The following is a 72,089-nucleotide window of genomic DNA, read 5'->3' on the forward strand; positions in this document are numbered from 1 at the left end:
ATGTGAGTCGGAAATGCATGCAGGCATATTCTCCAGGCTCTTCCCAATCTGTTTCATCACTTTCCCACTTTCAGCCTTTTCCTCAGGCCCCCAGACCGCTTTGTAGGGTACAGCAGAAAATTACTCGCATTTCCCATTGACTTACATTGTACTCGCTATTTGGAATGTATTTGCGATTATTACAAAGTACTCATTACGAGTATAGCGATTACGAATCGCTCATCACTATTGCAAGGCTTAGTAAGATGATATGTATATAAATATATATATATATATACGCATGCATACATCCAGTCATGGCCGAAAGTGTTGGTAACCTTGAAATTTTTCAGAAAATGAAGTATTTATCCCAGAAAATGATTGCAGTTACAAATGCTTTGTTACGCACATGCTTATTTCCTTTGTGTGTATTCGAACAACACAAAAAAATTAAAAAAAGGCAAATTGGACATAATTTCACACAAAACACTAAAAATGGGCAGGACAAAATTCTTGGCACTGTCAACTTAATATTTGGTTGCGCACCCTTTGGAATAAATTACTGCAATCAATTGCTTACTATAACCATCAACAAGCACCTTACACCTCTCAACTGGAATTTTGGACCACTCTTCTTTTGCAAACTACTCCAGGTCTCTCATATTTGACGGGAGCCTTCTCCCAGTTTTAAGATCTCTCCTAAGGTGTTCAATAGAATTTAGAGCCGGAATCATTGCTGGCCACTTCAGAACTCTCCAGTTCCTTGTTTTCATCCATTTCTGGGTGCTTCTTGATGCATGTTTGGGGTCATTGTCCTGCTGGAAGACTCATGACCTAGGATGCAAACACAACTCTCTGACACTGAGCACTACATTGCGACCCAAAGTCCTTTGGTAATGTTCAGATTTCATAATGCCTTGCACACAGTCAAGGCATCTAGTTCCAGAGGCAGGAAAACAAATTCAAAACATATTTGAACCTCCACCATATTTGACTGTAGGTATTGTGTTATTTTCTTTGTAGGCCTCATTACACTTTTGGTAAACAGCAGAATCATGTGCTATACCAAAAAGCTCTATCTTGGTCTCTTCTGTCCACAAGAAGCTTTCCCAGAAGGATTTTGGATTACTCAAAAACATTTTGGCAAACTGCAGTTTAGATTTTTTATGTCTCTGTGTCAGCATTATGGTCCTCTTGGGTCTCCTTTCATAGCATTTAATTTCATTCAAATGTTGACGGATAGATTGCACTTAAACTGATGCACCGTGAGCCTGCAGAAGAGCTTGAATTTATTTGGCACTTGATTGGGGCTACTTATCTACCATCCAAACTATCCTGCTTCACAACCTTTCATCAATTTTTCTCTGCCGTCCACATCCAGGGAGATTGGCTACAGTGCCATGGGTTGTAAACTTCTTCATTTTGTTGCGCACCATGGACAAAGGAACACCAAGATCTCTGGAGATGGACTTGTAACTTTGAGATTGTTGATATTTTTCAACAATTTTGGTTGTCAAGTCCTCTTTTTTCTGTTCTCCATGCTTAGTGTTGCACACACAGACATACAATGCAAATATTGAGTCAACTTCTTTTTTTATCTCGTTTCAGATGTGATTTTCATATTGCCCACACCTGTAACTTGCTACAAGTGAGTTTGAACGGGCATCACATGCTTGAAGCAAAGTTGTTTACCCACAATTTTGGAAAGGTGGTAACAATTTTGTCCAGCCCATTTTTTGGATTTTAGCGTGAAATTATGTTTTGTGTTGTTCCGATGCACACAAAGGAAATAAACATGTGTATAACAAAACGTGTAATTGCAATAATTTTATGGGAGTAATACTTCATTTTAGGCAATGACTGTATATATATAACTGCGGGTCCCGCACTGTAATGATATAGCTCAACATAGCAACATCTATGTGTGTTTTTCCCCCTCTTGTTACAGCTTCTCCACCTCCCTCACCATGTACTGCTGGGCAGCAGTTGTAGCTTGATCTCTCAGTGATGCTGGTAATCCATCTCCTTCATGCTTCCTGTATAATAATTTTATCTCTGAATTCACAGTGAACGATCACTTCCAATAAGAAGAAAGAAGAAGAATGGAGAAGAGGTGTGAAGAAAAATCCATTTCATTGTAATAACATATATTACAAAATATTTTTTACACTTACTTGTGCAATCAATTTTTGAAAAAAAGGTAGTTATTCTTTAACTGAATAATTATAATAAATATACAATGTTTTTCAAAGAACAGAGATATTTGGATGTTATGTGGATTTACAGAGCTAAGATCTTTTTCGCACTGGCTAGACTGGGGTGCAGAGACCAAAAGAATAAATTAGCTTCTCCCTTGGAAGGACGTGTGGATTTTGCTGCAGGAAAATTCAAACGGAAAGTAATGTAAATACTTTTGTGCCCAAAAATGACACAAGTATTTTCGGAGTGACACGGAGTGATTGGCTAACCACAAAAAATACACAGCTCAAAAAAAAAAGGGAACACTCAAATAACACATCCTAGATCTGAATGAATGAAATATTCTCATTGAATACTTTGTTCTTTACAAAGTTGAATGTGCTGACAACAAAATCACACAAAAATCATCCATGGAAATCAAATTTATTAACCAATGGAGGCCTGGATTTGGAGTCACCCTCAAAATTAAAGTGGAAAAACACACTACAGGCTGATCCAACTTTGATTTAATGTCCTTAAAACAAGTCAAAATGGGGCTCAGTATTGTGTATGGCCTCCACGTGCCTGTATGACCTCCCTACAACGCCTGGGCATGCTCCTGATGAGGTTGCAGATGGTCTCCTGTGGGATCTCCTCCCAGACCTGGACTAAAGCATCCACCAACTCCTGGACAGTCTGTGGTGCAACGTGACGTTGGTGGATGGAGCAAGACATGATGTCCCAGATGTGCTCAATCGGATTCAGGTCTGGGAAATGGGCAGTCCAGTCCATAGCTTCAATGCCTTCATCTTGCAGGAACTGCTGACACACTCCAGCCAAATTAGGACTGGCATTGTCCTGCATTAGGAGGAACCCAGGGCCAACTGCACCAGCATATGGTCTCACAAGGGGTCTTAGGATTTCATCTCGGTACCTAATGGCAGTCAGGCTACCTCTGGCGAGCACATGGAGGGCTGTGCGGCCCTCCAAAGAAATGCCACCCCACACCATTACTGACCCACTGTCAAACCGGTCATGCTGAAGGATGTTGCAGGCACCAGATCGCTCTCCAGACTCTATCACGTCTGTCACATGTGCTCAGTGTGAACCTGCTTTCATCTGTGAAGAGCACAGGGCACCAGTGGCAACTTTGCCATTCCTGGTGTTCTGTGGCAAATGCCAAGCGTCCTGCACGGTGTTGAGCTTAAAGCACAACCCCCATCTGTGGACGTCGGGCCCTCATACCACCCTCATGGAGTCGGTTTCTAACCATTTGTGCAGACACATGCACATTTGTGGCCTGCTGGAGGTCATTTTGCAGGGCTCTGGCAGTGCTCCTCCTATTCCTCCTTGCACAAAGGTGGAGGTAGCGGTCCTGTTGCTGGGTTGTTGCCCTGCTACGGCCCCCTCCACGTCTCCTGGTGTACTGGCCAGTCTCCTGGTAGCGCCTCCAGGATCTGGACACTATGCTGACAGACACAGCAAACCTTCTTGCCACAGCTCGCATTGATGTGCCATCCTGGATGAGCTGCACTACCTGAGCAAATTATGTGGGTTGTAGAGTCCGTCTCATGCTACCACGAGTGTAAAAGCACAACCAGCATTCAAAAGTGACCAAAACATCAGCCAGAAAGCATTGGTACGCAGATGTGATCTGTGGTCCCCACCTGCAGAACCACTCCTTTATTGAGTGTATCTTGGTAATTGCCAATAATTTCCATCTATAGTCTATTCCATTTGCACAACAGCATGTGAAATTGATTGTCAATCAGTGTTGCTTCCTAAGTGGACAGTTTGATTTACTTGGAGTGATATTCTGTTGTTTAAGTGTTCCCTTTAATTTTTCGAGCAGTGTATACTGTATATATGTAAGCTTTCAGAGCGCAGAGGCTCCTTCTTCAAGCAATATTTCAAAAATCAAACGGAAAGTAAGAGAGACAAGAGTCAAAGGCAAGAATAAAATAACAGGTACCAGGTAGGCTACTTAACTTAGAGAACAACGTGGTGACTAGGTCAGTAAATGAACTAATATGTAGATCATGATCAATCAATAATCAAAACAGGAACAGCACAAAGAACAAAACCAGGTCAGAAATAAATCTCAAATGATAAGCAATGGATGGCAGAACTATTCCCCTTATCAGGACTATAGACTTGATGTCATTATTAGGCACAGGGTGTCTAACTAACCCAGTGTAGCAGTGGCTCCTAATCAGCAGAGCTGCAACCTTCAATCAGCAGAGGCACCATAAAGACCAAGAGCTGGAGAAGTGAGAAGCTTTCCGGTTGTATTAAATTTGGATAATACTATTGGATGAGATGAGTAACACTGACTCAAAAGTATTGCCTGATGTTGCAAAAGAAGGACACCATAATATAGTATACCATAGTATACCATAATAAATCAGGAGCTTTATAGTATAGGTAAAATAAAGAGTGTTGCAATGGAAGTCTAATGTCAAATTAGTTTTTTAACAATGTCATAACTTTAGGTGAGGGAATTGAATCAAAACTGTGCAGTGAACATCTTTTCAAGGGTTTATTCACTTTCCACAATCCCTATTTGTTAAAATGATCTCTTGGCAATAAGCTGATTGCAAAGTGTCCCCTGATGACCCCTCTTCCCACCATGATTAGCTATAATCTGTTCAGATACCTGGCAGTTCAGCTCCCCTATATCACCTCCACAGGGAAAATGAGCATTGTGCAGTGCTGCCCATTCAAATCAAATCAATTACTGTGTGTAATGTAAGACTGATTACTCTCCACTTTGGCCACCAAACGAGAATGCCGATCATGATTGATTGAGAATTCTTTAATAGAGTGTAAAAAGATGTGATTTCTAAACTGGACAATCCCAACAATTTCCAACTTTTCTGATTCTTTACATTGCCGTAACTGCAAATGTCATTTGTATGGCATAAACTCAACTTTCACAAATCAATACATTCAAATTCTTCGTTATATAATGGAGCCTTGATTTTTTTCACTTACTTTCAAGTGGCAGCAAAAACAAATATTGATATTCAATCATAATGAACACGAGTTATGGCAAGCTTGACAGCACAGACTGTCATAGCTGTAGAAAAGCGAGGCAAGTTGTATTTCCTCTGCAGTTATTACAGCCCTACATTTAATTTTTAAATATATTCAGTCTTAATTGCTCAATTGGAAGGCTTACATTGTCTTTTATATGTATGCAAACATATTTTAACACTGAAGGTTGTCTTTTTTTGCCTCTGGCCTCTGTCAAGAAGGCTTGCTAACTATGTCCCGTGAGAGAAGAGGCATGCCATGACTATGTCTGCAGAATGGTATACTGGGATTCCCTTCAGTCACAAATGCTACATGCTCCTTACCCACTGCAGATCATTTCTTTCCCACTGCACCTAATTCAAAAGAAGTAAGATATGAGTCAAATAAATAGCTATAGAGGAAAACAGAACGGAGGGACGTTGTTATCCCTGCTAAGATAAAGCATCAAATACTTATGAAATGTTTATGAACGTTCTTTGCTTATTTTTTATTGATAGATATAAGACAGACAGACATGATAGATAGATAGATAGATAGATAGATAGATAAATAGATAGATATTTTTGAAACAACGAAGACAGCACTCCTTCTTAAAACTGGAGATGATACACTGCTCAAAAAAATAAAGGGAACACTTAAACAACAGAATATAACTCCAAGTAAATCAAACTTCTTTGAAATCAAACTGTCCACTTAGGAAGCAACACTGATTGACAATCAATTTCACATGCTGTTGTGCAAATGGAATAGACAATAGAAGGAAATTATTGGCAACTATCAAGACACGCTCAATAAAGGAGTGGTTCTGCAGGTGGGGACCACAGACCACATCTCAGTACCAATGCTTTCTGGCTGATGTTTTGGTCACTTTTGAATGTTGCTTGTGCTTTCACACTCGTGGTAGCATGAGACGGACTCTACAACCCACAGAAGTTGCTCAGGTAGTGCAGCTCATCCAGGATGGCACATCAATATGAGCTGTGGCAAGAAAGTTTGCTGTGTCTGTCAGCGTAGTGTCCAGAGGCTGGAGGCGCTACCAGGAGACAGGCCAGAACACCAGGAGACGTTGAGGGGGCCGTAGCAGGGCAACAACCCAGCAGCAGCACCGCTACCTCCGCCTTTGTGCAAGGAGAATCAGGAGGAGCACTGCCAGAGCCCTGCAAAATGACCTCCAGCAGGCCACAAATGTGCATGTGTCTGCACAAACGGTTAGAAACCGACTCCATAAGGGTGATATGAGGGCCCGACGTTCACAGATGGGGGTTGTGCTCACAGCGCAACACCGTGCAGGACGCTTGGTATTTGCCACAGAACACCAGGATTGGCAAAGTCGCCACTGGCGCCCTGTGCTCTTCACAGATGAAAGCAGGTTCACACTGAGCACATGTGACAGATGTGACAGCGTCTGGAGACGCCGTGGAGAGTGATCTGCTGCCTGCAACATCCTTCAGCATGACCGGTTTGGCAGTGGGTCAGTAATGGTGTGGGGTGGCATTTCTTTGGAGGGCCGCACAGCCCTCCATGTGCTCGCCAGAGGTAGCCTGACTGCCATTAGGTACCGAGATGAGATCCTCAGACCCCTTGTGAGACCATATGCTGGTGCGGTTGGCCCTGGGTTCCTCCTAATGCAGGACAATGCCTGACCTAATGTGGCTGGAGTGTGTCAGCAGTTCCTGCAAGATGAAGGCATTGAAGCTATGGACTGGACTGCCCGTTCCCCAGACCTGAATCCGATTGAGCACATCTGGGACATCATGTCTCGCTCCATCCACGAATATCACGTTGCACCACAGACTGTCCAGGAGTTGGCGGATGCTTTAGTCCAGGTCTGGGAGGAGACCATCCGCAACCTCATCAGGAGCATGCCCAGGAGTTGTAGGGAGGTCATACAGGCACGTGGAGGCCACACACAATACTGAGCCTCATTTTGACTTGTTTTAAGGACATTAAATCAAAGTTGGATCAGCCTGTAGTGTGTTTTTCCACTTTAATTTTGGGGGTGACTCCAAATCCAGGCCTCCATTGGTTAATAAATTTGATTTCCATGGATGATTTTTGTGTGATTTTGTTGTCAGCACATTCCAATTTGTACAGAACAAAGTATTCAATGAGAATATTTCATTCATTCAGATCTAGGATGTGTTATTTGAGTGTTTTCTTTATTTTTTTGAGCAGTGTATATTAGCTCAAAAGAGCTCTAACAACATTTCGGCTCTACATGTGAGCCTTTCTGTATAATAATACATTCATTTACAAATTGATTACATAATTAAAGAAGTTATGCACTACTTTATATTATTCCCCAAATGTATCCTCCCGGGGCCCCTAAGACTTTTTGTAAATACCTTCCGTTGCAGATAATGCCTGTGAGCGGTGCTATCGGTGGCCGCTCACAGGCATCAGGTGCTGAAGTCACGACAAGTGAGGCGTGACTCAGCACTGGGGTCCCCGCGGTGGCTGCTGGGTTGTGGGCGGAGTTCCCCCCCCGCGTCACACCCAGAATCCACCGCGCGCTTTCCCAATGAATGGGGAGAGGCAGAGCGCGCGGTGGATGCCGAGTGTGATGCAGAAGGGGTAACCACAGCCTGGCATCCACCGTGGAACCAGGAAGACAAAGACCCCTGGCTGCTGCCAGCACTTGTCGTGACGTCAGCGGATGTCAGAGCCGGCTGCAGCCAGGGTCACGTGATGCCTGTGATTGGCCAGTGATAGTGCCGCTCACAGGCATTATCTGCAATGGAAGGTATTTACAAAAAGTCTTATGGGCCCCAGGGGGATACATTGGAGGGGGTAATTTAAAGTAGTGGACAACTCCTTTAAAGTGCAAAAGTTTCGTGCATGATCATTGCAAACAGACAAAATACACATGATTATATAAATATATTATTATAACAAAAGGACGCATACATTTTAATAACATTAATGCAGAGCTTCTATTCAAAATTATAGGGCTGCGGGGAGCCGTAAGTCCCACGAGGGACAAACTACTCAACCCACTGCCCAATTAGTATTAAATCCCATAGCATTATATGCCATAATTATGCCATCCATTACTGTCATTATTAATTTTCACACCAGTTCTCTGTACATAAATTGATAAATTTACCATAAGGGGCAATAAGTGACAATTGACATTCAATTTTAAACTTGAATTATATCTACCAGCAACAAATAGCATTGACATGCAAGTTTATTTCATACAGGATTAGAGATGAGCGGTGTTCGACTAGAACTGTTCGCCAATCTCAAATTCGAGCTGTTTTGGGCGGTGTTCGAGTTGTTCGACGAACCCGAACGATTTGCAAAAAATTCGGCTGTTCGAGGTTATATTCGATAACTGTTCGTGCACCAAAAGCGTGTCCTGCATGTCTGGCGCTATTTAGAGCAACAATCATGCAGGGATTGTCTGCCACTCACTGTAATGCCACAGCCATGGTGGTTGTGGCATTAGAGTGATTGCCCAAATCGATGGGAACAGTGCTCACAATGAAACTTGAAAAGCCGGCAATTCAGCAGCGGCATACACCGGTACCCGACAATTTAGAACCGAAAGAATAGAGCTTCACACATAGATTAGATAGATAGAAACATGTCAGTCACATATATAAGAAGTACAGTGACAGTGTTGATTACTGTACTTGTCATTTAGTGTAAAGGATTTATTAAAAAAAATATTAGTGTTTTCATGCACCGTCTCTTTAAAAAAGCCGGCCGGCAATTCAGCAGCGGTACCCGACAATTTAGAATAGAAGGAATAGAGAATCACACATAGATTACATAGATAGAAACATGTCAGTCACATATATAAGAAGTACAGTGACAGTGTTGATTACTGTACTTGCCATTTAGTGTAAAGGATTTATTAAAAAAAATATTAGTGTTTTCATGCACCGTCTCTTTAAAAAAGCCGGCCGGCAATTCAGCAGCGGTACCCGACAATTTAGAATGGAAGGAATAGAGAATAACACATAGATTAGATAGATATAAACATGTCAGTCACATATATATGAAGTACAGTGACAGTGTTGATTACTGTACTTGTCATTTAGTGTTAAAATAAAGGATTTATTAAAAAAAAAATTGGCGTGGGGTTCCCCAAAATTTTAGGCTCTAGCGGAGGTTAAGCAGACAGCTGGGGCAGATGTTTGAAGCCTGGGAAGGGGTAATACCCACGGAGCTTCCCAGGCTACTAATATCAGCCCCCAGCTGAATGCCTAGCCTTTACTAGCTATTAAAATGGGGGACCCCCCAAAAAATTGACGTGGGGTCCCCCCTATTTTAATAGCTAGCAAAGTCTAGGCAGACAGCTGGGGGCTGATATTAATAGCCCAGGAAGGGTGCCATGAATATTGGCCCCCTCCCAGGCTAGAAACACCAGCCGTCAGCCGCCCCAGAAATGGCGCATCCATAGGATGCGCCAATTCTGGCACTTAGCCTCGCCCTTCCCACTGCCCTGTAGCGGTGGCAGTGGGGTAATAGGGCTGGGGTTGATGTCAGCTTATAATGCCAGCTGACATCAAGCCCAGGTTAGTAATGGAGAGGCGTCTATAAGACACCCCCATTACTAACCCCATAGTCAAAGTTAAAAAAAAAGCACAATCACCCAGAATAAAGTCCTTTAATTGAAATAAAGACACAAATCTTTATTGTTCTAAATTAAACCATACTTACAATCACGCCCATTCTAGCTGAAGCCAACGATCCCCTGCAATAAAATAAAAATAATAAAGCAACATAATCCTTACCTTTCCATGGTTCCCACGACAGCTTCAGCTCTGCTACATCGAGATGACAGGCTGGACCGCAGCAGAAAGCTGCCATCCAGCCTGTCATCCCGCAGACACTGAGAAGCGCAGGCTTGCTTGCGCTCCTCAGCGTCTCTCTGTGACGGCATCCAGATGAGCCGAGTTCATGCCAAATGAACTCGGCTCACCTCATGCACGTCACTGACAGCGGGGGAAAATTCTCACGCTGAAGCGCTGAGTGCAGGAGAATTTTCCCACGCTGTCAGTGACGTGCATGAGGTGAGTTCATGTCCAATGATCTCAGCTCACCTCATGCACGTCACTGACAGCGTGGGAAAATTCTCCTGCACTCAGCGCTTCAGCGTGAGAATTCTCCCACGCTGAAGCGCTGAGTGCAGGAGAATTTTCCCACGCTGTCAGTGACGTGCATGAGGTGAGCCGAGTTCATTGGACATTAACTCGGCTCATGTGGATGCCCTCACAGAGAGACACTGTGGAGCGCGAGCAAGCCTGCGCTTCTCAGTGTCTGCGGGATGACAGGCTGGATGGCAGCGTTCTGCTGCGGTCCAGCCTGTCATCTCAATGTAGCAGAGCTGAAGCTGTCATGGGAACCATGGAAAGGTAAGGATGATGTTGCTTTACTATTTTTCTTTTATTTCAGGAGATCGTTGGCTTCAGCTGGAATGGGCGTGACGGTAAGTATGGTTTAATTTAGAACAATAAAGAATTGTGTGTTTATTTCAATTAAAGGACTGTTTTCTGGGTGTTGTGTTTTTTTTTAAATACTTTACTAGAAACTCATGGTGGTCATGTCTAATATTGGCGTGACCCCATGAATTTCGGGCTTAGGGCCAGCTGATAATGCCAAGCTGGCCCTAACCCCTTTATTACCCAGTGAGCCACCGCATCAGGGCCCTGGATGAGTTGGGTACAGCGCCAGAAGATGGCGCTTCTTTGAACGCGCCATTTTCCGGGGTGGCTGCGGACTGCAATTTGCAGCGGGGGTGGCCCAGAAAGCTTGGGCCTCCCTGCGCTGCGGATTCCAGCCCCCAGCTGCCTAGTTGTACCTGGCTGGACACAAAAACAGGGCGAAGCCCCACGTCAATTTTCTTTAAATTATTTCATGAAATAATTAAAAAAAAAAGGGCTTCCCTATATTGTTGTGTCTGGCCAGGTACAAATAGGCAGCTGTTGGTTGGGGGCAGCCCGTTCCTGCCTGCTGTACCTGGCTGGACACAAATATAGTGCGAAGCCCCACGTCAATTTTTTTTAAATTATTTCATGAAATAATTTAAAAAAAAAAGGGCTTCCCTATATTGTTGTGTCCGGCCAGGTACAAATAGGCAGCTGTTGGTTGGGGGCAGCCCGTTCCTGCCTGCTGTACCTGGCTGGACACAAATATAGTGCGAAGCCCCACGTCAATTTTTTTAAATTATTTCATGAAATAATTTAAAAAAAAAGGCCTTCCCTATATTGTTGTGTCCGGCCAGGTACAAATAGGCAGCTGGTGGTTAGGGGCAGCCCGTTCCTGCCTGCTGCACCTGACTGGACACAAATATAGTGCGAAGCCCCACGTCAATTTTTTTTTAATTATTTCATGAATTTCCTGAAATAATTTAAAAAAATTGAAGTGGGGCTTCGCACTATATTTGTGTCCAGCCAGGTACAGCAGGCAGGAGCGGGCTGCCCCCAACCACCAGCTGCCTATTTGTACCTGGCCGGACACAACAATATAGGGAAGGCCTTTTTTTCTTAATTATTTCATGAATTTCATGAAATAATTAAAAAAAAAAAACGTGGGGATTCGCCCTATTTTTGTGTCCAGCCAGGTACAACTAGGCAGCTGGGGGCTGGAATCCGCCGCGCAGGGAGGCCCAAGCTTTCTGGACCACCCCCGCTGCAAATTGCAGTCCGCAGCCACCCCGGAAAATGGCGCGTTCATAGAAGCGCCATCTTCTGGCGCTGTACCCAACTCATCCAGGGCCCTGGTGCGGTGGCTCACTGGGTAATAAAGGGGTTAGGGCCAGCTTGGTATTATCAGCTGGCCCTAAGCCCAAAATTCATGGGGTCACGCCAGTATTAGACATGACCACCATGAATTTCTAGTAAAGTATTTAAAAAAAACACAACACCCAGAATAAAGTCCTTTAATTGAAATAAACACACAATTCTTTATTGTTCTAAATTAAACCATACTTACCATCACGCCCATTCCAGCTGAAGCCAACGATCTCCTGCAATGAAAGAAAAATAATAAAGCAACATCATCCGTACCTTTCCATGGTTCCCACGACAGCTTCAGCTCTGCTACATCGAGATGACTGGCTGGACCACAGCAGAACGCTGCCATCCAGCTTCCCATGCCGCAGACACTGAGAAGAGCAGGCATGCTTGCGCTCCTGAAGCGTCTCTCTGTGACGGCATCCAGATGAGCCGAGTTCATGTCCAATGAACTCGGCTCACCTCATGCACGTCACTGACAGCATGGGAAAATTCTCACGCTGAAGCGCTGAGTGCAGGAGAATTCTCCCACGCTGTCAGTGACGTGCATGAGGTGAGCTCATGTCCAATGAACTCAGCTCACCTCATGCACGTCACTGACAGCGTGGGAAAATTCTCCTGCACTCAGCGCTTCAGCGTGAGAATTCTCCCACGATGTAAGTGACGTGCATGAGGTGAGCTGAGATCATTGGACATGAACTCACCTCATGCACGTCACTGACAGCGTGGGAAAATTCTCACGCTGAAGCGCTGAGTGCAGGAGAATTTTCCCACGCTGTCAGTGACGTGCATGAGGTGAGTTCATGTCCAATGATCTCAGCTCACCTCATGCACGTCACTGACAGCGTGGGAAAATTCTCCTGCACTCAGCGCTTCAGCGTGAGAATTCTCCCACGCTGAAGCGCTGAGTGCAGGAGAATTTTCCCACGCTGTCAGTGACGTGCATGAGGTGAGCCGAGTTCATTGGACATGACCTCGGCTCATCTGGATGCCATCACAGCGAGACACTGAGGAGCGCAAGCAAGCCTGCTCTTCTCAGTGTCTGCGGGTTGACAGGCTGGATGGCAGCGTTCTGCTGCGGTCCAGCCTGTCATCTCGATGTAGCAGAGCTGGAGCTGTCCTGGGAACCATCGAAAGGTAAGGATGATGTTGGTTTATTATTTTATTTTTATTGCAGGAGATCGTTGGCTTCAGCTGGAATGGGCGTGACGGTAAGTATGGTTTAATTTAGAACAATAAAGAATTGTGTGTTTATTTCAATTAAAGGACTTTATTCTGGGTGTTTGTGTTTTTTTAACTTTCACTATGGGGTTAGTAATGGGGGTGTCTTATAGACGCCTCTCCATTACTAACCTGGGCTTGATGTCAGCTGGCAATATAAGCTGACATCAACCCCAGCCCTATTACCCCACTGCCACCGCTACAGGGCAGTGGGAAAAGCAAGGCTAAGTGCCAGAATTGGCGCATCCTATGGATGCGCCATTTCTGTGGCGGCTGACGGCTGGTGTTTCTAGCCTGGGAGGGGGCCAATATTCATGGCACCCTTCCTGAGCTATTAATATCAGCCCCCAGCTTTCTGCCTAGCCTTTGCTAGCTATTAAAATAGGGGGGACCCCACGTCATTTTTTGGGGGGGGGTCCCCCATTTTAATAGCTAGTAAAGGCTAGGTATTCAGCTGGGGGCTGATATTAGTAGCCTGGGAAGCTCCATGGGTATTACCCCCTTCCCAGGCTTCAAACATCTGCCCCAGCCGTCTGCTTAACCTCCGCTAGAGACTTAAATTACGGGGAACCCCACGCTAATTTTTTTTTTAATAAATCCTTTATTTTAACACTAAATGACAAGTACAGTAACCAACACTATCACTGTACTTATTATATATCTGACTGACATGTTTCTATCTATCTAATCTATGTGTGATGCTCTATCTTTCTGTTCTAAATTGTCGGGTACCGCTGCTGAATTGCCGGCCGGCTTTTTTAAAGAGACGGTGCATGAAAACACTATTATTTTTTTAAATAAATCCTTTACACTAAATGACAAGTACAGTAAGCAGCACTGTCACTGTACTTATTATATATGTGACTGACATGTTTCTATCTATCTAATCTATGTGTGATGCTCTATTCCTTCTTGTCTAAATTGTCGGGTACCGGTGTATGCCGCTGCTGAATTTGCCGGCCGGCTTTTTTAAAGAGAGTGTCTTCTGAGCAGTTTGTCAGCTTTTGGACACCTTTGAAGGTGTTTTCTATGTGTTTCTATGTGTTTTTGTTTGCCTGCTATTGGTTTTAACGGTGTTTGACGGTGTTCTAAGGTGTTCGACGAACAGTTCGACGAACAGTTCCTCGAACATCCCTGTGTTCGACGAACCGAACCGAACCCGAACACTACAGGGGTGGCTCAACACTATACAGGATACATAGATTTAACAAAACTCTACATGATGATATAGAAAATGAGATGAGTCATGCCACGAGTGAGAATCCATGTTTCCAAATCTAGGGAAAACAGGAACTTTTTTTTTTTTAATTTTAGTCCATATTTGAAGTTCATAATATACCAGATCATACCATTTCAATTTTAAACTCAACATTAAGTCCTTTCGGTCGTAATGTATCCAGTCTCTGTGCCCACTATTACTCCTTAAATCTTTAATAGTGTTGAGTGAGCATGCTCGACACTGCTCGGTACTCGCCCGAGCATCTCACTACTCGGGATGTTCGGCGAGCACCGAGCATTTCCGGGTTACTCGGGCGGGAGCTTGGGTCTCCACCCTGTATGTTTGGCGCTCTTTACAGAGCCAATGAACATGCAGGGATTGCCAGCCAGTCACTGTAATGCCGCAGCCTTGTTGGTTGTGGGAATTACAGTGATTGGCTGGCTGTTCAGCGTCACCTCGAGTATTTAAAACCGGGCGCCGCCATCTTGGACACATTCGCTCCAGATCAGACAGTGTAGGGAGAGTGCTGCTGAGCTAGGGAGAGATTTATACTGCGAAATAGGCAATTTAGGGTCTCTAAAGGCTGCAAAATCAAACAAACAGTCCTTCTCAGGACTAATATCCATCCCAGATTTCAGGCAGGCAGGCAGTATAGGAGACGCAGCGGATATACCAACAAACACTGCATTAAAGTCCTGTGTGCTGCTTTTCAAATTGCTATACTTAGCCCCAGGTCTCAGGGGCCAGGAAAAGTCCTTTTTTTTCATCTAAATGCTCTTTTTTTTTTCCCTCAGTCAGATTGTACAAATACCCGTCTTACTAACCTTTTGGTATTCCCCCCCCCAAAAAAAAAAAAAAAATTTGAGTGTGTCTGTGAGTGTTCAGACACAAATATATCTATTTATAAGAGTCTGGTGTAGGCCAGATAATTATAACTGTGGTTTTGCAGTTCCACGGTTCAAATCTCTGTATTATCCACTTTTTTGCCTTTTTTCCGCAAAAAAAAACAGTATGAGTGTCTCGCTGACTGTTTAGACACAAATATATCTGTTTAAAAGATTCTGGTGTAGGCCAGAGAAATAGAACTGTGGTTTTCGTCTTCCACGGTTCAAATCTAGGTGTAATCCATCTTTCTGCATAAAAAAAAACAGTTTCAGTGTCTCGCTGACTGCTCAGACACAAATATATCTGTTTAAAAGATTCTGGTGTAGGCCAGAGAACTAGAACTGTGGTTTTCCTCTTACATGGCTCAAATCTGGGTGTAATCCACCTTTTTGCATAAAAAAAACAGTTTCAGTGTCTCGCTGACTGTTCAGACACAAATATATCTGTTTAAAGATTCTGGTGTAGGCCAGAGAAACAGAACTGTGGTTTTCCTTTTCCACGGTTCAAATCTGGGTGTAATCCACCTTTTTGCATAAAAAAAACTGTTTCAGTGTCTCGCTGAGTGTTCAGATACAAATATATCTGTTTAAAAGATTCTGGTGTAGGCCAGAGAAATAGAACTGTGGTTTTCATCTTCCACGGTTCAAATCTAGGTGTAATCCATCTTTCTGCATAAAAAAAAACAGTTTCAGTGTCTCGCTGACTGCTCAGACACAAATATATCTGTTTAAAAGATTCTGGTGTAGGCCAGAGAACTAGAACTGTGGTTTTACTCTTACATGGCTCAAATCTGGGTGTAATCCACCTTTTTGAATAAAAAAAACAGTTTCAGTGTCTCGCTGACTGTTCAGACACAAATATATCTGTTTAAAGATTCTGGTGTAGGCCAGAGAAACAGAACTGTGGTTTTCCTTTTCCACGGTTCAAATCTGGGTGTAATCCACCTTTTTGCATAAAAAAAACTGTTTCAGTGTCTCGCTGACTGTTCAGATACAAATATATCTGTTTAAAAGATTCTGGTGTAGGCCAGAGAAATAGAACTGTGGTTTTCCTCTTCCACAGTTCAAATCTGTGTGTTATCCGCCTTTTTGCATAAAAAGAAACAGTTTCAGTGTCTTGCTGACTGTTAAGACACAAATATATCTGTTTAAACATTCTGGTGTAGGCCAGAGAAAGAGAACTGTGGTTTTCCCTCTCCACAGTACAAATCTGGGTGTTTTCCGCCTTTTTGCCTTTCTTCCATGAAAAAAAACTGTTTGAGTGTCTCGCTGACTGTTCAGACACAAATATATCTGTTTAAAAGATTCTGGTGTAGGCCAGATAACTAGAACTGTGGTTTTCCTCTTCCACAGTTCAAATCATGCACCTTTTTGCATAAAAAAAACAGTTTCAGTGTCTCGCTGACTGTTCAGACACAAATTTATCTGTTTAAAAGATTCTGGTGTAGGCCAGAGAACTAGAACTGTGGTTGTCCTCTTCCACGGTTCAAATCTGGGTGTAATCCAACTTTTTGCTTAAAAAAAACAGTTTCAGTGTCTCACTGACTGTTCAGACCCAAATATATCTGTTGTAAAGATTCTGGTGTAGGCCAGAGCAGTAGAACTGTGGTTTTCCTCTTCCATGGTTCAAATCTTGGTGCAATACACCTTTTTGCATAAAAAAAAACAGTTGCAGTGTCTTGCTGACTGTTTAGACACAAATATATCTGTTTAAAAGATTCTGGTGTAGGCCAGAGAATTGGAACTGTGGTTTTCCTCTTCCACGGTTCAAATCTGGGTGTTATCCACCTTTTTGAGTAAAAAAAAACAGTTTCAGTGTCTCGCTGACTGTTCAGACAGGAATATATCGGTTTAAAAGATTCTGTTGTAGGCCAGAGAAATAGTACTGTGGTTTTCCTCTTCCACGGTTCAAATCTGGGTGTTATCAACCTTTTTGCTTAAAAAAAAACAGTTTCAGTGTCTCGCTGACTGTTCAGACACAAATATATCTGTTTAAAAGTTTCTGGTATAGGCCAGAGAACTAGAACTGTGGTTTTCCTCTTCCACGGTTCAAATCTGGGTGTAATCGACCTTTTTGCACACAAAAAAAACAGTTTGAGTGTCTTGCTGACTGTTCAGACACAAATATATCTGTTTAAAAGATTCTTTTGTAGGCCAGAGAAATAGAACTGTGGTTTTCCTCTTCCACGGTTCAAATCTGGGTGTTATCCGCCTTTTTGCGTAAAAAAAAACAGTTTCAGTCTCTCGCTGACTGTACAGACACGAATATATCGGTTTAAAAGATTCTGTTGTAGGCCAGAGAAATAGTACTGTGGTTTCCCTCTTCCACGGTTCAAATCTGAGTGTTATCCACCTTTTTGCATGAAAAAAAACAGTTTCAGTGTCTCGCTGACTGTTCAGACACAAATATATCTGTTTAAAAGATTCTGGTGTAGGCCAGAGAACTAGAACTGTGGTTTTCCTCTTCCACGATTCAAATCTGGGTGTAATCCACCTTTTTGCACACAAAAAAACCTGTTTGAGTGTCTCGCTGACTGTTTAGACACAAATATATCTGTTTAAAAGATTCTGGTGTAGGCCAGAGAAATATAACTGTGGTTTTCCTCTTCCTCGGTCCAAATCTGAGTGTAATCCACCTTTTTGCATAAAAAAAAACAGTTTCAGTATCTCACTGACTATTCAGACACAAATATATCTGTTTAAAAGATTCTGGTGTAGGCCAGATATCTAGAACTGTGGTTTTCCTCTTCTACGGTTACAAATCTGGGTGTAATCCACCTTTTTGCATAAAAAAAACAGTGTGAGTGTTTCGCTGACTGTTTAGACACAAATATATCTGTTTAAAAGATTCTTTTGTAGGCCAGAGAAATAGAACTTTGGTTTTCCTCTTCCATGGTTCAAATCTGGGTGTAATCCACCTTTTTGCATAAAAAAAAGAGTTTGAGTGTCTCGCTGACTGTTCAGACACAAATATATCTGTTGAAAAGATTCTGGTGTAGGCCAGAGAAATAGAACTGTGGTTTTTTTCTCTTCCACGGTTCAAATCTGGGTGTAATCCACCTTTTTGCATAAAAAAAAAACAGTTTCAGTATCTTGCTGACTGTTCAGACACAAATATATCTGTTTAAAAGATTCAGGTGTAGGCCAGAAATCTAGAACTGTGGTTTTCCTCTTCCATGGTTCAAATCTGGGTGTAATCCACCTTTTTGCATAAAAAAGACCAGTGTGAGTGTTTCGCTGACTGTTCAGACACAAACATATGTGTTTAAAAGATTCTGGTGTAGGCCAGAGAACTAGAATTGTGGTTTTCCTCTTCCACGGTTCAAATCTGGGTGTAATGCACCTTCTTGCATAAAAAAAAACAATTTCAGTGTCTCGCTGACTGTTCAGACACAAATATATCTGTTTAAAAGATTCTTTTGTAGGCCAGAGAAATAGAACTGTGGTTTTCCTCTTCCACGGTTCAAATCTGAGTGTTATCCACCTTTTTGCATGAAAAAAAACAGTTTCAGTGTGTCGCTGACTGTTCAGACACAAATATATCTGTTTAAAAGATTCAGGTGTAGGCCAGAAATCTAGAACTGTGGTTTTCCTCTTCCATGGTTCAAATCTGGGCGTAATCCACCTTTTTGCATAAAAAAGACCAGTGTGAGTGTTTCGCTGACTGTTCAGACACAAACATATGTGTTTAAAAGATTCTGGTGTAGGCCAGAGAACTAGAATTGTGGTTTTCCTCTTCCACGGTTCAAATCTGGGTGTAATGCACCTTCTTGCATAAAAAAAAACAATTTCAGTGTCTCGCTGACTGTTCAGACACAAATATAACTGTTGAAAAGATTGTGGTGTAGGCCAGAGAATTAGAACTGTGGTTTTCCTCTTCCATGGTTCAAATCTGGGTGCAATCCACCTTTTTGCATAAAAAAAACAGTTGCAGTGTCTAGCTGACTGTTTAGACACAAATATATCTGTTTAAAAGATTCTGGTGTAGGCCAGAGAAATAGAACTGTGGTTTTCCTCTTCCACGTTTCAAATCTGGGTGTTATCCGCCTTTTTGCGTAAAAAAAAACAGTTTCAGTTTCTCGCTGACTGTACAGACACAAATATATCGGTTTAAAAGATTCTGTTGTAGGCCAGAGAAATAGTACTGTGGTTTTCCTCTTCCACTGTTCAAATCTGAGTGTTATCCACCTTTTTGCATGAAAAAAAACAGTTTCAGTGTCTCGCTGACTGTTCAGACACAAATATATCTGTTTAAAAGATTCTGGTGTAGGCCAGAGAACTAGAACTGTGGTTTTCCTCTTCCACGGTTCAAATCTGGGTGTAATCCACCTTTTTGCACACAAAAAAACCTGTTTGAGTGTCTCGCTGACTGTTTAGACACAAATATATCTGTTTAAAAGATTCTGGTGTAGGCCAGAGAAATATAACTGTGGTTTTCCTCTTCCTCGGTTCAAATCTGGGTGTAATCCACCTTTTTGCATAAAAAAAAAACAGTTTCAGTATCTCACTGACTATTCAGACACAAATATATCTGTTTAAAAGATTCTGGTGTAGGCCAGATATCTAGAACTGTGGTTTTCCTCTTCTACGGTTACAAATCTGGGTGTAATCCACCTTTTTGCATAAAAAAAACAGTGTGAGTGTTTCGCTGACTGTTCAGACACAAATATATCTGTTTAAAAGATTCTGGTGTAGGCCAGAGAAATAGAACTGTGGTTTTCCTCTTCCACGGTTCAAATCTGGGTGTTATCCGCCTTTTTGTCTTTCTTCCATAAAAAAAAACAGTTTGAGTGTCTCGCTGACTGTTCAGACACAAATATATCTGTTTAAAAGATTCTGGTGTAGGCCAGAGAAGTAGAACTGTGGTTTTCATCTTCCACGGTTCAAATCTGGGTGTAATCCACCTTTTTGCATAAAAAAAAACTGTTTCAATGTCTCGCTGACTGTTGAGACACAAATATATCTGTTTAAAAGATTCTGGTGTAGGCCAGAGAAATAGAACTGTGGTTTTCCTCTTCCTCGGTTCAAATCGGGGTGCAATTCAACTTTTTTGCATAAAAAAAACAGTTTCAGTATCTCGCTGACTGTTCAGACACAAATATATCTGTTTAAAAGATTCTGGTGTAGGCCAGATATCTAGAACTGTGGTTTTCCTCTTCCACGGTTATAAATCTGGGTGTAATCCACCTTTTTGCATAAAAAAAACAGTGTGAGTGTTTCGCTGACTGTTCAGACACAAATATATCTGTTTAAAAGATTCTGGTGTAGGCCAGAGAAATAGAACTGTGGTTTTCGTCTTCCACGGTTCAAATCTGGATGTAATTCACCTTTTTGCATAAAAAAAAACAGTTTCAATGTCTCGCTGACTGTTGAGACACAAATATATCTGTTTAAAAGATTCTGGTGTAGGCCAGAGAAATATAACTGTGGTTTTCCTCTTCCTCGGTTCAAATCTGGGTGTAATCCACCTTTTTGCATAAAAAAAAAACAGTTTCAGTATCTCACTGACTATTCAGACACAAATATATCTGTTTAAAAGATTCTGGTGTAGGCCAGATAACTAGAACTGTGGTTTTCCTCTTCCACAGTTCAAATCATCCACCTTTTTGCATAAAAAAAAACAGTTTCAGTGTCTCGCTGACTGTTCAGACACAAATTTATCTGTTTAAAAGATTCTGGTGTAGGCCAGAGAACTAGAACTGTGGTTGTCCTCTTCCAAGGTTCAATTATGGGTGTAATCCACCTTTTTGCATAAAAAAAACAGTTTCAGTGTCTCGCTGACTGTTCAGACACAAATATATCTGTTGAAAAGATTCTGGTGTAGGCCAGAGCAGTAGTACTGTGGTTTTCCTCTTCCATGGTTCAAATCTTGGTGCAATACACCTTTTTGCATAAAAAAACAGTTACAGTGTCTTGCTGACTGTTTAGACACAAATATATCTGTTTAAAAGATTCTGGTGTAGGCCAGAGAACTAGAACTGTGGTTTTCCTCTTCCACGGTTCAAATCTGGGTGTAATCCACCTTTTTGCATAAAAAAAACAGTTTCAGTGTCTTGCTGACTGTTCAGACACAAATATATCTGTTTAAAAGATTCTGGTGTAGGCCAGAGAAACAGAACTGTGGTTTTCCTCTTCCACGGTTCAAATCTGGGTGTTATCCGCCTTTTTGCATAAAAAGAAACAGTTTCAGTGTCTCGCTGACTGTTCAGACACAAATATATCTGTTTAAACATTCTGGTGTAGGCCAGAGAAAGAGAACTGTGGTTTTCCCTCTCCACAGTACAAATCTGGGTGTTTTCCGCCTTTTTGCCTTTCTTCCATAAAAAAAAACTGTTTGAGTGTCTCGCTGACTGTTCAGACAAAAATATATCTGTTTAAAAGATTCTGGTGTAGGCCAGATAACTAGAACTGTGGTTTTCCTCTTCCACAGTTCAAATCATGCACCTTTTTGCATAAAAAAAACAGTTTCAGTGTCTCGCTGACTGTTCAGACACAAATTTATCTGTTTAAAAGATTCTGGTGTAGGCCAGAGAACTAGAACTGTGGTTGTCCTCTTCCACGGTTCAAATCTGGGTGTAATCCAACTTTTTGCTTAAAAAAAACAGTTTCAGTGTCTCACTGACTGTTCAGACCCAAATATATCTGTTGTAAAGATTCTGGTGTAGGCTAGAGCAGTAGAACTGTGGTTTTCCTCTTCCATGGTTCAAATCTTGGTGCAATACACCTTTTTGCATAAAAAAAACAGTTGCAGTGTCTTGCTGACTGTTTAGACACAAATATATCTGTTTAAAAGATTCTGGTGTAGGCCAGAGAATTGGAACTGTGGTTTTCCTCTTCCACGGTTCAAATCTGGGTGTTATCCACCTTTTTGAGTAAAAAAAAACAGTTTCAGTGTCTCGCTGACTGTTCAGACAGGAATATATCGGTTTAAAAGATTCTGTTGTAGGCCAGAGAAATAGTACTGTGGTTTTCCTCTTCCACGGTTCAAATCTGGGTGTTATCAACCTTTTTGCATAAAAAAAAAACAGTTTCAGTGTCTCGCTGACTGTTCAGACACAAATATATCTGTTTAAAAGTTTCTGGTATAGGCCAGAGAACTAGAACTGTGGTTTTCCTCTTCCACGGTTCAAATCTGGGTGTAATCGACCTTTTTGCACACAAAAAAAAACAGTTTGAGTGTCTTGCTGACTGTTCAGACACAAATATATCTGTTTAAAAGATTCTTTTGTAGGCCAGAGAAATAGAACTGTGGTTTTCCTCTTCCACGGTTCAAATCTGGGTGTTATCCGCCTTTTTGCGTAAAAAAAAACAGTTTCAGTCTCTCGCTGACTGTACAGACACGAATATATCGGTTTAAAAGATTCTGTTGTAGGCCAGAGAAATAGTACTGTGGTTTCCCTCTTCCACTGTTCAAATCTGAGTGTTATCCACCTTTTTGCATGAAAAAAAACAGTTTCAGTGTCTCGCTGACTGTTCAGACACAAATATATCTGTTTAAAAGATTCTGGTGTAGGCCAGAGAACTAGAACTGTGGTTTTCCTCTTCCACGGTTCAAATCTGGGTGTAATCCACCTTTTTGCACACAAAAAAACCTGTTTGAGTGTCTCGCTGACTGTTTAGACACAAATATATCTGTTTAAAAGATTCTGGTGTAGGCCAGAGAAATATAACTGTGGTTTTCCTCTTCCTCGGTTCAAATCTGAGTGTAATCCACCTTTTTGCATAAAAAAAAAACAGTTTCAGTATCTCACTGACTATTCAGACACAAATATATCTGTTTAAAAGATTCTTTTGTAGGCCAGAGAAATAGAACTGTGGTTTTCCTCTTCCATGGTTCAAATCTGGGTGTAATCCACCTTTTTGCATAAAAAAAAGAGTTAGAGTGTCTCGCTGACTGTTCAGACACAAATATATCTGTTGAAAAGATTCTGGTGTAGGCCAGAGAAATAGAACTGTGGTTTTTTTCTCTTCCACGGTTCAAATCTGGGTGTAATCCACCTTTTTGCATAAAAAAAAACAGTTTCAGTATCTTGCTGACTGTTCAGACACAAATATATCTGTTTAAAAGATTCAGGTGTAGGCCAGAAATCTAGAACTGTGGTTTTCCTCTTCCATGGTTCAAATCTGGGTGTAATCCACCTTTTTGCATAAAAAAGACCAGTGTGAGTGTTTCGCTGACTGTTCAGACACAAACATATGTGTTTAAAAGATTCTGGTGTAGGCCAGAGAACTAGAATTGTGGTTTTCCTCTTCCACGGTTCAAATCTGGGTGTAATGCACCTTCTTGCATAAAAAAAAACAATTTCAGTGTCTCGCTGACTGTTCAGACACAAATATATCTGTTTAAAAGATTCTTTTGTAGGCCAGAGAAATAGAACTGTGGTTTTCCTCTTCCACGGTTCAAATCTGGGTGTTATCCGCCTTTTTGCGTAAAAAAAAACAGTTTCAGTCTCTCGCTGACTGTACAGACACGAATATATCGGTTTAAAAGATTCTGTTGTAGGCCAGAGAAATAGTACTGTGGTTTCCCTCTTCCACGGTTCAAATCTGAGTGTTATCCACCTTTTTGCATGAAAAAAAACAGTTTCAGTGTCTCGCTGACTGTTCAGACACAAATATATCTGTTTAAAAGATTCAGGTGTAGGCCAGAAATCTAGAACTGTGGTTTTCCTCTTCCATGGTTCAAATCTGGGCGTAATCCACCTTTTTGCATAAAAAAGACCAGTGTGAGTGTTTCGCTGACTGTTCAGACACAAACATATGTGTTTAAAAGATTCTGGTGTAGGCCAGAGAACTAGAATTGTGGTTTTCCTCTTCCACGGTTCAAATCTGGGTGTAATGCACCTTCTTGCATAAAAAAAAACAATTTCAGTGTCTCGCTGACTGTTCAGACACAAATATAACTGTTGAAAAGATTGTGGTGTAGGCCAGAGAATTAGAACTGTGGTTTTCCTCTTCCATGGTTCAAATCTGGGTGCAATCCACCTTTTTGCATAAAAAAAACAGTTGCAGTGTCTAGCTGACTGTTTAGACACAAATATATCTGTTTAAAAGATTCTGGTGTAGGCCAGAGAAATAGAACTGTGGTTTTCCTCTTCCACGGTTCAAATCTGGGTGTTATCCGCCTTTTTGCGTAAAAAAAAACAGTTTCAGTTTCTCGCTGACTGTACAGACACAAATATATCGGTTTAAAAGATTCTGTTGTAGGCCAGAGAAATAGTACTGTGGTTTCCCTCTTCCACTGTTCAAATCTGAGTGTTATCCACCTTTTTGCATGAAAAAAAACAGTTTCAGTGTCTCGCTGACTGTTCAGACACAAATATATCTGTTTAAAAGATTCTGGTGTAGGCCAGAGAACTAGAACTGTGGTTTTCCTCTTCCACGGTTCAAATCTGGGTGTAATCCACCTTTTTGCACACAAAAAAACCTGTTTGAGTGTCTCGCTGACTGTTTAGACACAAATATATCTGTTTAAAAGATTCTGGTGTAGGCCAGAGAAATATAACTGTGGTTTTCCTCTTCCTCGGTTCAAATCTGAGTGTAATCCACCTTTTTGCATAAAAAAAAAACAGTTTCAGTATCTCACTGACTATTCAGACACAAATATATCTGTTTAAAAGATTCTTTTGTAGGCCAGAGAAATAGAACTGTGGTTTTCCTCTTCCATGGTTCAAATCTGGGTGTAATCCACCTTTTTGCATAAAAAAAAGAGTTAGAGTGTCTCGCTGACTGTTCAGACACAAATATATCTGTTGAAAAGATTCTGGTGTAGGCCAGAGAAATAGAACTGTGGTTTTTTTCTCTTCCACGGTTCAAATCTGGGTGTAATCCACCTTTTTGCATAAAAAAAAACAGTTTCAGTATCTTGCTGACTGTTCAGACACAAATATATCTGTTTAAAAGATTCAGGTGTAGGCCAGAAATCTAGAACTGTGGTTTTCCTCTTCCATGGTTCAAATCTGGGTGTAATCCACCTTTTTGCATAAAAAAGACCAGTGTGAGTGTTTCGCTGACTGTTCAGACACAAACATATGTGTTTAAAAGATTCTGGTGTAGGCCAGAGAACTAGAATTGTGGTTTTCCTCTTCCACGGTTCAAATCTGGGTGTAATGCACCTTCTTGCATAAAAAAAAACAATTTCAGTGTCTCGCTGACTGTTCAGACACAAATATATCTGTTTAAAAGATTCTTTTGTAGGCCAGAGAAATAGAACTGTGGTTTTCCTCTTCCACGGTTCAAATCTGGGTGTTATCCGCCTTTTTGCGTAAAAAAAAACAGTTTCAGTCTCTCGCTGACTGTACAGACACGAATATATCGGTTTAAAAGATTCTGTTGTAGGCCAGAGAAATAGTACTGTGGTTTCCCTCTTCCACGGTTCAAATCTGAGTGTTATCCACCTTTTTGCATGAAAAAAAACAGTTTCAGTGTCTCGCTGACTGTTCAGACACAAATATATCTGTTTAAAAGATTCAGGTGTAGGCCAGAAATCTAGAACTGTGGTTTTCCTCTTCCATGGTTCAAATCTGGGCGTAATCCACCTTTTTGCATAAAAAAGACCAGTGTGAGTGTTTCGCTGACTGTTCAGACACAAACATATGTGTTTAAAAGATTCTGGTGTAGGCCAGAGAACTAGAATTGTGGTTTTCCTCTTCCACGGTTCAAATCTGGGTGTAATGCACCTTCTTGCATAAAAAAAAACAATTTCAGTGTCTCGCTGACTGTTCAGACACAAATATAACTGTTGAAAAGATTGTGGTGTAGGCCAGAGAATTAGAACTGTGGTTTTCCTCTTCCATGGTTCAAATCTGGGTGCAATCCACCTTTTTGCATAAAAAAAACAGTTGCAGTGTCTAGCTGACTGTTTAGACACAAATATATCTGTTTAAAAGATTCTGGTGTAGGCCAGAGAAATAGAACTGTGGTTTTCCTCTTCCACGGTTCAAATCTGGGTGTTATCCGCCTTTTTGCGTAAAAAAAAACAGTTTCAGTTTCTCGCTGACTGTACAGACACAAATATATCGGTTTAAAAGATTCTGTTGTAGGCCAGAGAAATAGTACTGTGGTTTTCCTCTTCCACTGTTCAAATCTGAGTGTTATCCACCTTTTTGCATGAAAAAAAACAGTTTCAGTGTCTCGCTGACTGTTCAGACACAAATATATCTGTTTAAAAGATTCTGGTGTAGGCCAGAGAACTAGAACTGTGGTTTTCCTCTTCCACGGTTCAAATCTGGGTGTAATCCACCTTTTTGCACACAAAAAAACCTGTTTGAGTGTCTCGCTGACTGTTTAGACACAAATATATCTGTTTAAAAGATTCTGGTGTAGGCCAGAGAAATATAACTGTGGTTTTCCTCTTCCTCGGTTCAAATCTGGGTGTAATCCACCTTTTTGCATAAAAAAAAAACAGTTTCAGTATCTCACTGACTATTCAGACACAAATATATCTGTTTAAAAGATTCTGGTGTAGGCCAGATATCTAGAACTGTGGTTTTCCTCTTCTACGGTTACAAATCTGGGTGTAATCCACCTTTTTGCATAAAAAAAACAGTGTGAGTGTTTCGCTGACTGTTCAGACACAAATATATCTGTTTAAAAGATTCTGGTGTAGGCCAGAGAAATAGAACTGTGGTTTTCCTCTTCCACGGTTCAAATCTGGGTGTTATCCGCCTTTTTGTCTTTCTTCCATAAAAAAAAACAGTGTGAGTGTCTCGCTGACTGTTCAGACACAAATATATCTGTTTAAAAGATTCTGGTGTAGGCCAGAGAAATAGAACTGTGGTTTTCGTCTTCCACGGTTCAAATCTGGATGTAATTCACCTTTTTGCATAAAAAAAAACAGTTTCAATGTCTCGCTGACTGTTGAGACACAAATATATCTGTTTAAAAGATTCTGGTGTAGGCCAGAGAAATATAACTGTGGTTTTCCTCTTCCTCGGTTCAAATCTGTGTGTAATCCACCTTTTTGCATAAAAAAAAAACAGTTTCAGTATCTCACTGACTATTCAGACACAAATATATCTGTTTAAAAGATTCTGGTGTAGGCCAGATAACTAGAACTGTGGTTTTCCTCTTCCACAGTTCAAATCATCCACCTTTTTGCATAAAAAAAAAACAGTTTCAGTGTCTCGCTGACTGTTCAGACACAAATTTATCTGTTTAAAAGATTCTGGTGTAGGCCAGAGAACTACAACTGTGGTTGTCCTCTTCCAAGGTTCAAATATGGGTGTAATCCACCTTTTTGCATAAAAAAACAGTTTCAGTGTCTCGCTGACTGTTCAGACACAAATATATCTGTTGAAAAGATTCTGGTGTAGGCCAGAGCAGTAGTACTGTGGTTTTCCTCTTCCATGGTTCAAATCTTGGTGCAAAACACCTTTTTGCATAAAAAAACAGTTACAGTGTCTTGCTGACTGTTTAGACACAAATATATCTGTTTAAAAGATTCTGGTGTAGGCCAGAGAACTAGAACTGTGGTTTTCCTCTTCCACGGTTCAAATCTGGGTGTAATCCACCTTTTTGCATAAAAAAAACAGTTTCAGTGTCTTGCTGACTGTTCAGACACAAATATATCTGTTTAAAAGATTCTGGTGTAGGCCAGAGAAACAGAACTGTGGTTTTCCTCTTCCACGGTTCAAATCTGGGTGTTATCCGCCTTTTTGCATAAAAAGAAACAGTTTCAGTGTCTCGCTGACTGTTCAGACACAAATATATCTGTTTAAACATTCTGGTGTAGGCCAGAGAAAGAGAACTGTGGTTTTCCCTCTCCACAGTACAAATCTGGGTGTTTTCCGCCTTTTTGCCTTTCTTCCATAAAAAAAAACTGTTTGAGTGTCTCGCTGACTGTTCAGACAAAAATATATCTGTTTAAAAGATTCTGGTGTAGGCCAGATAACTAGAACTGTGGTTTTCCTCTTCCACAGTTCAAATCATGCACCTTTTTGCATAAAAAAAACAGTTTCAGTGTCTCGCTGACTGTTCAGACACAAATTTATCTGTTTAAAAGATTCTGGTGTAGGCCAGAGAACTAGAACTGTGGTTGTCCTCTTCCACGGTTCAAATCTGGGTGTAATCCAACTTTTTGCTTAAAAAAAACAGTTTCAGCGTCTCACTGACTGTTCAGACCCAAATATATCTGTTGTAAAGATTCTGGTGTAGGCCAGAGCAGTAGAACTGTGGTTTTCCTCTTCCATGGTTCAAATCTTGGTGCAATACACCTTTTTGCATAAAAAAAACAGTTGCAGTGTCTTGCTGACTGTTTAGACACAAATATATCTGTTTAAAAGATTCTGGTGTAGGCCAGAGAATTGGAACTGTGGTTTTCCTCTTCCACGGTTCAAATCTGGGTGTTATCCACCTTTTTGAGTAAAAAAAAACAGTTTCAGTGTCTCGCTGACTGTTCAGACAGGAATATATCGGTTTAAAAGATTCTGTTGTAGGCCAGAGAAATAGTACTGTGGTTTTCCTCTTCCACGGTTCAAATCTGGGTGTTATCAACCTTTTTGCATAAAAAAAAAACAGTTTCAGTGTCTCGCTGACTGTTCAGACACAAATATATCTGTTTAAAAGTTTCTGGTATAGGCCAGAGAACTAGAACTGTGGTTTTCCTCTTCCACGGTTCAAATCTGGGTGTAATCGACCTTTTTGCACACAAAAAAAAACAGTTTGAGTGTCTTGCTGACTGTTCAGACACAAATATATCTGTTTAAAAGATTCTTTTGTAGGCCAGAGAAATAGAACTGTGGTTTTCCTCTTCCACGGTTCAAATCTGGGTGTTATCCGCCTTTTTGCGTAAAAAAAAACAGTTTCAGTCTCTCGCTGACTGTACAGACACGAATATATCGGTGTAAAAGATTCTGTTGTAGGCCAGAGAAATAGTACTGTTTTTTCCCTCTTCCACTGTTCAAATCTGAGTGTTATCCACCTTTTTGCATGAAAAAAAACAGTTTCAGTGTCTCGCTGACTGTTCAGACACAAATATATCTGTTTAAAAGATTCTGGTGTAGGCCAGATAACTAGAACTGTGGTTTTCCTCTTCCACAGTTCAAATCATCCACCTTTTTGCATAAAAAAAAAACAGTTTCAGTGTCTCGCTGACTGTTCAGACACAAATTTATCTGTTTAAAAGATTCTGGTGTAGGCCAGAGAACTACAACTGTGGTTGTCCTCTTCCAAGGTTCAAATATGGGTGTAATCCACCTTTTTGCATAAAAAAACAGTTTCAGTGTCTCGCTGACTGTTCAGACACAAATATATCTGTTGAAAAGATTCTGGTGTAGGCCAGAGCAGTAGTACTGTGGTTTTCCTCTTCCATGGTTCAAATCTTGGTGCAAAACACCTTTTTGCATAAAAAAACAGTTACAGTGTCTTGCTGACTGTTTAGACACAAATATATCTGTTTAAAAGATTCTGGTGTAGGCCAGAGAACTAGAACTGTGGTTTTCCTCTTCCACGGTTCAAATCTGGGTGTAATCCACCTTTTTGCATAAAAAAAACAGTTTCAGTGTCTTGCTGACTGTTCAGACACAAATATATCTGTTTAAAAGATTCTGGTGTAGGCCAGAGAAACAGAACTGTGGTTTTCCTCTTCCACGGTTCAAATCTGGGTGTTATCCGCCTTTTTGCATAAAAAGAAACAGTTTCAGTGTCTCGCTGACTGTTCAGACACAAATATATCTGTTTAAACATTCTGGTGTAGGCCAGAGAAAGAGAACTGTGGTTTTCCCTCTCCACAGTACAAATCTGGGTGTTTTCCGCCTTTTTGCCTTTCTTCCATAAAAAAAAACTGTTTGAGTGTCTCGCTGACTGTTCAGACAAAAATATATCTGTTTAAAAGATTCTGGTGTAGGCCAGATAACTAGAACTGTGGTTTTCCTCTTCCACAGTTCAAATCATGCACCTTTTTGCATAAAAAAAACAGTTTCAGTGTCTCGCTGACTGTTCAGACACAAATTTATCTGTTTAAAAGATTCTGGTGTAGGCCAGAGAACTAGAACTGTGGTTGTCCTCTTCCACGGTTCAAATCTGGGTGTAATCCAACTTTTTGCTTAAAAAAAACAGTTTCAGTGTCTCACTGACTGTTCAGACCCAAATATATCTGTTGTAAAGATTCTGGTGTAGGCCAGAGCAGTAGAACTGTGGTTTTCCTCTTCCATGGTTCAAATCTTGGTGCAATACACCTTTTTGCATAAAAAAAACAGTTGCAGTGTCTTGCTGACTGTTTAGACACAAATATATCTGTTTAAAAGATTCTGGTGTAGGCCAGAGAATTGGAACTGTGGTTTTCCTCTTCCACGGTTCAAATCTGGGTGTTATCCACCTTTTTGAGTAAAAAAAAACAGTTTCAGTGTCTCGCTGACTGTTCAGACAGGAATATATCGGTTTAAAAGATTCTGTTGTAGGCCAGAGAAATAGTACTGTGGTTTTCCTCTTCCACGGTTCAAATCTGGGTGTTATCAACCTTTTTGCATAAAAAAAAAACAGTTTCAGTGTCTCGCTGACTGTTCAGACACAAATATATCTGTTTAAAAGTTTCTGGTATAGGCCAGAGAACTAGAACTGTGGTTTTCCTCTTCCATGGTTCAAATCTGGGTGTAATCGACCTTTTTGCACACAAAAAAAAACAGTTTGAGTGTCTTGCTGACTGTTCAGACACAAATATATCTGTTTAAAAGATTATTTTGTAGGCCAGAGAAATAGAACTGTGGTTTTCCTCTTCCACGGTTCAAATCTGGGTGTTATCCGCCTTTTTGCGTAAAAAAAAACAGTTTCAGTCTCTCGCTGACTGTACAGACACGAATATATCGGTTTAAAAGATTCTGTTGTAGGCCAGAGAAATAGTACTGTGGTTTCCCTCTTCCACTGTTCAAATCTGAGTGTTATCCACCTTTTTGCATGAAAAAAAACAGTTTCAGTGTCTCGCTGACTGTTCAGACACAAATATATCTGTTTAAAAGATTCTGGTGTAGGCCAGAGAACTAGAACTGTGGTTTTCCTCTTCCACGGTTCAAATCTGGGTGTAATCCACCTTTTTGCACACAAAAAATCCTGTTTGAGTGTCTCGCTGACTGTTTAGACACAAATATATCTGTTTAAAAGATTCTGGTGTAGGCCAGAGAAATATAACTGTGGTTTTCCTCTTCCTCGGTTCAAATCTGAGTGTAATCCACCTTTTTGCATAAAAAAAAAACAGTTTCAGTATCTCACTGACTATTCAGACACAAATATATCTGTTTAAAAGATTCTGGTGTAGGCCAGATATCTAGAACTGTGGTTTTCCTCTTCTACGGTTACAAATCTGGGTGTAATCCACCTTTTTGCATAAAAAAAACAGTGTGAGTGTTTCGCTGACTGTTTAGACACAAATATATCTGTTTAAAAGATTCTTTTGTAGGCCAGAGAAATAGAACTGTGGTTTTCCTCTTCCATTTTTCAAATCTGGGTGTAATCCACCTTTTTGCATAAAAAAAAGAGTTTGAGTGTCTCGCTGACTGTTCAGACACAAATATATCTGTTGAAAAGATTCTGGTGTAGGCCAGAGAAATAGAACTGTGGTTTTTTTCTCTTCCACGGTTCAAATCTGGGTGTAATCCACCTTTTTGCATAAAAAAAAACAGTTTCAGTATCTTGCTGACTGTTCAGACACAAATATATCTGTTTAAAAGATTCAGGTGTAGGCCAGAAATCTAGAACTGTGGTTTTCCTCTTCCATGGTTCAAATCTGGGTGCAATCCACCTTTTTGCATAAAAAAGACCAGTGTGAGTGTTTCGCTGACTGTTCAGACACAAACATATGTGTTTAAAAGATTCTGGTGTAGGCCAGAGAACTAGAACTGTGGTTTTCCTCTTCCACGGTTCAAATCTGGGTGTAATGCACCTTCTTGCATAAAAAAAAACAATTTCAGTGTCTCGCTGACTGTTCAGACACAAATATAACTGTTGAAAGGATTGTGGTGTAGGCCAGAGAATTAGAACTGTGGTTTTCCTCTTCGATGGTTCAAATCTGGGTGCAATCCACCTTTTTGCATAAAAAAAACAGTTGCAGTGTCTAGCTGACTGTTTAGACACAAATATATCTGTTTAAAAGATTCTGGTGTAGGCCAGAGAAATAGAACTGTGGTTTTCCTCTTCCACGGTTCAAATCTGGGTGTTATCCGCCTTTTTGCGTAAAAAAAAACAGTTTCAGTTTCTCGCTGACTGTACAGACACGAATATATCGGTTTAAAAGATTCTGTTGTAGGCCAGAGAAATAGTACTGTGGTTTTCCTCTTCCACTGTTCAAATCTGAGTGTTATCCACCTTTTTGCATGAAAAAAAACAGTTTCAGTGTCTCGCTGACTGTTCAGACACAAATATATCTGTTTAAAAGATTCTGGTGTAGGCCAGAGAACTAGAACTGTGGTTTTCCTCTTCCACGGTTCAAATCTGGGTGTAATCCACCTTTTTGCACACAAAAAAACCTGTTTGAGTGTCTCGCTGACTGTTTAGACACAAATATATCTGTTTAAAAGATTCTGGTGTAGGCCAGAGAAATATAACTGTGGTTTTCCTCTTCCTCGGTTCAAATCTGGGTGTAATCCACCTTTTTGCATAAAAAAAAAACAGTTTCAGTATCTCACTGACTATTCAGACACAAATATATCTGTTTAAAAGATTCTGGTGTAGGCCAGATATCTAGAACTGTGGTTTTCCTCTTCTACGGTTACAAATCTGGGTGTAATCCACCTTTTTGCATAAAAAAAACATTGTGAGTGTTTCGCTGACTGTTCAGACACAAATATATCTGTTTAAAAGATTCTGGTGTAGGCCAGAGAAATAGAACTGTGGTTTTCCTCTTCCACGGTTCAAATCTGGGTGTTATCCGCCTTTTTGTCTTTCTTCCATAAAAAAAAACAGTTTGAGTGTCTCGCTGACTGTTCAGACACAAATATATCTGTTTAAAAGATTCTGGTGTAGGCCAGAGAAGTAGAACTGTGGTTTTCGTCTTCCACGGTTCAAATCTGGGTGTAATCCACCTTTTTGCATAAAAAAGACCAGTGTGAGTGTTTCGCTGACTGTTCAGACACAAACATATGTGTTTAAAAGATTCTGGTGTAGGCCAGAGAACTAGAACTGTGGTTTTCCTCTTCCACGGTTCAAATCTGGGTGTAATGCACCTTCTTGCATAAAAAAAAACAATTTCAGTGTCTCGCTGACTGTTCAGACACAAATATAACTGTTGAAAGGATTGTGGTGTAGGCCAGAGAATTAGAACTGTGGTTTTCCTCTTCGATGGTTCAAATCTGGGTGCAATCCACCTTTTTGCATAAAAAAAACAGTTGCAGTGTCTAGCTGACTGTTTAGACACAAATATATCTGTTTAAAAGATTCTGGTGTAGGCCAGAGAAATAGAACTGTGGTTTTCCTCTTCCACGGTTCAAATCTGGGTGTTATCCGCCTTTTTGCGTAAAAAAAAACAGTTTCAGTTTCTCGCTGACTGTACAGACACGAATATATCGGTTTAAAAGATTCTGTTGTAGGCCAGAGAAATAGTACTGTGGTTTTCCTCTTCCACTGTTCAAATCTGAGTGTTATCCACCTTTTTGCATGAAAAAAAACAGTTTCAGTGTCTCGCTGACTGTTCAGACACAAATATATCTGTTTAAAAGATTCTGGTGTAGGCCAGAGAACTAGAACTGTGGTTTTCCTCTTCCACGGTTCAAATCTGGGTGTAATCCACCTTTTTGCACACAAAAAAACCTGTTTGAGTGTCTCGCTGACTGTTTAGACACAAATATATCTGTTTAAAAGATTCTGGTGTAGGCCAGAGAAATATAACTGTGGTTTTCCTCTTCCTCGGTTCAAATCTGGGTGTAATCCACCTTTTTGCATAAAAACAGTTTCAGTATCTCACTGACTATTCAGACACAAATATATCTGTTTAAAAGATTCTGGTGTAGGCCAGATATCTAGAACTGTGGTTTTCCTCTTCTACGGTTACAAATCTGGGTGTAATCCACCTTTTTGCATAAAAAAAACATTGTGAGTGTTTCGCTGACTGTTCAGACACAAATATATCTGTTTAAAAGATTCTGGTGTAGGCCAGAGAAATAGAACTGTGGTTTTCCTCTTCCACGGTTCAAATCTGGGTGTTATCCGCCTTTTTGTCTTTCTTCCATAAAAAAAAACAGTTTGAGTGTCTCGCTGACTGTTCAGACACAAATATATCTGTTTAAAAGATTCTGGTGTAGGCCAGAGAAGTAGAACTGTGGTTTTCGTCTTCCACGGTTCAAATCTGGGTGTAATCCACCTTTTTGCATAAAAAAAAACTGTTTCAATGTCTCCCTGACTGTTGAGACACAAATATATCTGTTTAAAAGATTCTGGTGTAGGCCAGAGAAATAGAACTGTGGTTTTCCTCTTCCTCGGTTCAAATCGGGGTGCAATTCAACTTTTTTGCATAAAAAAAACAGTTTCAGTATCTCGCTGACTGTTCAGACACAAATATATCTGTTTAAAAGATTCTGGTGTAGGCCAGATATCTAGAACTGTGGTTTTCCTCTTCCACGGTTATAAATCTGGGTGTAATCCACCTTTTTGCATAAAAAAAACAGTGTGTTTCGCTGACTGTTCAGACACAAATATATCTGTTTAAAAGATTCTGGTGTAGGCCAGAGAAATAGAACTGTGGTTTTCGTCTTCCACGGTTCAAATCTGGATGTAATTCACCTTTTTGCATAAAAAAAAACAGTTTCAATGTCTCGCTGACTGTTGAGACACAAATATATCTGTTTAAATGATTCTGGCGTAGGCCAGAGAAATAGAACTGTGGTTTTCCTCTTCCACGGTTCAAATCGGGGTGAAATTCAACTTTTTTGCATAAAAAAAACAGTTTCAGTGTCTCACAGACTGTTCAGACACAAATATATCTGTTTAAAAGATTCTGGTGTAGGCCAGAGAACTAAAACTCTGGTTTTCCTCTTCCACTGTTCAAATCTGGGTGTAATCCACCTTTTTGCACAAAAAAAAACAGTTTCAGTGTCTCGCTGACTGTTCAGACACAAATATATTTGTTTAAAACATTCTCGTGTAGGCCAGAGAAAAAGAACTGTGGTTTTCCTCTTCCACGGTTCAAATCTGGGTGTTATCCGCCTATCTGCATAAAAAAAAAAACAGTTTGAGTGTCTCGCTGACTGTTCAGACACAAATATATCTGTTTAAAAGATTCTGGCGTAGGCCAGAGAAATAGAACTGTGGTTTTCCTCTTCCACGGTTCAAATCTGGGTGTAAACCACCTTTTTGCATAAAAAAAAACTGTTTCAGTGTCTCGCTGACTGTTCAGACATAAATATATCTGTTTAAAAGATTCTGGTGTAGGCAGAGAACTAGAACTGTGGTTTTCCTCTTCCACAGTTCAAATCTGGATGTAATCCACCTTTTTGCATAAAAAAAAAACAGTTTGAGTGTCTCGCTGACTGTTCAGAGACAAATATATCTGTTTAAAAGATTCTGGTGTAGGCCAGAGAACTAGAACTGTGGTTTTCCTCTTCCACGGTTCAAATCTACTTTTTATTACCCTTTTGCCGTTGATAGTGCGAGTATTTAACTTCATTTACAATGGGCAAGGCGCGTGGCAAGGGACGTGGAACTGGATGTTCTGGTGATGGTGTGACGCGCCCCTGGGCCTGTGTCGCGCTGCGTTGCGCACGCGGGAGCTTACCCGGAGCCGGATCTGTTTAGGGTTGTAGTCTCGTGGCGGTGACCCGGTCCGTGCCCAGGGAGTCAAACTGGACGGCAGTCTGTTAGCGGTAGAAAATGGTTGATGACTACGCCACCCGTTGAATGCAGCCAGGGGGCTGCTGCTGCAGGGCAGACCGCTGAGGCCGGTGGAAGGATGGTGCAGCGTGATAGTATAACCCCCAACGGGAGGGGTATGGCCTCAGGGCAGCCGACGTGGATGATGGGGGTAGCAGGAACCACTCAGAGACGGTATGGTAGCGTTCAGGGTCTTTACTGGTAACAACGATAGACCCTCCCGGAGTACTTGCTAGCGAACGGGGCCTGGTCAGTCCTTGAGCAGATGGGATCTCCCCTGGCCAGGCGTAGTTGTAGGCCTCCCAAGCTGACTGTACTCTTCTGGCTACCTTGCTAGGAGCTGATGTAAGTAGCCCACGTCCCTGAGTGTACCGTGTGGTGCTCACCCGTATGGCCGGTGACTCGGGGCCTTCTAATGGCTTCCGCTCCACGATGGCGGTGCTGGTCCCACGCGTGTGACCGTGCCTTCGGGCTTCTGGGCCAGAGGACCTGAAATCCCCTGCCTGACGGATTCTGCTGCTGGGCAGGAATTAGTCCCCACAGCCTCGGACTCCGGGTCCGGTAAAAAGTCTTCTTAGTCAGGGCGAACTCTGCAGCTGCCAGCCCCTGACTCCTTGTAACTGCTGTTTCTTCCTATGCTGTCTCTACTTCTTCTCTTCTTCTACTCACTCACCCTGCCTCAGCCCCAGGTTTATATAGGGGAAGTTCTTCCCCTCCCAAGACTGGGCAGAAGGTGTGGCATGCACAGGATCCCTGACTAAAGGACCTCCCACCTGCTCTCAGACATAACATTACGTTACTGTGGCAACCAGACCCCTGGGGTGTCACATTCCCCCCTAGTAAAATTTAGTACTCCGGGACTAAACACATTTAGAAAACATAACAAGGCAAAACATTAATAATACAATAAGAAAACACATAAAGATGGTTACGGCGTGTCCGCAACCGGGTGCAGTCTCTGAAGAAAGCAAGGTGTCCATTTCACCAACACAGGGAGACGTAACCAGGTAGGGGTCTGTTCTACCCCGAGTCCTTGACAGTCTTTAGTCCATCCTGGGTTACGCTCCAACTATATACAAGGATTCCCGGTAAATCCACCAAGGATTCCTAAAAACAACTAGAAATACAAAATTACACACAAGCAACTATAGACAGGTAAACATTATAAAATAGCTTAAACATTTAGATCCTCCATCGTGCGGGTAACTGGCCTCTAGTGGCCCTAGTGGACCTACGGAGCTGACTGTCTGGCCCTGAACTACAGGGTGTAGGAGCTGTCAAGGGTAAACTGGGCAGCTGTCTACCGGCTCTTTGTCTCACTAGGGGTACGGCAGGCTCACTATAAGCAGAGGGTTGATTCTCCTGTTCTACTTGTGTGGAGTCTTCTGCCTCCTGGACCGGCTGTTCTTCCAGCTCTACCCGTTGCTCCGTAGGTTCTTGGGATGATGGTTGGAGGAAGGTGAGTACGGGTACCACAATTGCACCATTGACTTGAGTCCAAGACCGAGGGAAGTCCCCGAGCACGGTACTAACCATATCTTCCCTTTCTCCCACGGGTCGATGGTCTTCTTGTTCCTCTTCAGGGTTCCTCAGTTGTTCGGGACACTTCTTCAGGTGGTCCCGGGATACAATGGCTGTGGTTTCCCCTCCGTCTTTACTGATGGTACAGACCTTCGGGTTCTCGTGGCTTGAGGGCAGTACGGTGTACGGGTCCTTCTCCCACTGGTCATCCAACTTGTGGAGCCATCTTTTCCTCTTCAAGACCTGCTCTCCGGGTACCAGGGGAACAGCGGGAGCATACTGGTTGTAAGTCTTCTCTTGTCTTTCCCTAGCCTGACAGAGACTTCGCTCCACGCTCTCCTGTACTCTCCGGTACTGCTGCTGCCTCTCTGTGTCCCAGTCTGTTTCTGGTGAAGTGTCCTCAGGTGTCAGGACTCCCATTTCCAGGTCAACAGGTAACTTACCAGGTCTCGCCCTCATTAGGTAAGCCGGGGTACAGTTGGTGGAACCTACCGGGATGTGGTTGTATAGGTCCACCAGATCGGGCAACTTCTCAGGCCACAGACTGCGTTCTTCCAGGGGCAATGTTTTTAGAAGATCCATTACCACCTGGTTCATTTTTTCACAAAGTCCATTAGTTTGCGGATGGTAGGGTGTCGTCCTTATCTTCCGGCAGCCATACAGATTGCAGAATTCCTGGAAGACCTCCGCTTCAAAGGCAGGTCCCTGGTCCGTCAGCACTTGGTCCGGGTACCCGTGTGGACGGCAGAAGTGCTGCTGGAAGGCCCTAGCTGCTGTTTGAGCCGTTAAGTCCTTGACGGGGACGACAACCAAGAACCGGGAGTAATGATCCACGATGGTTAACGCGTAGACGTAGCCACTTCTGCTTGGGGTCAGTTTTACATGATCCAAGGCTACCAGTTCCAACGGTTGCCGGGTGACGATGGACTGCAGGGGAGTCTTCTGGCTGGCCCGGTCCTTCCTTCTCAGATTGCACGGGCCACAGTCTCTGCACCACTTCTCGATGGTTCCCCTCATGCCTACCCAGTGGAACCGCTCGCGCAGCAGGAACTCCAGCTTTTTCCACCCGAAGTGTCCAGCTCCGTCGTGGTATGCCTCCATCACCATGGCTGCGTCTCTTCGGGGCACCACTACTTGCCAGAGTAGTTCATGCGTCCGGGAGTTGACCATTCTGCGGCACAACTTCCCCTTGTAAAGGAATAGTCGACTCTTCTCCGCCCATAGTTGTTTGGCTTCCTCCGGAGCGTCTGGTTCAAGGCGAGCCTCCGGCCGAGTCAGCATCTCCTTCACCAGTCGGACGGCAGGGTCGCTGTCTTGCGTTTCCGCCCAGTTGTAGTGGGGTAAGGGGTTCAACGTAGCAGCCTGCTTACCCCTTACCCGGTGGGAATACTGGATAGTCCCATGACGGTGGAACGCAGGGAGTTCAACTTCTTCCAGTCCCTCCGGATCTTCTCCTTCGTCCGGCAGGTTGGGCATCCTGGACAGGGCGTCCGCGTTAGTATTGGAGCGTCCTGCCCGGTATTTGATTGTGAACTCGTAGTTGGACAGACGGGCCATCCACCTCTGCTCCAGGGCACCGAGTCTTGCCGTGTCCAGGTGTGTCAACGGGTTGTTATCCGTGTATACGGTGAACCGGGAAGAAGCGAGGTAATGCCTAAAGCGCTCGGTGACTGCCCATACCACGGCCAGGAACTCTAGCTTAAATGAGCTGTAATTTTCGGGGTTCCTTTCGGTGGGTCGCAGTTTTCGGCTGGCATAGGAGATTACTCGTTCTCTCCCCTGCTGAATCTGGGACAGTACGGCTCCTAGCCCGATGTTACTGGCGTCGGTGTAGAGGATGAAGGGCTGGCTATAGTCCGGGTACGCCAAGATTTCATCCCCCGTGAGGGCCATCTTCAGCTGGCGGAAGGACTCTTCTTCTAGCTTTTCCCATTTGAAGGGCGGCTTCTGGTTCTTGGCCTTCCGGGACTGGCCTATCAGGAGGTCCTGCATAGGTGCTGCCTTTTTGGTGAAACCGGGAATAAACCTTCGGTAGTAGCCTACCAACCCTAGGAACTGCCGCACTTCTTTTACGCTGGAGGGGCTTGGCCATCCCTTAATTGCGGTGATCTTATCGGGGTCGGGAGCCACTCCGTCAGCGCTCACCACGTGTCCCAGGTATTGCACCTTTGGTTTCAGGAGGTGACACTTGGAGGGTTTCACCTTTAGGCCGTAACTCGCCAGAGCTTCGAACACCTCCGCCAGGTGTTTCAGGTGGTCCTCATAAGTTTTGGAGTATACGATGACATCGTCCAGGTACAACAGGACCGTCTCGAAGTTTCTGTGGCCCAGACAGCACTCCATTAATCGTTGGAAGGTTCCTGGGGCGTTGCAGAGTCCGAACGGCATGCAGGTGAACTCGCTAAGTCCCATCGGGGTGGTGAATGCGGTCTTCTCCCGGTCCGCCTCTGCTACAGGAACCTGCCAGTACCCGCTAGTGAGATCCAAGGTAGAGAAGAAGTTAGCAGATCTTAAAGCAGCCAATGACTCCTCTATCCTTGGTAAGGGGTACGCATCCTTGTGTGTGATACGGTTGATTTTCCGGTAATCTACACACATCCTCATGGTGTTGTCTTTCTTTTTGACTAAAACTAGTGGGGCTGCCCAGGGGCTACAGCTATCCCGGATTACCCCAGCCTCCTTCATGTCTCTAAGCATCCCCTTGGCGTGTTGGTAATGTGCAGGGGGTACGGGTCGATACCTCTCTTTTATGGGAGGATGATCTCCCGTGGGGATGCGGTGTTCTACCCCCTTGACTCGCCCGAAGTCTAACGGGTGTTTACTAAACACTCTCTCATACTCTTGAACCACCCGATAGACTCCTTGTTTCTGATGTGAGGGAGTGGAGTCAGTACCCAGATGTAGTTGCTGACACCAGTCCTCCATGTCTTTCTTAGAGCCGTTACCTTCCTCCGGGTGAGATGGAGGCAAGGGTTCCACAGATTGTATAGAACTTTGATTAGTGGTATATAATTTGGCTAGCGTGGCATACCGGGGCAGGTACACTTCCCTCTCCCCGATATTTATTATGCGAATGGGCACCCTCCCATGGCGTACATTGACCACCCCCCGTGCTGTCAAAATGGTGAGCCTACTGTCTGAGTAAACTGGTTCTACCATTGCCTGGTAATCTCTACCTCTCAGACCAATAGCTGCCCGGCACCAAATCATCATTTCACTTTTTGGGGGCATGGCAATAGGAAAAGGGTCACACATTCTTACGCTACCAATCTCACCGCCGGAGAGTTCCACTTGTTGCCGTTGCATCAGTGCCCGGATCTCTTTCTGGAGCACCCGCTGCTCGCCGGAGCTGGCATTCTTGGCAACCTGCTGTAAAAGGAAAATCACCTCTGCAAGACAATTTTCAATTACATTAGTTCCTAGAGTTATTTTTGGGTGACTCTCATGTTTATCGATATCTACAATGATCAGTCCCTGTGCGGCCAGTTCGACTCTACCAATTTTGATGGTCACCTCTTTAAATCCGATCTGTGGCACGGGCTGACCATTGCTGGCGATGATACTCAAGTCGTCGTCGGGGTAGCGGGTGATATCCGAGTCATTCCAGTACTGCTTGAAGAGCACGTACGGGATGGTGGTGACCTGTGACCCGGTGTCCAGTAGGGCACTCATGGGAATGCCATCCAGTACCACAGGCAAGACTGGACGTCCTCCCACATATCTGTCGCGCCAGTTCGATGGGCCTGGTGATCTTTTTCCTGGGGGTTGGCCCTCTACCCCAGGTTGTGCCCGTTTAAAGAACAGTACCTTTCCATATGTCCGGGTTGATTGCAGCGGCGGCAGATGGGTCGTCCGTCCTCGCTGTATCGGTCACTGGGTCTTCCTCTGGCCGGTGGGGTCCTCCTTGGTCGACGCCACGGGATGTCCTCCGGTCCGGATGCCAGCTGGATCTTCCCTGGGGTGGAAACCTGTAAAGACTGCACAGTTCGGGTTAGCGCAGCAACGCTCTTAGCTAGCTCTTGGACCTGATGGCGTAGGTCTGGAGCCGGGTCATTGTCCAAAGCCTGCGCATCAGCTCCCACAGGCCCTGCCGACAAGGGCGCCGCCTCCTGGTGGTAAGTGATAGCTGGGCGCCTGTGGGTCACAACGCCACCCGGTGCCGGTTCTCGGAGCACCCGGATGGCTCTGTCCTTCCCCTCCCAAGACTGGGCAGGAGGTGTGGCATGCACAGGATCCCTGACTAAAGGACCTCCCACCTGCTCTCAGACATAACATTACGTTACTGTGGCAACCAGACCCCTGGGGTGTCACAGGTGCGTGAAGAGGACGGGGCCGTGGCCAAGGTAAAAATGTGCCACAACCAACAGTTACAACTTATCTCTCCCAATTCTTGACCAAATTACTATGGAAGCACACAACAACACCACTATTGCGAACTGATAAGTGTGAACAGGTTATTAATTGGATAGCAGATATTACTTCCAGTCACCTGGGCACCACCACCTCCGGTCTGTCTTCCACACGGTCAAGTGTTAGTAGCCGTGAGTCTCGACTGCATACTCCTCCTCACCCTGATGCCCCTTCCTCCCACCATGCTGAGTGTTGTCAGACTGCCACTGATCCCACAGTTGGACATTCTGAAGAGCTGTTCACTGGTCCATTTCCATATTTTTGCCCCTCGCCTGCTCCGCTTGAAGTGGTGAAAGCGGAGATCCCATGTAGCGATGGCCAAATATTTGAACAGCCATGGCCACAGGAAGGCGACGCTGGAAATTTGTCACAAGAGGTCGACGATGATGAGATACAATTGCTACGAAGTGAGGAGGAGGACCATGGTGCGGAAGTGGAAGAGGAGGAGGTGGTGGATGATCTAGTAACTGACCCAACGTAGCAGGAGGACACAGGGGGAGGGAGGCAGAGTACCCCAACAGGCAGGAAGAAGCAGTGTGGTGGCCGCAGACAGAAGGCGGTCAACCACTCCCCGTAACAATAACACGAGGGACGTTGCCAGTACAACCGGTAGGTCTTCCAGAGTCTGGAATTTTTTTAAAGACTCTGCTGATAACCCCAAAAAGGCCATTTGTACCACTTGCCATGCCAGCATCAGCAGGGGTGACAAAACTCCCTGCCTGACCACCACCAGCATGATCAGGCACAAGTCAGCAAAGCACCCGACTTTGTGGGGCAAACCCCAGGGTCCACGACCAGTGTCAGCGGGTGTCACCACTGCGTCTTCCACTGTTGTGCGTGTAAGAGAACCCCCTGTTGTGTGTGCAAGGCAATCCCCTGTCCATACTGCATGCAAAGATGCCCCCTCCTCTCAGTCTTCACTTGTTATGGCAGTTTCTCAAGAAACAGCATCAACGTCCACGTCCACGTCCCACCGCAGTATTCAATTGTCCATATCCCAGACCTTTGAACGAAAGCGCAAATTCGCAGCCAACGACCCACAGGCCACAGTCCTAAATTCGCACATTTCACGACTGCTTGCGTTGGATATGCTGCTTTTTAGGCTGGTGGAGACCGAATCCTTCCGCAACCTTATGGCGGTGGCTGTCCCTCGGTACTCGGTCCTCAGCTGACACTATCTTGCCCGGTGTGCCATCCCCGCACTACACAAGCACGTGTCCCAAAACATCTGCCGTGCCCTCAACAACGCAGTTACTGGGAGAGTCCACCTGACAACGGACACGTGGACAAGTGCTTGTGGCCAGGGACGGTCCATCTCCCTGACGGCACACTGGGTAAACATAGTGGAAGCCGGGACCCAGTCTGACCTTGGGACGGAACATATCCTCCCCACACCGTGGATTGTGGGCCCTATGTCAGTCAGAGTTGCCCCCACAGTGTACAGCTCCTTCGCATCATCCTCCACCTCCTCCTCATGTTCAGCCTCCATCTCAGATATCGCCACATCAGTTACAAGCTGGAAGCACTGCAGTACTGCCTCAGCCAAGCGGCAACAGGCTGTGCTGAAACTCATAAGCTTAGGTGATAAACCTCACACTGCTTGTGAGTTGTGGACAGCTGTGGAAGAGCAGGCAGATCTGTGGCTGAGACCGCTGAACCAGGCCTGGTCGTGTGTGACAATGGCCGTAACCTGGTGGAGGCTCTGAGACGAGGCGAGATCACACACGTACCATGCCTGGCTCATGTGCTTAACCTCGTGGTTCAGCGGTTTCTTAAATCGCACCCCGAGTTGCCAGATCTGCTCGTCAAAGTACTGTCTGCTGTCAGCTCATTTTCGGAAGTTGGCTACACTCCCCAATAATGGGAATAATGTTTTTAATATGCTGTACTGCATGGCTCTTGTAAGGGGCATTGCAAGTTCCTCCGTCCTAATTTTTGGCAGCTTTTGCTTGGAAGGCATAGGCAAAGACTATGGGAGACCCACTCCCTAATAATGGGAATAATGTTTTTAATATTCTGTACTGCATGGCTCTAAGTGGCATTAAAACCATCTTGTTAAGCTACTGTAACCTCCACGTCTCTTCCAATGGGCATTAAAACCATCTTGTTAAACTACTCTGTACTCCATGTCTCTTCAAAGGGGCATTAAAACCGTCTTGTTAAGCTACTGTGACCTCCACGTCTCTTCCAAGGGGCATTAAAACCGTCTTGTCAAACCAGTCTGAACTCCTCGTCTCTTCCAAGGGGGCATTAAAATTGTCTTGTTAAGCTCCTGTGACCTCCATGTCTCTTCCAAGGGGCATTAAAACCATCTTGTTAAACCACTCTGAACTCCACGTCTCTTCCAAGGGGCATAAAAATCATGTCTTTAAGCTACTGTGAACTCCATGTCTCTTCTAAGGGGCATTAAAACTGTCTTGTTAAACCACTCTGAACTTCATGTCTCTTCTAAGGGGCATTAAAACCGTCCTGTTAAGCTACTGTGACGTCCACGTCTCTTCCAAGGGGCATTGATATTGTCTTTTTATTCCACTGCGACCTCCACCACTCTTCCAAGGGGCATTGATATTGTCTTTTTATTCCACTGGGACCTCCACCACTCTTCCATGGGGCATTGGTATTATCTTTTTTTTCCACTGGGACCTCCCAGTCTCTTCCAAGGGGCATTAAAACTGTTTTGTTAAACCACTCTGAACTCCACAGCTCTTCCAAGGGGCATTGAAATGTTGTTTTTAATTACCTCTAACCTCCACGACTCTTCTAACGGGCATTGCATTACCTCCTAATTTTAGTCAGCTTTTGCTTTTCAATGCAGAGGTGAACACTAAGGGAGACCCACTACCCAATAATGGGTAGAAGGTTTTTAGTACGCTGTAATCCACGTCTGTTTCAAGGGACATTGCAGTTCCTCATAATTTTTGGAAAGCCTTCCATTCACTGCTTCGGCCAACAGTGTACAGGAGACCCAGTTGCTATAAATGGAAAAAACGGTTTAGTTAAGGCCCTCTGACCTCCATGTCACTTCCAAGGGGCATTGGAGTGCCTCGAAATTTGTGGTAGGCATTGCACTCACTGTATGCCCTTTAACTGTGTAACCGAACCGCTCCTTTTGGTAGAGAAACATATCCTACAAGACATGTGTGGTTGACTGGCCTGATATTGATATGAATGGTCCCTGTTCCTCCTGTTCTTTCTCCTTTGCCACCATATCATCCATTATTCATCACCTGAAGCTTTGTTCTAACGGGAGTCATAGAACTGGGATAGTAGCAGGAAATCATCCAGCAATCCTCGGAGGAGGTAGGATATGCGCCAAAACGCTGACCACCTCAGGCCTAGCCACTACTACATGCATGCGCTTGCATTCCAAGGAACAGAAACCTAGGGAGATGGATGGTCTCATGATCATGAATAATTTACTTGTTGGGTAGGAGGCCGACCACTGCTGCTGTCTACCTTCTGAACTTTGTGTTGAAGCCTGATTGACCCAGGACCCGCAATCCTCTATATCTGGAGGACGTGTTGCATTCCAGTGTCCAACTGTGTCCTTGCTTCCACAATATTAACCCAATGTGAAGGCGTCAGTGAGATGAACCATCCCTGGCCACATTCACTTGTCCATGTGTTTTTGGTTAGGCTGTCCTTCCCACTAAATGCACTGGGGAGGGCACAGGTAATGTTTTGGTATGCGCGCTTGTGTATAAGGCGCACCGTGACAAATAGGGGTGGCTGGGGAGCGTTTATGGACACCCGGCAGCGGGGCTGCTGGGGACCGATTATGGACACCCGGCTGCCCCCTGGTGGCTGGGGATCAAGCGTGGACACCCGACCATCGGGCAGCTGGGGACTGAGTATGGATACCAGGCCGCCGATGCAGCCATGACGTGGTGGCCAGATTCCGCCTCCACATGCCTAAAAGGCCCAATTTCAAGTGCAAGCAAGCAGTATGGTATTTCAGCCTGGCGGTGGGTGGGTGGCAGGCTGCATACTTGCGCTTGCATTGCAAGGAATGGGGGAGGTACAATTGAACACTGCCCTGGTTCAAGGACTTGAACGGGGATAGTTGCAAGTCTGCATGTTCTGATGCACCAATGATCACTTCTGATTGGCACACTTTTAGACAGTGACCTAGGTATCAGGGATGCTTCCAGGTGTCTTCCCCATGCTGTTCCCATGTCTTTTCAGCACTGTATGCATGTGTCACACAGCACATGGCCAGATAAGGTTGTAAAATGTTAAAATGATGTTTCCCGGTGAATGCAGTTGTCACGATTGAAAGCATTACAAAAGTGCAAAAGCGCATAAAAAATGCTACTTGTGAACATAGCCCAAGGTGTGGAGGAGTATTTTTGTTTTTGGTTATTTATTTTACCTTATACACAAGTCTATACCCTGGAAAGGATGTTCCTTAACATATTTCACAGGAAAACAGTTTCAGTTTCGTTTTTGTATGTTTTATTGTGAGCCCGTAAAAGTGGCTTAATACCTCTGACCACGTTGTTGATAGCAGTGACCTGGGGGTCAGAAATGCTTCCTGGGGCGATCCCCATGCTGTCCCCATGCCATTTGAGCACTATCACTATCGTTTTGGGCACTTTTTAGGCTTTCTACAGACTGCCGGGGGTGCCGCCGCAAAAATGCTCAGGTCTCCCGTAGACTAACATTGGGCTCGTTGCTCGGGTCGAGCACCCGAGTATCATGATGAGCTGGGCCCGAGCTTCGAGCACCCGAGCACTTTAGTGTTCGCTCAACACTAATCTTTAACAGTTTATCACTATTCACCACCCCTTCTCAAAGGTGATTCATGGTCAATTATTCAAAATTTTTACTGTTTTTCATTATGACCAGCCTCCACAAAGTGTTTAGATACTGGCAATTCAATTATCTTTTTACAAATAGTGTATCTACGAGTATCTCTGTGAAGAATATTCAAGACAAACCCATGTCAATCACTGTGACCTGTTTAGCAGGTTCTAGAGAGATCTCAATGCACAGTGTAATCTGACTTTCTTGAATACACTGCAGCTTGCAAAGGAGGGGGCTGAGAAGCAAGGAGTGAGATCCCCCACAGCAGCTGCCAGCTACACAGGATATCCCTTCCCCTGACTGTGCTTCTTTGTTCAAGAAACTTAATTTAACAGTAGTTATGGGAAAATGATACACCAGAGTGATAAAGCAACTGGATTTTTGGAAAATGAATGGAATGGAGAATCACACCAGCCCTTTATCCACCACCCAGCAAGAAACTATAGGGAGATATGCAGCACAGCCTATCAGAAGCCCCTACGTCCACTGTGTTTGGTCTCCACGTGTAGCAGGGGCACGGCTGGATCCAATGACACCAGAACCATCTCCCTAGGATCCAGTAAGGAGGTGTAGCCCATTTTAGTTTTTAGAGTTGTAGCTGAGAAAGACCGGGGGGATGAGAATTGAGTCCAGCTTGGAGGCAGAAGTGGGCAGGATCCAGAGTTTAACAGCTCCAGCTGCCCTGAGCCCAGAGTCTTTGTTCCTGGGGAGGTTGTGACATCAGGAAGTGTGGGACAAGTCTATCAACCAAGTGAGGGCCCACAGCCTCTTCATGTGGCAGCCCATCCCCTGAAAGCCAGGCATTTCCATCAAAACTGGTAACTGACTCGTAATAACTGCTTTATACCTTTTGTACCCATGTTTTTATGCTTGTAACTCTGACCACTGTATATGAATAACCATTATGTATATAGTGTACTGTTTAGTGCGCCCTTACGGAGATTAAATATATAATTTAACCTAGAGCTGTTCTTTTACCTCGATCCACGAACCTTATGACAGTCGTTCGGTCCAACGAACATGCTTATTTGTAGCCCGTATATCAAATAGAAACTGGTGGGAACTCTCCGAGGCTGACTAGGCTCTGATTCACTGGAGCTAGGGAGCGGAGCCTCTCAGCCTGTCAAGGTTGTGGGCGAGTGTGGTGCCATGTCAGTGACTGGGTGAGCCACCCCTACCCACTCCCTGGTGCCTTCCCGTCCCATGTGGACAGGGGGTGTCTGTGCATAATATACCAACCTGACCTTACGCGTCCCTCAGGGGGGTGCGGAACGTCACGTAGGTGCAGAGGTCAGATCCGTACCATGTTCTCTGTCTGACGTAATTGTGACATCAGGCGGGAGTGGATTCATCACAAGTGGCAGCAACAGCGAGGTTCTGTGGGGTCCCCCATTTATCGTTTCGTCACAATCTCGTATGGTCATTTAATCTGGTTTTGAGATCGCAGGTTGTTACTGCCACGTACAGTAAATTAGGGCATTATAGAAGATAAAAAACAAATTCTGAATCACATGTTAGATAATGATTAATCAAGAATATTTCATTGGACAAAGGATGTAAAAAGAAATTACCTTTCATTAAATTGGCACAATTAATACAATTCAAACAAGGATAACATCCTGTTCTATTTAGCCTTGTCAGTGATAGTTGTCTGTCACTCTTGAAAAGACCTATATCAGCCTTTAACAATCTGTCTTTCAAGTTCTTGGTGCGTTTATATGAGAGTAAAGGAGGATTAGAAAAATGCTCCATTTCCGGCATACACTTCCCTAACATGGACCAATGTTTTGTTATGATCCCAGCAATCGAATTGCTCTCCTCACAGAAGGTTGTAATCATAGGTATTCTATTAAGCATTATATTAGATCTTTGCCCGGGCTTCAGAAGCTAAGTACAATCTCAATTATTTACCTTGTCCTCCCATTTTTTAAAATCTTTTTTAGGGTAATTTCTAGTGTTGAGGGAGCACTAAAATGCCCGGGTGCTCGAAGCTCGGGCCGAGCTCACCGTGATACTCGAGTGCTCGACCCGAGCAACGAGCCCAATGTTAGTCTATGGGAGACCCGAGCATTTTTGCGGTGGCATCCCCGGCAGTCTGTAGAAAGCCTAAAAAGTGCCAAAAACGAGAGTGACAGTGCTCAAATGACATGGGGACAGCATGGGGATCGCCCCAGGAAGCATTTCTGACCCCCAGGTCACTGCTGTCAACAACATGGTCAGAGGTATTAAGTCACTTTTACGGGCTCACAATAAAACATTCAAAAACAAAACTGAAAGTGCTTTCCTGTGAAATATTTTAAGGAACATCCTTTCCAGGGTAAAGACTTGTGTATAAGGTAAAAGAAATAACCAAAAACAAAAATACTCCTCCACACCTTGGGCTATGTTCACAAGTAGCATTTTTTATGCCTTTTTGCAATTTTGTATTGCTTTCAACCATGACAAATGCATTCGCCCATTGTACCTCCCCCATTACTTGGAATGCAAGCACAAGTATGCAGCCTGCCACCCACCCACCCCAGGCTGCAATACCATACTGCTTGCTTGCTTGCACTTGAAATTGGGCCTTTTAGGCATGTGGATGTGGAATCTGGCCAACCACATCATGGCTGCGTTGACGGCCTGGTATCCATACTCAGTCCCCAGCCGCCCGGTGGACGGGTGTCCACGCTTGCTGTTCAGCCTCCAGGGGGTGGCCGGGTGTCCATAATCGGTCCCCAGCCGCCCCTATTTGTCCCGGTAACCTTCCCCACACTTTGATTAGCCTGGCCTGCTTTAGGGCAGCATTGGCTGAGCCCACCAGACTACCAGACTCCTCAGGTGGGCCCTGGCTTCTCTATCAGGGGAGTTGAGAGTGCCAAGGTGAGGAGCATGATGATGATGATAGAAGTTAGCATCTGCTTTGTTTTCTTGTGTAACATACCTGGCGGCGTCCTTGCATAGTGGTCCATCTCCCACTGTGCAAGAGCGCGCACTTGATCTCCAATCCAGAATGTCTCTCTGGCTTCCCTCCATGCTGTCTGTTTGCTTCCGTTTCTGCTGCTTAAGGGCGGCGCCCGATCACTTCCTGCTTTTTGTACCTGCTGCAGGCACACCCCTTGTGCGTCCTCAGCCTATTGCTGTCTGTCACCTGGTATTTAAACCAGCTACTCCAATTAACCCATGCCTGAGCATCTTGCCCTGTCAGTTGGCTTCTTGTCTCTGACATGCCTGGTCCTGTGTATGTTACCTGTCTTGCAGTATCTGTTTCCGTGTCTGTACTGTGTCCTACCTGTGTACTCTAACCTGCAGTCTGTACACGCTCTCTAGCCTGTTGTCTTCTGCCTATCCTGGAGGCTGTATTTCCAGGCCAGTGTGAACACGCTCCTAGCCTGTTTTTTCCGCCTTCTAGGGGCTGCATACCTAGACCTTTTCCTGTATCTATCCAGTTCTTGTCTGTATACTCTCCTAGCCTGTTACCTGTTTTTCTCAATGTCCGTACCTTCCCTTTTCTTGCAGAATCTGATCCCGTACCTATCTCCTACTCGTTGTCTCTGTACTCCCGTTTGTGAGTTTAGAGTCCACTCGCTACTTCATTGCAAGTATCCTGTGTGTACCTGGTTCTGCCTTTCCCTTCCAGTCTGTTCCGTGTGAACAGAGCCCTGTCCCCTCTGCTCTGCCTTGCTTGCCGCTTCGGCGGTTCTTGCCTGCTCAGCCCTGTCCACCGCGTCTGCGGTTTCGCTTTGCTCAGCGCTGTCCACCGCGTCTGCGGTTTCGCTTTGCTCAGCCCTGTCCACCATGTCTGCGGTTTTGCTTTGCTCAGCCCTGTCCACCGCGTCTGCGGTTTCGCTTTGCTCAGCCCTGTCCACCACGTCTGCGGTTTCGCTTTGCTCAGCTCTGTCCACCGCGTCTGCGCTTTCGCTTTGCTCAGCCCTGTCCACCACATCTGCGGTTTCGCTTTGCTCAGCCCTGACCACCGCGTCTGCGGTTTCGCTTTGCTCAGCCCTGTCCACCGCATCTGCGGTTTCGCTTTGCTCAGCCCTGTCCACCGCGTCTCCGGTTTCGCTTTGCTCAGCCCTGTCCACTGCGTCTGCGGTTTCGCTTTGCTCAGCCCTGTCCACCGCGTCTGCGGTTTCGCTTTGCTCAACCCTGTCCACCGCGTCTGCGGTTTCGCTTTGCTCAGCCCTGTCCACCGCGTCTGCGGTTTCGCTTTGCTCAGCCCTGTCCACCGCGTCTGCGGTTTCGCTTTGCTCAGCCCTGTCCACCGCATCTGCGGTTTCGCTTTGCTCAGCCCTGTCCACCGCGTCTGCGGTTTCGCTTTGCTCAGCCCTGTCCACCGCGTCTGCGGTTTCGCTTTGCTTAGCCTGTCCACCGCGTCTGCGGTTTCGCTTTGCTCAGCCCTGTCCACCGCGTCTGCGGTTTCGCTTTGCTCAGCCCTGTCCACCGCGTCTGCGGTTTCGCTTTGCTCAGCCCTGTCCACCGCATTTGCGGTTTCACTATGCTCAGCCCTGTCCACCGCGTCTGCGGTTTCGCTTTGCTCAGTCCTGTCCATCGCGTCTGCGGTTTTGCTTTGTTCAGCCCTGTCCACCACGTCTGCGGTTTCGCTTTGCTCAGCCCTGTCCACCGCGTCTGCGGTTTCGCTTTGCTCAGCCTTGTCCACCGCGTCTGCGGTTTCGCTTTGCTCAGCTTTGTCTACCGCGTATTCGATTTCGCTCTGCTCTGCCTTGTCTACCGCGTCTGCGGTTTTGCTCTGCTCAGCCTTGTCTACCGCGTATGTGGTTCTGCTCTGCTCTGCCTTGTCTACCGCGTCTGCGGTTCTGCTCTGCTCGGCCTTGACTACCGCACCTGCGGTTTCGCTTTACTCTGTTTGTTTACCGCATCTGCGGCTCCGAATTTGTCTCCCAGTCTGTACTGGACCCTACCCAGCCTGCGCTCTAGGCTGCCTGTTCCTGTATTCCCCGGTGTGGGTCAACAGCCGTGTCCGGAGTCTTACCTGGAGTAGACCCTGGTCCCTCTGGTCGGTTCATCCCTGGTGCACTGGCGTCGTATGCCGTCGTGCGACCTTGGTCGGATCGGGCAGATACTTAGTCATGCCCCTTCAGGCGCTCTCCGGTTCATGGCACAGTGGAACCACTAAACACGCACACGCCAGTCAGTCCTGGCATGTGCATTACAGCATGCTCAGGCCATGGTTCCCGTTGAGCCCCACGGCCTTCGCTCTCTGAAACGTTTTCCAGCGAATACGTGCATTTAGAAGAAATTAATTAATTTATTTTTTTTGCTACTAGCTGAGTTCCAGGCAAATTTCACACCCGTCCAGATGGAGCTTTCTGCACTCGTTCCTGCGGATCTGCCACGGTACTTTGGGGATCCAAAACAAAGTCGTGCGTTTGTGGAGCAATGCATGCTACACTTTAAGGCCTACCCTCTCTATTTTCCTTCCGATTGGGCTAAAGTGGCCTTTATGATTGACTACCTAGCGGGTGATGCCTTGAAATGGGTCACCCCCCCTATGGGAAGCATGGGATCCTGTCGTCCTTGACCTGCAGGCCTTCCTGGTGGCCTTTTGTATGGTCTTCGAGGACCCTAACCCTGAAGTCCCTGCCGAAGATTTACTTCCCAGTATCCCGGAGCAGCCCCGACGGGTAATGTGCGTGGGTAGCGCAACAGTTCTCCTGCCCGAAGAGACTGCTGCCCACCCAGAATCCACACCGGAGGACCCCCTGTTGCCTCCTGAATCCCCCGGGATACCACTTGATGACAAATGAAGAGAGACTTCCCTATACTCTGCACCTGATACCTCGCCCGTTTCGTCCAGTGAGTCCGACCTAGTGTTCTCCGAAGCAGAGGTTACCCCCGAGTCTCTACACCCCTCCGATCAGGCGGAGGATCTCCAGTTGTCGCCTGAACCCTTCGGGGTGCTACCTGATAGCGAATGGACAGAGACTTTCCTATACTCGGTACCTGATACCTCGGCTGCTTCATCCAGTGAGTTCGACCTAGTGTACTCCGAAGCAGAGATTACCCATGAGTCTCTTTACCCCTCCGACCTGGTGGAGGACCTCCAGTTGTCTCCTGAGCCCTTCGGGGTGCTACCTGGTAGCGAAAGGACAGAGACTCTCCTATACTCTGTATCTGATACCTTGCTCGCTTCGTCCAGTGAGTCCAACCTAGTGTACTCCGAAGCAGAGGTTACTTCCGAGTCTCTACACCCCTCCGACCAGGCGGAGGACCTCCAGTTGTCTCCAGAACCCTTCGGGGTGCCACCTGGTGGTGAATGGACAGAGACTTTCCTATAACCTGGATCTGATACCTCGCTCGCTTCGCCTAGTGAGTCTAACCTAGTGTACTCCGAAGCAAAGGTTATTCCCGAGTCTCTACACCCCTCCGACCAGGCAGAGGACCTCCAGTTGTCTCCAGAACCCTTCGGGGTGCCACCTGGTTGTGAATGGACAGAGAATTTTCTATACTCGGCACCCGATACCTCGCCTGCTTCGTCCAGTGAGTCCGACCTAGTGTTTTCTGAAGCAGAGGTTACCCCCGAGTCTCTGCACTCCTCTGACCCGGCAGAGGACCTCCAAGTGTCTCCTGAACCCTTCGGGGTGCTACTTGATAGCGAATGGACAGAGACTCTCCCATACTCGGTGCCTGAAACCTCGCCTGCTTCATCTAGTGAGTCTGAACAAGTGTACTCTGAAGTGGAGGTTACCCCCGAGTCTCTGCCCCCCTCCAACCCGGCGGAGGACTTCCAGTTGTCTTCTGTACCCTCTGGGGTGCCACCTGAAAATATGTGGAGAGAGATTTCCTTGTGTGCTGTTCCTGGTACTCCACCCATTTAGTCTGTTGCTGAGGATGGCTGGATAGGAGGTAGCATCCTAGCTAACCAGATGAGACCAGTTTTTCCTGTGGACAGTGGAAGTGATCTCCTTGAAGTGAAGGATTGGACCTCGAATTCCCAGCGGAAGATTCTGGCAGGCCTGAAGAAGAGGGGGCGTAAGGGGGGGTTACTATAACATACCTGGCGGCGTCCTTGCATGGTGGTCCATCTCCCACTGTGCAAGAGCACGCACTTGATCTCCAATCCAGAATGTCTCTCTGGCTTCCCTCCATGCTGTCTGTTTGCTTCTGTTTCTGCTGCTTAAGGGCGGCGCCCGATCATTTCCTGCTTTTTGTACCTGCTGCAGGCACACCCCTTGTGCGTCCTCAGCCTATTGCTGTCTGTCACCTGGTATTTAAACCAGCTGCTCCAATTAACCCATGCCTGAGCATCTTGCCCTGTCAGTTGGCTTCTTGTCTCTGACATGCCAGGTCCTGTGTATGTTACCTGTCTTGCAGTATCTGTTCCCGTGTCCGTACTGTGTCCTAAATGTGTACTCTAACCTGCACTCTGAACACGCTCTCTAGCCTGTTGTCTTCTGCCTATCCTGGAGGCTGTATTTCCAGGCCAGTGTGAACACGCTCCTAGCCTGTTCTTTCCGCCTTCTAGGGGCCGCATACCTAGACCTGTTCCTGTATCTTGCCTGTTCTTGTCTGTATACTCTCCTAGCCTGTTACCTGTTTTTCTCCATGTCCGTACCTTCCCTTTTCTTGCAGAATCTGATCCCGTACCTATCTCCTACTCGTTGTCTCTGTACTCCCGTTTGTGAGTTTAGAGTCCACTCGCTACTTCATTGCAAGTATCCTGTGTGTACCTGGTTCTGCCTTTCCCTTCCAGTCTGTTCCGTGTGAACAGAGCCCTGTCCCCTCTGCTCTGCCTTGCTTGCCGCTTCGGCGGTTCTTGAATGCTCAGCCCTGTCCACCGCGTCTGCGGTTTCGCTTTGCTCAGCGCTGTCCACCGCGTCTGCGGTTTCGCTTTGCTCAGCCCTGTCCACCATGTCTGCGGTTTTGCTTTGCTCAGCCCTGTCCACCGCGTCTGCGGTTTCGCTTTGCTCAGCCCTGTCCACCGCGTCTCTGGTTTCGCTTTGCTCAGCCCTGTCCACCGCGTCTGCGGTTTCGCTTTGCTCAGCCCTGTCCACCGCATCTGCGGTTTCGCTTTGCTCAGCCCTGTCCACCACGTCTGCGGTTTCGCTTTGCTCAGCTCTGTCCACCGCGTCTGCGGTTTCGCTTTGCTCAGCCCTGTCCACCACGTCTGCGGTTTCGCTTTGCTCAGCCCTGACCACCGCGTCTGCGGTTTCGCTTTGCTCAGCCCTGTCCACCGCATCTGCGGTTTCGCTTTGCTCAGCCCTGTCCACCGCGTCTCCGGTTTCGCTTTGCTCAGCCCTGTCCACCGCGTCTGCGGTTTCGCTTTGCTCAGCCCTGTCCACCGCGTCTGCGGTTTCGCTTTGCTCAGTTCTGTCCACTGCGTCTGCGGTTTCGCTTTGCTCAGCCCTGTCCACCGCGTCTGCGGTTTTGCCTTGCTCAGCCCTGTCCACCGCGTCTGCGGTTTCGTTTTGCTCAGCCCTGTCCACCTCGTCTGAGGTTTCGCTTTGCTCAGCTCTGTCCACCGCGTCTGCGGTTTTGCCTTGCTCAGCCCTGTCCACCACGTCTGCGGTTTCGTTTTGCTCAGCCCTGTCCACCTCGTCTGAGGTTTCGCTTTGCTCAGCTCTGTCCACCGCGTCTGCGGTTTCGCTTTGCTCAGCCCTGTCCACCGCATCTGCGGTTTCGCTTTGCTCAGCCCTGTCCACTGCGTCTGCGGTTTCACTTTGCTCAGCCCTGTCCACCGCGTCTGCGGTTTTGCTTCGCTCAGCCCTGTCCACCGCGTCTGCGGTTTCGCCTTGCTCAACCCTGTCCACCGCGTCTGCGGTTTCGCTTTGCTCAGCCCTGTCCACTGCGTCTGCGGTTTTGCTTTGCTCAGCCCTGTCCACCGCATCTGCGGTTTCGCTTTGCTCAGCCCTGTCCACCGGGTCTGCGATTTCGCTTTGCTCAGCCCTGTCCACCGCGCCTGCGGTTTCGCTTTGCTCAGCCCTGTCCACCGCATTTGCGGTTTCGCTATGCTCAGCCCCGTCCACCGCGTCTATGGTTTCGCTTTGCTCAGCCCTGTCCACCGCGTCTGCGGTTTCGCTTTTCTCAGCCCTGTCCACCGCGTCTGCGGTTTCGCTTTGCTTAGCCCTGTCCACCGCGTCTGCGCTTTCGCTTTGCTCAGCCCTGTCCACCGTGTCTGCGGTTTCGCTTTGCTCAGCCTTGTCTACCGCGTCTGCGGTTTCGCTTTGCTCAGCTTTGTCTACCGCTTATGCGGTTTTGCTCTGCTCAGCCTTGTCCACCGCGTCTGCGGTTTTGCTCTGCTCAGCCTTGTCTACCGCGTCTGCGGTTCTGCTCTGCTCTGCCTTGTCTACCGCATCTGCCATTCTGCTCTGCTCGGCCTTGACTACCGCACCTGCGGTTTCGCTTTACTCTGTTTGTTTACCGCATCTGCGGCTCCGAATTTGTCTCCCAGTCTGTACTGGACCCTACCCAGCCTGCGCTCTAGTCTGCCTGTTCCTGTATTCCCCGGTGTGGGTCAACAGCCGTGTCCGGAGTTTGACCTGGAGTAGACCCTGGTCCCTCTGCTCGGTTCCTCCCTGGTGCACTGGCGTCGTATGCCGTCGTGCGACCTTGGTCAGAGCGGGCAGATACTTAGTTACGCCCCTCCAGGCACTCTCCGGTTAATGGCACAGTGGAATCACTAAACACGCACACGCCAGTCAGTCCGGGCGTGTGCATTACATCTTGGAATGCAAGCGTAAGTGTGCAGCCTGTCACCCACCCAACCCCAGGCTGCAATACCATACTGCTAGCTTGCTTGCACTTGAAATTGGGCCTTTTAGGAATGTGGAGGCGGAATCTGGCCACCACGTCATGGCTGCGTCGGCGGCCTGGTATCCATACTCAGTCCCCATCCGCCAGGCGGCCGGGTTTCCGCGCTTGGTCCCCAGCCACCAGGGGGACGGGTGTCCACACTCGGTCCCCAGCCGCCTGGGGGACGGGTGTCCACACTTGGTCCCCAGCCGCCAGGGGACGGCCGGGTGTCCATAAACGGTCCCCAGCCTCCCCTATTTGAAGGATAGCCTAACCAAAAACATGTGGACAAGTGAACGTGGCCAGGGATGGTCCATCTCACTGACGCCTTCACACTGGGTTAATATTGTGGAAGCCGGGACACAGTTGGACACTGGGATGCAACACGTCCTCCAGATATAGAGGATTGCAGGTCCTGGGTCAACCAGGCTTCAACACAAATTTCAGAAAGTAGACAGCAGCAGTGGTCGGCCTCCTACACAACGAGTAAATTATTCATGATCATGAGACCATCCATCTCCTTAGCTTTCTGTTCCTTGGAATGCAAGTGCATGTATGTAGTAGCGGCTAGGCCTGAGGTGGTCAGCGTTTTGGCGCATATATCCTACCTCCTCCGAGGATTGCTGGATGTTTTCCTGCTACTATCCCAGTTCTATGACTCCCGTTAGAACAAAGCTTCAGGTGATAAATGATAAATGAGGTGGTAGCAAAGGAGAAAGAGCAGGAGGAACAGGGACCATTCACATCAATATCAAGCCAGTCAACCACACATGTCTTGTAGGATATGTTTCTGTACCAAAAGGAGCGGTTCAGCTAAACAGTTATAGGGCATACAGTGAGTGCAATGCCTACCAAAAATTTAGAGGCACTCTAATGCCGCTTGGAAGTGACATGGAGGTCAGAGGGCCTTAACTAAACCATTTTTTCCATTTATAGCAACTGGGTCTCCTGTGCACTGTTGGCCTAAGCAGTGAATGGAAGGCTTTCCAAAAATTATGAGGAACTGCAATGCCCCTTGAAACAGACGTGGATTACAGCGTACTAAAAACCTCCTAACCACTATTGGGGAGTGGGTCTCTCTTACTGTTCACCTATGCATTGAAAAGCAAAAGGTGACTAAAATTAGGAGGAAATGCAATGCCCGTTGGAAGAGTCGTGGAGGTTAGAGTTAATTAAAAACATTTCAATGCCCGTTGGAAGAGCTGTGGAGTTCAGAGTGGTTTAACGAGACGATTTTAATGCCCCTTGGAAGATCGGTGGAGGTCGCAGTAGCTTAACAAGATGGTTTTTTAATGCCCCTTGGAAGAGTGGTGGAGGTCACAGTAGCTTAACAAGATGATTTTAATGCCCCTTGGAAGAGTGGTGGAGGTCGCAGTAGCTTAATAAGACGTTTTTAATGCCCCTTAGAAGAGTGGTGGAGGTCGCAGTAGCTTAACAAGATGGTTTTAATGCCCCTTGGAAAAGTCGTGGAGGTCGCAGTAGCTTAACAAGATGGTTTTAATGCCCCTTGGAAGAGTGGTGGAGGTCACAGTAGCTTAACAAGATGGTATTTTAATGCCCCTTGGAAAAGTGGTAGAGGTTGCAGTAGCTTAACAAGACGGTTTTAATGCCCCTTGGAAGGGTGGTGGAGGTCGCAGAAGATTAACAAGTCCGTTTTAATGCCCCTTGAAAGAGTGGTGGAGGTCGCAGTAGCTTAACAAGACAGTTTTAATGCTCCTTGGAAGAGTGGTGGAGGTCGCAGTAGCTTAACAAGACGGTTTAATGCCCCTTGGAAGAGCGGTGGAGGTCGCAGTAGCTTAACAAGACCGTTTTAATGCCCCTTGGAAAAGTGGTGGAGGTCGCAGTGGAATAAAAATACAATATCAATGCCCCTTGAAAGAGTGGTGGAGGACGCAGTAGCTTAACAAGACGGTTTTAATGCCCCTTGGAAGAGCGGTGGAGGTCGCAGTAGCTTAACAAGACGATTTTAATGCCCCTTAAAAGAGCCATGCAGTGCAGCATATTAAAAACATTATTCCCATTATTGGGGAGTGGGTCTCCCATAGTCTTTGCCTATGCCTTCCAAGCAAAAGCTGCCAAAAATTAGGATGGAGGAACATGCAATGCCCCTTACAAGAGCCATGCAGTACAGCATATTAAAAACATTATTCCCATTATTGGGGAGTGGGTCTCCCATAGTCTTTGCCTATGCCTTCCAAGCAAAAGCTGCCAAAAATTAGGATGGAGGAACATGCAATGCCCCTTACAAGAGCCATGCAGTACAGCATATTAAAAACATTATTCCCATTACTGGGGAGTGGGTATACCATAGTCTTTACCTATCCCTTCCAAGCAAAAGTTGCCAAAAATTAGGACGGAGGAACTTGCAATGCCCCTTACAAGAGCCATGCAGTACATCATATTGAAAACATTATTCCCATTATTGGGGAGTGGGTCTCCCATAGTCTTTGCCTATGCCTTCCAAGCAAAAGCTGCCAAAAATTAGGACAGAGGAAATTGCAATGCCCCTTACAAGAGCCATGCAGTACGGCATATTAAAAACATTACTCCCAATATTGGGGATTGGGTCTCCCATAGTCTTTGCCTATGCCTTCCAAGCAAAAGCTGCCAAAAATTAGGACGGAGGAACTTGCAATGCTGGCAACATGGACCACGGTCACAAGGTGGTATAGTGGTGGTGGATGCTGAGTATAAGGAGAAGAGCAAAAAACAGCCGAAATGAGGAAGCGTATACCCATGTGTGGGTGTGAAGCGGTGCATGGGAATACACAGTGGATTTGACTTTATGTTACTCTCTGCTGTCATTTGGTGGTGATGAGAAGTCTGGCCCAATCCAGCCCTTGTTCATTTTGATAAGGGTCAGCTTGTCAGCATTGTCAGTTGACAGGCGAGTGCGCTTATCAGTTATAATTCCCCCAGCGGCACTAAAAACACGCTCCGATAACACGCTAGCGGCAGGGCAGGCCAGGACCTCCAAGGCGTACAGAACGAGTTCATTCCAAGTGTCTAGCTTGGATACCCAATAATTAAAAGGCACAGAGGAATCACGGAGGACGCTGGTACGGTCGGCAAGGTACTCCCTCACCATCTTTTGAAACTTTCCACTCCTTGTGAGAGTACCCCGCGCCTCAGGGCCTGTAGGCTGGGCGGGTCTCAGAAACCTGCCCCAGAATGTTGACAGTGTTCCCCTGCCTCTGCTGGATTGGAGTTGCGTATCTCTCTTCTGTACGCCTTGGTTGGTCAACGAACTGTGACCTCAGCCGCTAGCGTGTTCAGATGGGAATTTTTTTAACAGTTCTGCAGCAAGAGCCTTCTGGTACTGCCACATTTTTGTAGACCTCTCCACCTCAGGAATAAGAGAGAGAAAGTTCTCCTTGTAGCGGGGGTCTAAAATTGTCACCAACCAGTAATGACTGTCACCCAACATTTTGACAGCGCGAGGCTCACGGTTAAGGCAGCGTAACATAAAGTTGGCCATGCGTGCCAGACTGGTAACGGGCAAGACTTCCGTGTCCTCACCAAGATGACGACTTACCATGCTCTCCTCCTCCTCCTCCTCCCCCCTGTCCTCAGGCCACCCATGCTGAACCGACGGTATGACAGTTATACAGGTACAACCGTCTACAGCGCATGATACCAGCTACTGTTCTTCCTCCTCCTCCTCCTCCTCTCCCTCATTGTCCCCCAATGCATGTTGGGATGAGATGAGGCTGGGCTGTGTGTAATCGCTCATTATGGCTTCTTGATCCATCTCATCATACTCTGGCTACAATGCCTCCTCTTTAATTCTCTGCAGAGAGCGTTACAAAAGACAGACAAGTAAGATGCTGACTCTAATGATGGCGTCATCGCCAGTCACCATCTTGGTGGACTCCTCAAAGTTTGTCAGGATGGTACATATGTCAGACATCCAGGTCCACTACTGAGGTCTTATGTGTAGAGTTTGACCTGAATATCGACGGCCTTGTTGCAGCTGGTACTCCACAACTGCTCTCTTCTGCTCACAAATCCTTTGCAACATGTGGAGGGAAGAGTTCCAATGTGTGGGGACATCACACACTAGTCGGTGTGCCGGAAGCTGTAGCCGACTTCCAAAAATGAGCTGACAGGCGGCGTTCTTTGACAAGCAGATCTGGCAACTCAGGGTACGATTTAAGAAACCGCTGAACCACATGGTTAAGCACATGAGCCAGGCATGGTACGTGTGCGATCTCGCCTCGCCTCAGAGCTGCCACCAGGTAACTGCCATTGTCACACACGACCATGCCTGGATGTAGGTTCAGCTTTCTCAGCTACAGAGCTGCCTGCTCTTTCACAGCTGTCCACAACTCACAAGCAGTGTGAGGTTTATCACCTAAGCTTATGAGTTTCAGCACAGCCTGTTGCCGCTTGGCTGAGGCAGTACGGCAGTGCTTCCAGCTTGTAACTGATGTGGTGATATCTGAGATGGAGGCTGAACATGAGGAGGAAAAGGAGGATGATGCGCAGGAGCTGTACACTGTGGGGGCAACTCTGACTGACATAGGGCCCGAAATCCCCGGTGTGGGGAGGATGTGTTCCATCTAAGGTCCACTGGGTCCCGGCTTCCACTATGTTTACCCAGTGTGCCGTCAGGGAGATGTACCATCCATGGCCACAAGCACTTGTCCACGTGTCCGTTATCAGGTGGACTCTCCCAGTTACTGCTTTGTTGAGGGCATGGCAGATGTTTTGGGACACGTGCTTGTGTAGTGTGGGGATGGCACAGCGGGCAAGATAGTGGCGGCTGGGGACCGAATACCGACAGACGGCCACCGCCATAAGGTTGCAGAAGGATTCCGTCTCCACCAGCCTAAAAGGCAGCATTTCCAAAGCAAGCAGTCGTGAAATGTGCAAATTTAGGACTGTGACCTGTGGGGCATTGGCTGCAAATTTGCGCTTTCGTTCAAAGATCTGGGATATGGACAATTGAACGCTGCGGTTGGACGTGGATGTTGACGTTGATGCTGTTTCTTGAGAAACTGCCATAACAAGTGAAGACTGAGAGGAGGGGGCATCTTTGCATGCAGTATGGACAGGGGATTGCCTTGCACACACAACAGAGGGTTCTCTTACATGCACAACAGCGGAAGAAACAGTGGTGACACCCGCTGACACTGGTCGTGGACCCTAGGGTTCGCCCCACAAAGTCAGGTGCTTTGCTGACATGTGCCTGATCATGCTGGTGGTGGTCAGGCTCGTAGTTTTGTCACCCCTGCTGATGCTGGCCTGGCAGGTGGTACAAATGGCATTTTTGGGGTTATCAGCAGAGTCTTTAAAAAAATTCCAGACTCTGGAAGACCTACTGGTTGTACTGGCAACGACCCTCGTGTTAGTGTTACGGGGAACTGTTGCCCGCCTTCTGTGTGCGGCCACCACACTGCTTCTTCCTGCCTGTTGGGGTACTCTGCCTCCCTCCCCCTGTGTGCTGCTGGCCTCGCTCTGCGTGTCCTCCTTCCAAGTTGGGTCAGTTACTAGATCATCCACCACCTCCTCCTCTTCCACTTGCGCACCACAATCCTCCTCCTCACTTCGTGGCAATGGTGTCTCGTCATCGTCCACCTTTTGTGACATATTGCCAGCGTCGACTTCCTCTGGCCGTGGCTGTTCAAATATTTGGGCATCGCTACATGGGTTCTCCTCTTCCACCACTTCAAGCGGAGCAGGCGAGGGGCACAAATATGGAAATGGACCAGTGAACAGCTCTTCACAGTGTCCAACTGTGTGATCAGTTGCTGTCTGACGACACTCGGCATGGTAGGAGGAAGGAGCATCAGGTTGAGGAGGAGTATGAAGTCGAGACTCACGGCTACTAAAACTTGACCGTGTGGAAGACAGATCGGAGGTGGTGGTGCCCAGGTAACTGGAAGTATTATCTGCTATCCAATTAATAACCTGTTCACACTGATCAGTTGGCAATATGCTTCCCTAGTAATTCGGTCAAGAAGTGGGAGCGATAAGATGTGGCTGTTGGTTGTGGCACATTTTCTCCTTGGCCACGGCCCCGTCCTCTACACGCACCATCACCAGAACGTCCAGTTCCACGTCCCTAGCCACGCGCTTTGCCCATTGTAAATGAAGCAAAATAGCTTAGACTCGCACTATCAATGGAAAAAGGGTAATAAAAAGGAGATTAGAACCGTGGAAGAGGAAAACCACAGTTCTATTTCTCTGGCCTACACCAGAATCTTTTAAAAAGATATATTTGTGTCTGAACAGTCAGGGAGACACTATTACTGTTTTTTTTATTTAAAAAAGGCCAAAAGCTGGATAATACAGAGATTTGAACCGTGGAATTGCAAAACCAAACTTCTAGTTTTCTGGCCTACATCAGAATAATTTAAACAGATATATTTGTGTCTGAACAGTCAGGGAGACACTATTACTGTTTTTTTTTATGTAAAAAAGGCCAAAAGCTGGATAATACTGAGATTTTAACCGTGGAACTGCAAAACCAAACTTCTAGTTATCTGGCTTACACCAGAATAATTTAAACAGATATATTTGTGTCTGAACAGTCAGCGAGACACTATTACTGATTTTTTTTTACGGAAAAAAGGCCAAAAGCTGGATAATACTGAGATTTGAACCGTGGAACTGCAAAACCACAGTTATAGATATGTGGCCTACACCAGAATATTTTAAACAGATATATTGGTGTCTGAACAGTCACAGACACACTCAATTTTTTTTGGGGGGGGTGGGGGGAGGGAATACCAAAAGGTTAATAGGAAGCGTATTTGTACAGTCTGACTGAGGAAAAAAAAAAAATACAGGATTTAGATGAAAAAAAAAGTTATTTTTCCTTGACCAGCAGGAGCACACAGGACTGTAATGCAGCGTTTGTTGGTATAACCACTGCGTCTCCTATGCAGCCTGCCTGCCTGCCTGATATCTGGTATGGATATTAGTCCTGAGAAAGACTGTTTGTTTATTTAGCAGCCTTTAGAGACCCTACACTAACTATTTCACACTATATATCTCTCCCTAACTCAGCAGCACTCTCCCTACACTGTCTGATCCCGGGCGACTGTGTCCAAGATGGCGGCGCCTGGTTTTAAATACTTGAGGTGATGCTGTGCGGCCAGCCAATCACTGTAATGCCCACAAACAACATGGCTGCAGCATTACAGTGACTGTCTGGCAATCCCTGCATGTTCATTGGCTCTGTAAAGAGCGCCAAACGTGCAGGGCGGAGACCCAAGCTGCCGCCCGAGTAACCCGGAAATGCTCGGTGCTCGCCAAACATCCCAAGTAGCGAGATGCTCGGGCGAGTACCGAGCAGTGTCGCGCATGCTCGCTCAACACTAGTAATTTCTCATTAAAATTTTTTCCTTCGTTGCATCATAATTTTGTTGTAGCACAATTGCATCATTCACAATCCTTCTAGTACGAAGAAACTGACTATATGGAAGAGAATCAATCGTGTCATCTATGTATCGCCACCATCTCAAAACATGAGAAAACAGTGGAGATACACAGATGAGCTCTTCCTCCGACATAGACATCGTCAAATTTGCATAATCAGGAGCCATATTGGCACCAATTGCGGTTCCTCGTCATTGAATATAATAATCATTCCCGAACATGAAGTAATTATTAGTGAGCACTAGCTCCAGAAATGAAATAAATCCTATACTGCCATGTTTGTATTCTATATGACTAAGTTTCCTTTTTACTGCAAATAGTCCCCTATCATGTTGAATAGATGTGTAAAGTGATGTCGCATCAAACGATGCTAATATTAGATTATTATTAATCACAGGGACTCCCTGCAATTTACATAAAAAATCAGTGGTTTGTTTTATAAGAGACGCAGCATTTCTGGCAAGCAGGCCAAAAATTTTGTCAAGCAGGATTCCTATATTCCTAAAGATGGAGTCGCTACCCAAAATTATAGGGCATCCTGAAGGGTTGACTAGAGTTTTGTGAATTTTTGGCTATATATACTGTATATTACTGGATTAATACAATTTTCAACCAAATGATAGCCAAATAAATCATTGTCAATTATTTTATCTCTTGCTTAATCCAAAAGTTATTTTATTTTATTATAGATAGTAAACTTCGGGTCACCATTAAGTTTGCAATATACATCAGTGTCAGACAGCTGATGTCTAATTTCAGATATATACGTTCTTGTATCCATGACGACAACTGCCCCTTCCTGGTCGGCTAACTTGATTGTAATACTGTCGGCATGGATCAACACCTCTAAAGCCACATGTTCTGAACGTGTCAAATTAGGATGTGAAAAAGTTTTTTAGGACTAATTTTCAGCTTAGAAACATCATCATTAACTGCTTTAATAAAGACATCTATAGCTGTGACATTAATCATCGGTACAAAATTGCTGGTTTTATGTAAATCCAATTTATTTAATGTTAATTCCGTATTGGTCACCTTTTCAGAACCTGGATTAACAGAAAAACAGTATTTTAATTTTATAGATCTATAAAATCTGCCTAATTCTATTTCAAGTTTAAACCAATTAATATGGCTGCTTCTACTGAAGGATAAACCTTTGCTTAACACCTTAATATCTACTTCAGTAAAAGTTTTTTTACACAAATTTACCACTAATTGTGATCCTTCCACCTGGTGACCTGTCTTTGTGGAAGCACACAACTCTTCAAAGATTTTTCTTTTGGTGTGCCGATGTTTTCTTCCATCCCTTCTCTTGTTTTTGCACCATAATTTGCAGTTTCCGGTACCTCTAAAACAGCCGCATCATCAGTTGATATTTGATTAACATTATTTATAGGGAAAAAGGTTTTTGAATGATTATAAAATCTTGTATCCTTGTTAGATTTTTCTTTCTGCTAATTGTAAACATTACCAGTCTTGTAATCACTAGCATCACTAGCATCTTCTCATGTTTTGAGATGATGGTGATTCTTGTAGGTCTTAGAATAGATGATTGTATCATCCAGATACAAGAGGACCATTTCAAAGTTTTTATGCCACAAGCAGCACTCCATTAATCTTTGAAAAATTCCTGGTGAATTGCACAATCCGAACGGCATAAAGTTATTATTATTATTTTTATTATTATTATCTATATATATAATCGTCTTATCCCGTCTGTCTGTCTGTGTGTCTGTGTGTCTGTCTGTCCAGGAAATCCCGCGTCGCTCATTGGTCCGGCAGCGGCCAATCAGCGCCGCGGGATTTCTGAAAAAAGATGGCGGCCGTTAGCGGCTCAACTGCGGGACGGAGCTGAGCGGCGATGCAGCCGGGAGATGAGCGCCGCGAGGCGCGCATCTCCCGGCCGGCAACAGCAGAAGGAACCCGACCGCCGGACCCATCTGCGGGACAGAGATGTAGCCGGGAGATGAGCGGCGCCGGTATCAGCGGAAGGACCGCCGGCGCCTCTGACCTCCATACGGAAGGGAGGACCGGGGAGCGGCGCTGCGGGTAGGGATACTTCTGCTGCGAGCGCCCGCTATGTCCCGGGTTCTCACAGCGTAAGTAGCCGCAAAGGCAGCGCCGCTCCCCGATCCTCACCAAGACGATTCGATGATTGGTCGCGGTCTTCGGACCCGACCAATCACTGATCTTAGCGCAAAACTTAAACACCGCTGTGCTGATTGGTCGCCGACGCCGCCCGCGACCAATCACCGATTTGGGCGCCACATTTAAATATCGGCCGCGACCAATCAGCACAGCGGTGTTTAAATGTGGAGCCAAGATCGGTGATTGGTCGCGAACGATATTTAAATTTGGCGCCCAAATCGGTGATTGGTCGTGGGCAGCGTCCGCGACCAATCAGCACTGTAGTGTTTCACTTTGGCCACAAGATCAGTGATTGGTCGCGGGCCAAGTCCGTGACCAATCAATGATTTGTGCGGCACATTTAAATACCGGTCGCGACCAATTGGATGTCAGCGCCCCTCCCCGATCCTCCCTTCACGCCCTAGCCGCATGGATGTCAGCGGCGCTGCCTATGCGGATACTTCCGCTCCGAGAACCCGGGACATGAGCGGGCGCTCGGAGCAGAAGTATCCCGACCCGCAGCGCTGCTCTCCGGTCCTCCCTTCACATCCTAGCCGCTGATGTCCCCACAGTATCCGCATGGTGTTACAAAGGTCCGGACATTTGTGTTAAAAATCGCTGATTGGTCGCTGGCGCTGCCCGCGACCAATCACCGATTTTGGCGCCAACTTTAAATATCGGCCGCGACCAATCACCGATCTTGGCTCCACATTTAAACACCGCTGTACTGAGTGGTCGCGGACGCTATTTAAATGTGCCGCCAAAATCGGTGATTGGTCGCGCCCAGCGTCGCCGACCAATCAGTACAGCGGTGTTTAAATGTGGAGCAACGATCGGTGATTGGTCGCGGCCGATATTTAAATTTGGCGCCAAAATCGGTGATTGGTCGCCGGCAGCGCCAGCGACCAATCAGCGATTTTTAACACAAATGTCCGGACCTATGTAACACCATGCGGATACTGTGGGGACATCAGCGGCTAGGGTGTGAAGGGAGGACCGGGGAGCGGCGCTGCGGGTCGGGATACTTCTGCTGCGAGTGCCCGCTCATGTCCCGGGTTCTCGCAGCGGAAGTAGCCGCACAGGCAGCGGCGCTCCCCGGTCCTCCCTTCACGCCTTAGCCGCATGGATGTCAGCTATTAAATGTGCCGCCAAAATCGGTGATTGGTCGCGCACAGCGTCGGCGACCAATCAGCACAGCAGTGTTTGAATTTGCCGCCAAGATCGGTGATTGGTCGCGGCCAGCGCCAGCGACCAATCAGCGATTTTTAACACAAATGTCCGGACCTTTGTAACACCATGCAGATACTGTGGGGACATCAGCGGCTAGGGTGTGACGGGAGGACCGGGGAGCGGCGCTGCGGGTCGGGATACTTCTGCTGCGAGCGCCTGCTCATGTCCCGGGTTCTCGCAGCGGAACTATCCGCACAGGCAGCGCCGCTGACATCCATGCGGCTAGGGTGTGAAGGGGGGAGCGGCGCTGACATACAATTGGTCACGGCCGATATTTAAAAGCGCCGCACAAATCGGTGATTGGTCGCGGTCTTGGCCCCCGAACAATCACTGATCTTGCCGCAAAAGATAAACACTACTGTGCTGATTGGTCGCGGACGCTGCCCGCGACCAATCACCGATTTGGGCGCCACATTCAAATATCGGCCACGACCAATTACTGATCTTGGCTCCACATTTAATCTCCACTGTGCTGATTGGTCGCGGACGCTATTTAAATGTGGCGCCAAAATCGGTGATTGGTCGCGGGCAGCGCCAGCGACCAATCAGCGATTTTGAATAAAAATGTCAGGACCTTTGGAACACTATTCGGATGCTGTGGGGAGATCAGCGGCTAGGGTGTGAAGGGAGGACCGGGGAGCGGCGCTGCGGGTCTGGATACTTCTGCTGCGAGCGCCCGTTCATGTCCCGGGTTCTCGCAGCGGAAGTATTCGCCCAGCAGCGGCGCTGACATCCATGCAGAACGGAGGACCGGGGAGCGGCGCTGCGGGTCCGGATACTTCTGCTGCCAGCGCCCGCTCATGTCCCGGGTTCTCGCAGCGGAAGTATCCACCCAGCAGTGCCGCTGACATCCATGCTGAAGGGAGGACCGGGGAGCGGCGCTGCGAGTCCGGATACTTCTGCTGCCAGCGCCCGCTCATGTCCCGGGTTCTCGGAGCGGAAGTAGCCGCACAGGCAGCCGCTCCCCGGTCCTCACCAATACGATACGCTGATTGGTCGCGCTCTCCTGATGCGACCAATCACAGATTTTAACGCTGAATTCAAACATACTGTCCGCTGCTTAGTAACACGGCGCGCGAGATTTAAAACCTGCTTTTATGATTGGTCGCGGATGCCGCCCGCGACCAATCACAGATTTCCGCTCCAAATTTAAACACGCTCTCCGGCCAATTACCGCAACATTTGAAATATCTACGCCACCTTCGGGAGATAGCACGGCTAACTCCGCCCATTTGTCATGTGACTCACAAAATGCCCATAACGTACTGAGCAGGTTTTCTTTGTCACACTGTGCGAGGGACTTCAGTCACACTGTGCGAGGGACTTTTGTCTCACTGTGCGAGGGACTTCAGTCACACTGTGCGAGGGACTTCAGTCACACTGTGCGAGGGACTTCAGTCACACTGTGCGAGGGACTTCAGTCACACTGTGCGAGGGACTTCTGTGTCACTGTGCGAGGGACTTCAGTCACACTGTGCGAGGGACTTCAGTCACACTGTGCGAGGGACTTCAGTCACACTGTGCGAGGGACTTCTGTCACACTGTGCGAGGGACTTCTGTCACACTGTGCGAGGGACTTCAGTCACACTGTGCGAGGGACTTCAGTCACATTGTGCGAGGGACTTCAGTCACACTGTGCGAGGGACTTCAGTCACACTGTGCGAGGGACTTCAGTCAGGTTTACTGAACACGTTCTGCCAGTGACAGCGCGCTGAACAGATACTTATTTACGTTTCCTGTTTTATAATGGGTCGTAAGCGAAAATACGCCACGAAGGAAGACAGAAAAGCAGCAGAAGCAGCAAGAAAGCGACAACGTCGAGAGCAATAGACACCACAACACACTGCCGCCAGACAAGCCCAGGATGCAGAAGCTCACAAAAAACGCCGGGAACAGGAGACACTGCAACACACTGCCGCCAGACAAGCCCAGGATGCCGAAGCTGCACAAAAACGCCGGGAACAGGAGACACCGCAACACACTGCCGCCAGACAAGCCCACAATGCAGAAGCTCAAAAAAAACGCCGCGAACAGGAGACACCGCAACACACTGCCGCCAGACAAGCCCAGGATGCAGAATATCACAAGAAACGACGGGAGCAGGAGACACCGCAACAAACTGCCGCAAGACAAGCCCAGAATGCAGAAGCTCAACAAAAACGCCGGGAACAGGAGACACTACAACACACTGCCACAAGACAAGCTCAGGATGCGGAAGCTCACCAAAAACGCCAGCAACAGGAGACACCACAACACACTGCTGCCAGACAAGCCCAGGATGCGGAATCTCACCAAAAAGCCGGGAACAGGAGACACCACAACACACTGCCAGCAGACAAGCCCAGGATGTGGAAGCTCACCGAAAAATTCGGAAGCAGGAGACAACACCACACACTTCCGCCAGACAAGCACAGGATGCAGAAGCTCACAGAAAAATTCGGGACCAGGAGACACCACAACACACTGCCGGCAGACAAGCCCAGGATGCGGAAGCTCACAGAAAACTTTGGGACCAGGAGACACCACAACACACTGCCGGCAGACAAGCCCAAGATGCGGAATCTCACAGAAAACGTCAGGAACAGGAGACACCACAACACACTGTCGCCAGACAAGCCCAGGATGCCAAATGTCACAGACAACGTTGGGAACAAGAGACACCACAACACACTGCCGCCAGACAAACCCAGGATGCGGAATCTCAACAAAAACGCCGGGAACAAGACACACCACAACACACTGTCGCCAGACAAGCCCAGGATGCGGAATCTCACAGACAACGTCGGAAGCAAGAGACACCACAAGACACTGCCGCCAGACAAGCACAGGATGCGGAATCTCACAGACAACATCGGGAACGGGAAACACCGCAACACACTGCGGCTAGACAGGAACACGATGCGGAATCCCATAGACAATGTCATCTCAATGAATCTCTAGAATCCAGGACAAACCGAGAACAACACGATCGACAAATTTATCAAAAACGAATGCTCTACCAACTAAGGCAAACTCAGCAGAACATTCAACAACGTGCACGTTACGTAACAGACAATGAAACTAACAATATTCAACACTACTGTGGGAAGATGAATGTAGTTTGTTCAAAATGCGAATCTATGAATTTTATCGAGGAAAAACCATCTGACAATCAGTTTACTCAATGCTGCCAAAAAGGAAAAGTAATGCTACCAAGATGTCACTACTCAGATCTGTTTGAGCAGATTCGGACCGTATTGTTTTAAAATTCATGGCCAGATCTACCACCGTACTGGAACACTTCACCAAGAACTAGGACAACCACCAACATTTTCACAATTATACATCTTTGATCCAAATGAGGCTAGAGAACAAAGGATGAACCAAAAAGAAAATGAAAAGTATAATTCAGAACTGATGAACCTAATTGCCGTACATTTACAAACAATCAGCCCATTTGCTGCCGCATATCACATGCTAAAAGACGTTGAAGCTGAAGAGGAACAGAGAGCTATACAAAATGGGACGGAGATGCCTTCTATTATCATGGCCATTAAACAAGAACGTCAACAAGATCCCCGATGTTACAACAAACCACTGTAAGTGAGGTCGCAGTTGTTTTTCAAAACGATGATGGAGAGCCTCCTTTTCAAAGAGATATATTAGTCCATCTTAAGCCAGACAAAACAACCCTTTCATTCCTAAAACACAACGGATTAGCATTTTGCACAGCAACCTTGATGCTCTTCTGTATCCGCTATTCTTTCCAAGCGGTGATCAAGGCTGGTATGAAAACCTACACCAGCAAGGAACTTCAAGAAGAGTTACACAACTACAGTACTACAGTTTTCTTCTGTCTGTGCGAAATTACTTCAATCCTATTTTAAACGGTGGGAAACTGACACAACAGTACTTAGTAGATGCATACGTAAAAATTGACGCAAATCGGCTCAATTTCATACGAAGGAACCAAAAACAACTTAAAGTTGAAGACTACTGCGTTCTTCAAGAATATTTGCAAAAACAATCCATTCAAAAAGGAATTCCAATAGGAAAAACAGTAATTCTCCCGTCGTCCTTTGAAGGTAGCCCCCGCAACATGCAACAGCGTTATCAAGATGCAATGGCAATAGTAACAAAGTATGGAAGACCTGACATTTTTTTAACAATGACCTGTAATCCTAAATGGCCAGAAATCACAGAAAATGTACAACCCTGGCAGCAAGTTGAACACAGGCCGGACTTAGTTGCACGCGTATTTAGACTAAAACTCAGCAGCCTTTTAGAAGACATCAAAAAAGGCCTTTTTGGAACAGTCGTAGCAATGGTACACATCATAGAGTTTCAGAAACGAGGTCTCCCACATGCGCATATACTAATTATTTCAGACGCGGATTCCAAGTTTCGCACGGAGGACGAAATTGACAACATAGTGTGGGCTGAAATTCCTAACCAAGAAAAGTATCCTGAATTGTATAATATTGTAATCTGTATTATGGTTCATGGCCCATGCGGTGTAGCAAATACAAAAAGTCCATGCATGGAAAACGGAAAGTGTACAAAAGGGTTTCCAAAGCAGTTGAGACAGCACACTGTTAAAGATTTGGACGGCTACCCATCCTACCGGAGACAACTGATTGATAACATTGTACACAACAAAAAGATTATAAATAACTCATGGATAGTTCCATACAACCCGTACTTATTAAAGCGATACAACTGTCACATCAACGTTGAAATCTGCGCTTCAATAAAAAGTGTTAAATATCTTTTCAAGTACATCTACAAGGGACATGACAAAGCTAACATCGAAATCCAACAAAAAACAGTCAATCACGATGAATC

The sequence above is a fragment of the Phyllobates terribilis genome, unplaced genomic scaffold (genome assembly GCF_046119375.1).
Source record: "Phyllobates terribilis strain yellow unplaced genomic scaffold, ASM4611937v1 Scaffold_1__5_contigs__length_1240528914, whole genome shotgun sequence".
Classification (NCBI taxonomy): domain Eukaryota; kingdom Metazoa; phylum Chordata; class Amphibia; order Anura; family Dendrobatidae; genus Phyllobates; species Phyllobates terribilis.